Source organism: Rhododendron vialii, chromosome 4a, assembly GCF_030253575.1.
Source record: "Rhododendron vialii isolate Sample 1 chromosome 4a, ASM3025357v1".
NCBI classification, from domain to species: Eukaryota; Viridiplantae; Streptophyta; class Magnoliopsida; order Ericales; family Ericaceae; genus Rhododendron; species Rhododendron vialii.
This window is the reverse complement of record NC_080560.1, coordinates 34,173,766-34,229,462: the sequence shown is the minus strand read 5'-3', so window position 1 is coordinate 34,229,462 and position 55,697 is coordinate 34,173,766. Positions and strand designations below refer to the sequence as shown.

General features: G+C 39.5%; 5 protein-coding genes and 1 pseudogene across 7 annotated transcripts; 4 read left to right on the top strand and 2 right to left on the bottom strand.

Annotated features, from left to right (window-relative positions):
• Nucleotides 1-2,122: 2,122 nt before the first annotated feature.
• On the top strand, nucleotides 2,123-3,635 carry LOC131324865 (uncharacterized). Its single transcript, XM_058357038.1, has 2 exons — nucleotides 2,123-2,591; nucleotides 3,390-3,635. The coding sequence occupies exons 1-2, from the start codon at nucleotides 2,238-2,240 to the stop codon at nucleotides 3,564-3,566; spliced, it is 531 nt and encodes a 176-aa protein (XP_058213021.1). The 5' UTR covers nucleotides 2,123-2,237; the 3' UTR covers nucleotides 3,567-3,635.
• Nucleotides 3,636-7,711: 4,076 nt separating this feature from the next.
• LOC131324864 (sec14 cytosolic factor) lies at nucleotides 7,712-16,217 on the top strand. Of its 3 annotated transcripts, none has more exons than XM_058357035.1 (8): nucleotides 7,712-7,863; nucleotides 8,263-8,518; nucleotides 10,103-10,139; nucleotides 12,786-12,903; nucleotides 13,880-13,990; nucleotides 14,639-14,772; nucleotides 15,446-15,542; nucleotides 16,167-16,217. In XM_058357035.1, the coding sequence occupies exons 1-8, from the start codon at nucleotides 7,792-7,794 to the stop codon at nucleotides 16,200-16,202; spliced, it is 861 nt and encodes a 286-aa protein (XP_058213018.1). In that variant the 5' UTR covers nucleotides 7,712-7,791; the 3' UTR covers nucleotides 16,203-16,217. The 3 variants fall into 3 exon arrangements, with proteins under 3 accessions (XP_058213018.1, XP_058213019.1, XP_058213020.1); XM_058357036.1 differs by lacking the exon at nucleotides 16,167-16,217 and adding an exon at nucleotides 15,649-15,788; XM_058357037.1 differs by lacking the exons at nucleotides 15,446-15,542; nucleotides 16,167-16,217 and adding an exon at nucleotides 15,649-15,775.
• On the bottom strand, nucleotides 15,737-19,398 carry LOC131324863 (loganic acid O-methyltransferase-like). Its single transcript, XM_058357034.1, has 3 exons — nucleotides 19,266-19,398; nucleotides 17,212-17,847; nucleotides 15,737-16,428 (listed from the first exon to the last, which is right to left on the bottom strand). Exons 1-3 carry the CDS (start codon nucleotides 19,335-19,337, stop codon nucleotides 16,090-16,092), a joined length of 1,047 nt encoding a protein of 348 aa, XP_058213017.1. The 5' UTR covers nucleotides 19,338-19,398; the 3' UTR covers nucleotides 15,737-16,089.
• Nucleotides 19,399-23,710: 4,312 nt separating this feature from the next.
• Nucleotides 23,711-28,067, top strand: LOC131324862 (disease resistance protein At4g27190-like). The gene is made up of 2 exons (XM_058357033.1): nucleotides 23,711-23,932; nucleotides 25,795-28,067. The coding sequence occupies exon 2, from the start codon at nucleotides 25,996-25,998 to the stop codon at nucleotides 28,018-28,020; it is 2,025 nt and encodes a 674-aa protein (XP_058213016.1). The 5' UTR covers nucleotides 23,711-23,932; nucleotides 25,795-25,995; the 3' UTR covers nucleotides 28,021-28,067.
• A 2,989-nt stretch (nucleotides 28,068-31,056) lies between these two features.
• Nucleotides 31,057-39,701, bottom strand: LOC131324861 (loganic acid O-methyltransferase-like; annotated as a pseudogene).
• An 8,136-nt stretch (nucleotides 39,702-47,837) lies between these two features.
• LOC131323931 (uncharacterized) lies at nucleotides 47,838-50,911 on the top strand. The gene is made up of 6 exons (XM_058355766.1): nucleotides 47,838-47,993; nucleotides 48,129-48,721; nucleotides 49,007-49,148; nucleotides 49,215-49,409; nucleotides 49,560-50,123; nucleotides 50,501-50,911. The coding sequence occupies exons 1-6, from the start codon at nucleotides 47,838-47,840 to the stop codon at nucleotides 50,909-50,911; spliced, it is 2,061 nt and encodes a 686-aa protein (XP_058211749.1).
• The last annotated feature ends 4,786 nt before the right edge of the window (nucleotides 50,912-55,697 follow it).

Genomic DNA, 55,697 nt, shown 5'->3' with positions numbered 1-55,697 from the left:
ACCACACATTTTCACGGGATCCACACATTTAATACTTGACCCCACAAAAATGTATGATAGATCAGGGTGTTGCAGCAACATGTAACGATGCCCCAAAGCCACCAAACAAGTTTTCTAGAACATGAGCCTTGTGACCATACCGTCATGTGATGCCCCAACACCTTTCTCCACCACACATTTTTATGGAATCTACACGATGGTTGTTCTTTTAAATAAGCCACTAGGTTTATTTTTTTTGTCCTTATTCAATTTTTTTTCGTATCACTTGGCTTATCTTCATTTCTTTTTGGAGATTATTGTATCTTCATGACGAGAGGAATCTAAAAAGTATAAAATTTTGATCGAAATCTAATATTTTTTGAATAAAGACGAAAAAATGGCTTATTGGCTTATTTTTGTCTTTATGTGGTTTTATTGGGCTCATTTTTGGCGGAAAAGCCAGTGGCTTTTTTAAAAGAACATCCCACAAGAATATATGATAGACGAGGGTGTTGCAACAATATGTGACGGTGCCCAGGGATGGAGCCAAGGAGGGGTCAGTAGTAGGGGTGAGCAAAATAACCATGAAACCGTGAATCCAGTCCAAACCAATCCAAACCGAATAATTTGGTTTGATTTTTTAATGATGTGGTTAGGTCTTGGTTTAAAAAAAATAAAAACCGTGTTAAATGGTTTGGTTTATGGATTTACGTTAATGGTTCTGGTTCCAAACCAATCCGAACCGTGTGATAGACACACACACACATATAGTATATAATTTGTTTAGATATACTTAATAAACTTAATTTCCTTATCTAATACTCTATTCCACCACCCTATTCTTTTCTTTCACTTTCAATATTAATTTCCTAAACTTCCTATTCCTACAATTTCATTACGCTAAACATACATGGTTTGGGCTTAGTAAAGTGATTTCCTACTCTTTTATCTCGGTAACTTACTTTCTAATGTATTCTATTCTTATTTAGTTGATTGATGTTAGTGAGTTTTGATGATTTTAATATATTAATTTCAATATAACTTTTAGTTTAAGTTATCTATGCAATGTTAAGTACTTAAAATAGTTTATAGTAATAATATCTCAATTTTAAACGAACCGTGGTTTAAAACCGAAACCAAACCGCCTTTGAATGGTTTGGATTGGTTTGGTTTTATGAATTTTATGGATTGGTTTGGTTCTCTAAATTCATAATCCGTAAGTAGTGGTTTGGTTATTGGATTACTATAAAACCAGACCAATCCGATCCATGCTCACCCCTAGTCAGTAGGGGCGGTCGCTACTGCAGGAAGGAAAAAAAACACTATTATTATATGTAAAAAATAATAATTCCTATGAAAGTATATAGGCTCGCCCTTGTGTAGAATTTTGAAAAAATATATATAATAGTAACTTTTGAAATATGAGGATACCAACATTAATTACTAAATGCTAAAAGTTAAAATATAACAAAACATAAAACTAGAGAGTTAATATTGTGAATATTTAAGTAATAAAATTCTACCTTAGATGGGTTTAATATTTTACAATTTTATTTCTTTTGCCCTAAAGTCTTAATGGCACAGCAAACACCCCACCCCGGTAAACATCTTCAATTGTTAAGACTTCAAACTCTCAAACTCTTTCTATCTCTTGGCACAAACATCTCTAATTGTTAAGACTTCAAAGACAATTTCAAGAAAATAGCAACGGAGGAGAAGAGATTTTAAAAACCCTAAGCAATTTTGGTGAAATTTAAGTTGTAGGTATGTCTTTCCCCAATTGTTGTTCTAGACTTCTAATTCTTTATTTTTTGATTGGTAAAATCATGTAACATGAAAACCCATGTACAAAATTCATCCAGTCGTGATGAATAAAAAAAATGAATAATAAAGAAAAATAAGACACATATATCAAGATCGATCCCATTAGTTAAACCGATTTATGCATTTACATTATTTTGAGTTTTAATGTATTTATGTTATTATGCATGTGTATTTATATTTTTTTCTCGTATGCACGATCGCCCCTGCGTGGTAAAATTTCTGGTTCTATCCCTGACGGTGCCACAAGACCACCAAACAAATTTTTTTCTAGAACGCGAGCCTTGTGACCCTACCCAAAACTTTGGCGGTCCACATAAGAGCAAATTGATCGACCTTATCCAAGAGCCTCAATTTACGACAGTACTGAAAACCCCAGTGGCATCCACAAAGAATATGCTAAAGATGAGACCAATCAAGAAAGAACATAACTAACAATGTTGAAGTACTATATTGGATCGACGACGCTAGCCTTATTACCTCCCCTGAACCTCTCGAGTACTACGGTTTCTTCAAATGGTGACAATTCATTGGTATGCGCAGCCGCGAGCAATCGCTTCTCCATCAACGGAGCTCTGAAACTGGAAGCCAGACGAGTTTCGAGCAACCGGTGCAGGGCAAGCCGGCGGAGAGTGAGGTACAACGACGACGACGAAGACGAAGAAGACGAGGAGTATGGATACAACGCGGAGATAGCAATGCTAGAAATTTATAGCCAGTCTGCTAGAGATGAGGCACTAATGGTGAGAGCCCTGGTGGATGAGGAAGAAGCAGAGGTCCTCATTTTCAGGGTTAGTTTTTGCTGTTATTGATCTCTCAATTTTCTGTTTAGCAGGGGGCATCCAATTAATTTGGATTTCTGAAATGAACATAGCTACTTCTACCCTGGGCCTTATCCGCTTTATAGTAATGTCCCATGTCTACCGGCCCAGTAATTTGTTGAAGTTTGTTTAATCTCATGGCCTAAAATGCTTAAACTCAAGTTAGTAGTAGCAGCTTACATGGTTCTTTATATACTTTAGAATCACCCATGGGGTATCACACAAAGGATACTAATATGCGGGATATTTCTTAATTCGTAGCCCTATCAAAATTTCGGAAAAAAGACTCTATGCGTGACTATATAAATGCTCCAAAATGTCTAATGGTACTATTTTTTTATTAAAAAATTCTGAATATTCATACAATCGTTACATGAATCTATTTCTTCCCATATCGCACTATATCCATAGAATCTACTACGTAAAATATAATAAATATCCACTATAAACTTGTAGGAATTTCTCAATGAAATTTTAGCTCGCGTCTATATTTTAGAACATGATTTGACACTGAATTTTATATTGCCCTGACAAAGAAAAAAATGCACTGTGGGAATTTTACCCAATGTAAGTTTCAGGCACTGTGAGTTTTCAGTTGTGATTTTACATGTTTGAGTTTATTACACTATGAATCGGCTGCTAAACTTAGGGCCACTCAAGGTTTTCCGGTCATTAACTTTAGAATTTTGGAATTAGTCGAGTTGCTCAAGTTGGCTCGTGCTTCTGGTTATTTGAAAAAACAGTAACATTACTCGGTGGCAATTGCAGGGATTCTCGTCAAGCTTGAGCTGTAGGACTTCTCCAGACCCATCAAGAAGCATTCTTCCCGCAAGGGCAGTTATCAAATCCATCGACAGAGTCAGAGGGCCATTCGACCCCTCTAATATTGAGTACCTTGAGAAAGGATTGACTTGGGATGCTTTCAAGAGTCGCCTCCAGCCATAGTAGGCATTGTAGATAATACTCTATTTGTAGACCCCGTTCTGCTTTCTCAAATAAGTACTTAAAATATAAGGATCGTACCTAATTTCAAATTTAAAAATAATGAACTTACAAAAATAATTTTTTAATTTTTTTTCTAAGGTTTGATAGATCTCATCGAAATCTATCAAACAAGATCTATATTACATATTTTTTTATTTCAGTAAGCCTACTATTTTTAAGCTTGAAAATTACAAATAAGTACTTATTTTTTAAGCACCCAATCGAGAACGGGTTAGCCTCTTTTTAAATTGAGGTGGCAACAATCTTTTGATGTCATGATGGTACGTACGTGTAGTTTCAAAAGACTTATATATGTACCAGGTGCTAAACGTACAGCAGAAGCTGTATAAACAGCTTGCACAGATCCATTTTGGGCCCGATTCGGGTCTCGCAAAGATGATCGGAGCCGCTCATTTTTTTTAAAATTTGTTTTTAAGGGTCCCTGTAAAAAATCATCTCAATCCGATATAGGTAAGGGCGTTTACGAATCATCCAACTTTGCTTCAGAATTTAGGCCAATGAGTAGATCCGATCATCTTTGCGGGACCCGAATCGGGTCCAAAATGGATCTGTGCAAGCTGTCTGTACAGCTTCTGCTGTACTTATATCATTTCTGTATATGTTCTAATTGGAAATTTCACTAGAAGCAAGGTTTTAATTAATAGCGGTAACGGGTGTATTGGATGATACATAGCGGAATTGGTATCGTGAACGTTAATTTTTAAAATTATAACTTAGTGTCAGAGCATCTGAAGCGGCCATAGCCGTCATGAAGCAACCGTGAAGCGGCCATAGTCGTCATGTAGCAACCGTGGTGCGGGAAAAAAATCAGATAAAAAGTTTGAAAATGCTGACTACCCATATTCGGGTGGAGTATTGCTTTCACTTTCGTTTATGGCATGAGCGATTTGGAACACAATTACAGTTGCGATGTGTGACAACCAATGTTCAAAAAAGGGAGACTTAGCCAAAAATCCCTTATGGCATTCTCTTTACTAGACTTATTTAGGGGTCCATCCTAGACATTTTAAATACTTATGTTCTCATCCTGAAAATGTGTTGTTACCCATTATACCCCTAGTTATATATTAATATACATGTTGTATATTGAAGATTTTGATTTTTCCCATATTTTCAGGGACGGTTACAAGTCGTCCACAATCAAAGGGATTAAGGGTTGAGTTTCCATTTAACTCTAATCATCTTTATCTCCCTCCTTCGAATCCACCGATCCACCTTCAATCCAACCAGTCACATTCCCCTCACCACCATTATCTCCCTAGCGCCTTTAAACCCAGAACCAATCCTCGTTCAACCCCACCTAATTTGTTGGGGTTGCCTATTCTCTACATGAGAACCAAAGTCCTCCAATCAGAAAAGAACCTTCAGTCTCCACATCGAACCCACCTCTCACAAACCCAACAAATGTTAGATTTCATCGGATAGTCCGTCGATCTTTGGTCTTCAAACATCAGTCGACGTCGTCGAGGCAAGATGGCTTCTGAAGAGCCAATCGAACACAAAGATGCCTTTCGAAGAGTGATATTAATTTGAATAATCGTTTTCGAAGATGACAAAAGAGTAATGGCTTTCAGAAGAGAGGACATCGGCTTGAGATCGAAAGGGAAGAGCAACCACTCCAATCTACTCTTGGTGGTTCCAAATTTATCGTGTTTGTTTGAGTTTGATCGACATCAAAATAGTCATGAATGGTCGAGATTCTAAGGTTGAGTCACATTGCTTCCGTCCTCTTAATCACCGCCGTTATCTGATTCCGTTGCCAGAATATCATTTTTTGGTATTATGTTTTTCGATTTTTGTCATGTTTGTGAATTAATAATGTTTTGTTCATGTACCTCGTTTGAAACTTGCACTTCTCAAAACTTGTCATGTTTTCTGATTTTTTTCATATTTTTTATTTGATTATGTTTTGTTCATCTACCTCGATCGAAACTTACACTTCTTGAAACTTGTCATGTTTTCCGATTTTGTCATGTTTTTTAATTGATCTTGTTTTGTTCACCCACCTCAATTAGGTTTTGCCATGTTTTGTGAATTGATCATGTTTTGTCATGTTTTCCGGTTTACACATTCGTTTTTGTAAGAGTTGTGTTTTCTTTTTAGATTTTAGGGGAATGAAAATATGAGAGAGAAGATTAGAAGAGAGAAAAAATTCAAAAGATTAGGTGAGAAATGTTTGAAAGAGGAGAGAGAATTGAGATAATTTCTAAGAGAGAGAGAGAGAGAGAGAGAGAGAGAGAGAGAGATTTGGAAAATTAGGAGAAAGAAAAGGTAGTTTAGGATTTAATTGAATTTGAGGATGAAAAGATAAATATTTAAACACATTAGGATGAACACCTAAATAAGTAGGGTAAAAAGGATTGCTAATTAAGTTTCCATTTTTTTTGAGCTCGAGGACAAACACATTTTGCAATCTAACACAAGGACAAATGTGCCTATGAAAATATCTACAACCCTATATTATCCTATGAAAGTGCCTAAACCACTAAAACCCTATAATAGGAAAGTGCACCCTAAAACCCTATGAAAGTGCCTAAACATGTTTTGGCCGTATGGCTAAAAAACTCAAAAATTAATTAAAGACCTCCACTGAAACCTATTTTGTTGGTGTCCTTCCCCTAAATGAAAATTATTTTACCGTCAGTCGCCTAGCGCCTGGGCGGAGATTAGGTGGCCGACTAATCCGGTGCCTAATCTAGGTGTTGGACCACAACCTAGCGCCTAGGTGGGGACTATTCGGCCTAGGCTGCCGACTTTTAGAACATTGGTGATAACCCCATCCTATATTGAAGTTAACCATGGATAGTAATGTAAAGTATATATAACAAATTGTATAAGCTACTATTCCCTCCGTTCCATATCAAAACTCCCTCTATCCTCCCATGGATGTTCCAAAATGTTTGTTCTTTTTCTGAAAAATCAAACTAATAATTATAAACTACCCTTCATGAATAATTAAAAGTAGATTTTTTTTTTTGGTAATCCGTGGAAATGTAGCCAAACTTTGTAGGGAGATATGCATGTCTATTTAAAAGTTGACTTCACAATGTCGACCAAGCAATATAGGACGGATGAAGTACTAAGAACTTGGGCTCAAGTATTTTGAACCCTTGGTTATTCTATCTTTTTTTCTCAAAAGAAAATAGAAAGGGTAAATTTCACTGACACCCCATAGATTTAGTTTAATGACAGACACCACATTCACGTATAAGAAATTACTATAAAGTCCCTGTGGTTTTAATGTTAATTTAACCGACACTTCAATCAACATCCGTTCGACCAAACACATGATGAAATGAGCCAAAAGTGCCTTGTATTAAAAAATTTATCATTTTCTATTATAAAACAAATACTAGAAAGCTCTTAATTCTCAATTTTTTTAGACTCAAAAGTCATGAATTTGTCATTTCTGACAAAAACAGTTGTTTCAACAAGTAAAAAAATAAAGAGATGATACGTTTTGTCCTTTTTTCCAAAACAACTCTTCCAACGGGTTAACAGTTATTTTCATTCAACATAAGTGAGGTGGAGTTCAAATAACAACTTTTTTTATTTGTTTTTCTTTTCATTTTTTCGCGTTTGTTAATTTTACTCCAAATTTTTGTGAATTATTGATTCGTCTCAACAAGAGGAATTGAAAAAGTAAATTTTTTTTTACTTTTATCCAAATATTTTGAAAATAACCACTTTAAAGTTAAAAAAGGTAAAAAAAAGTCAACTTTTTTTTGTTGTTGCTAAAAAGTGGTTATTTTTTACAATATTCGGGTAAAAGTAAAAATTTTCTACTTCTCCCATTCATCTTGACAAGACGAATTGAAAAATCAAAAAAGTGAGGTACAAAACTAAAAAATAGAAAAACAATTTAAATAAAAACGAAACTAAAAATTATAAAAAAAGTTAAATGTTCATAAAGGGTGACTAGCCAATTGTCAGATATGAGATATCAATGAAACGCACATAGACGTCACAATGGATTTAATTGTCATATGTGAGGGATCCCCGTCGTTAAAAAAGAAGGGCATCAATGAAATTTGCCCAAATACAAAGCCCAATATTGTCAATATGCTCCCTGCTTTTGTCGCCTTCTCATTTTCTGCTTAAAGTAGTCTCCCTTGCCAACGCCGCTCTTCTCTCTCTCTCTCTCTCATATGATCTGTAAAGCCAAATGGATGGAAGCTCAGAAATTGCCGTGACCAAGTTGAGGAAATCAGTTCAAAAGCTCGGGTCTTCCACCGAGGTAAGTTGTGGTGCTTATTTTCACGTGCATAACGCCTTGTGGCTTCGTACTCGGATAACTCAGTTGTTGAGGTATATGTATTTAAAGACGGGTTCTGGATGTTGAGAGTTTGTAGTCTCTAAACGATTTTTTTTATCTTTTTGAGCAATGAAATTGTCCGTTTATCTTTAAAAAAATTGCCGTATTAACTTATCATTGCAATTCACACCATTATTGTCCTCGGAACTCGAAAATCAGATGTCCGAGCCAATTTGAATTAAACACGATTAATTCTGGGTCGATTAATTCTGGGGCCACTTGCGGGAGGCTCGTTAAAGACGTAGCCGAGCGCAGTACAGACCAAAGCCCAATTCCTACTATCATTGCTTTAATACTGTGTGTTATCATTGACTTTTTCAGGAGCATGGAGACCCAACACTAATGAGGTTCTTGATTGCAAGATCAATGGACCCAGACAAGGCAGCCAAGATGTTTGTTCAGTGGCAGAAGTGGAGGGCTGCATTCGTGCCGTCCGGGTTCGTACCAGACTCCCAAGTGCAGGATGAGTTGGGGGCTCGAAAGGTTTACTTGCAGGGTTTGTCTAAAGAGGGATACCCTGTCATGATTATCAAAGCAAGCAAGCATCTCCCTTCCAAGGATCAACTTCAATTCAAGAGTAAGGCCTTTTAGTTTTTGAAATTATTATTGGTATTTGCTATTTTCTTCGGCTTATTAACTTCTATGGAATTATGCAATTCTGTACAAATACTGACCTCGAATCTCAAGAACACAACCAAGAAGTAGAGAGAGAGAGAGAGAGAGAGAGAGAGAGAGAGAGAGATGGAACTCAAAACTTCATTTCATTCTGTTGTGTTACAATGAATCAAGTCCAGCTCGATATAAACGCCAGATCTATTCTCTCAGGCTAACTACATCATTAACTAACTAAACACCAGTTAACCCACTTGAACTAACTAACTAACAGCAGCTGACGTGGCTTCTTCTTGACCTGTTGAAGAGCTGTGATCAGCTGTGGTCTTCACAACTTCTTGTTTAATTTCTCGTCAAAAATTTTAGGAGAAATCATCGCGAAGAGGTCAATTAAAAAATTAAAAAATGAACCAAAGTTGAAAAAAATCAAGATAGGGCATCACTAAAGACGGAAAAAGTTTGTAGCTGTTTCAAACCTTTTTTGTTTTTAGTGATTATTTTTTTTCTTTCGGTCGTAATTTTTACTTTTTACTCCTTTTGTCGAGACGAGTAAGGTAGTTCAAATTTAACACAAATCTAACAAAAATTTGAAAAAAGACATAAAACTACCAAACAAAAAAAATTTAACACGAACAGGACCTGAGTTGTTGGATAACTCAACTGTTTTTAGTCAATGTAGGGTCATTTTGGAATCACTGCCCAACCGCTTAAGTTAATGTATCTAATAGGCATTTGAATGGAGGGTAGAACAGGAGTTCTATTATTTTGAAAATAACACTCATAGGTAATTGAGTAACACTGTGGGATGATCTGGTGATTTAAGTAGGATTAAAATGGGGTCCATGAACTGATTTTTAGCCAAATAGCAAGTAAAGGTAATAATATTGCACTAGTTGAATAGAAGGCATCGAGTTATGGCTTATAATGCATAGAAGGCATCGACTTTTTGTTGGCGCAACATAAAACCTTCGTAATAGATGGTGATCAGGGTTATGAATAGTTTTGGTTTTGATGCATCAGATTCTTGTTTAATAGGTAGGACGATGCACTTTGGTTGAGGATTGTCTTATCCTTGGGCCACCAAATGAATATGAACTGAAAGAAATCTAAAATTTGTCATATATGGTGTGAAGTCTAGAAAGAGTTTGTGCCTTTTAACGATTAGTACAACATAACATGTAAAGTGAACTAAGTAGAACATGACTACTTAATCTTTTAATGCATCGGCTCGTTTGTCGGGTGGATAAGGGAGTAGGGTGGACAAGAGATGCTTATGTTATATGGGAGGATTAATTAAGGAGGGGGATTAATTAGCTTATACTAGGTTTGAGTAGTAGTTGATATGGGTGAATAAGAGTGGATGATGTGAGAAATTACTTGGTTGCCCTCATTAAATTATTACATTGGGAATATAAAAGAAAGGTTTGACGGGCGATTTAGTCTTTCTCAAATGGGCCTGTTTGTTGTTCAGGCATGTAATTTGGTAACATTCTCCAAATATATTTCATACCTCATAGTATTTATTGACCTTATTTACGTCTTGTTGCAGAATTTGTTGTTCATCTCCTGGACAAAACAATTGCCAGGTATGTTGATGCTGTGAAAGTCGTGAAAGATATGTATTTATTTCGTTTGTTATTATTTTCTTAGTGTTGGTTAGTTTAGTCTTTGCTTTTTTAGTTAGGGTTTTCTCCTATTTTTTACATTGTGATCAGACTTTGAGGATGGCCGAATATACTATTCCTCTTCCATTACTTTTTTGTGACATGATATTAGAGCTCAGGTTGGAGGATGGCTTGGGTTTAAGTCTCTCTGTTTGAAGTTGTTCTTGATTGCATTTTACTTCACCCCTTTGTATTCTGTTTCGGTTTATAGTTATTTGCATCTCTACGTACAAGACGGGGTTGCATATGAGGGAGGATGTTCAATTGTTCGATTTCACATTGTTGGACCCATTTCTTGACTGCGTAAGCTTTTCGGACAATTGGTGACATGCTACGTACAACAGTTGTACGGTGGTTGAATGCATTAAAAGTCGGTGAAAGTGGTAGTAATTGTGCAATATAAATACGAGGATAACTAAGTGGAAACATTAAACTCTTAGTTAATTGAGGATTATAATAGAGAAGAATGAACTCCAGACCTAGGACAACTTGGGCACACACGCCACCACTTGGACTAGCTTGCAAGTTCTATGATGATGATACATTTGGTTTCTGAGAAGTGTGTTTGTCACCATGTATGTGCATGAGAGACAGAGAGTTTCCCGACCTACCACGAAATAAGATGATTTCAATTTACGTAAAACCAATTAATACAACATTGTAGGTCTTGACTGTGACATATAACTCATCAGGAAATATGTTGAGTATTTTTTTAAACTTAGGTCAAATTTGAAAGGATGGTGCTTTTTCTAGATGGAAATCTCATTTTATGAAAGCCATATGTTGATCTCCCTCTTACTTATATGATCCTTTTAGAATCTACATAACCCATAATTTTCTTGTTGGCTGAGTCTGAGGTCAGTTGATGTCTAGATGAAATTATGTTATTGCTTTTTGTCTTCTTGTTTTTTTGAAATATTCTAGACTTCCAGTGTACTTTACTTTGAATTTCAGTATATTGTTCCCTGTCTTTTTGCCTAAATTCACAGCTCCATCTATGCAAAAGATTGACAAAAGTACTTTTAATTTACGTTCTAAACATATAAAGGAACTACGTATGATGTTAAAGAGTGCGATAAGTTCCTTTTAATGACATGTCAAGCAAAGTAGAATAATGAAACTTTCCTTGTCTCTTGCCTACCTTGATCCTACCCCAACAATGAGGCGAGTGTTCGCCCTTGCCGAAATAACCCAAGCCAAGCAAACAAAGATGGCTTGAAGTGCAAAAATCCTAGGCCACCAAATTGATATTTTGTTCTATCTGCTTTACCAAGTATAACCTTATAGGCTCATGGAACTTCCCTTACACTACTAGATTATTCCATTGGTGGCTTTGCTGGGAATCCTGACCTTGTTTGAGGCTACTTTAGCCTCATGATGCATGAACATTTAACAAGGAACCACTATAAAAATTGGGCATACTCCAGGTTAAGGAAGCCTTAAAGACGAGAGGAGACCCAACAGAGCTGATAAACAACCTACTAGTGGTGCAGACGTGTTGGTTATGAGCCCACAAGGGCCAGATGGTAAAGAAGATAGACAAAGTTAATGAATCTATGGCTTCAAACTTTTAAAATGCCGTTCTTGGTTTGTTGTGGCTCACGTGCATCTGGCATGGGTTATGATTGGCGAAAGAGAAGGGTTTATCATTTGCTTGATGATTCCGTTTGCTTGACTTAGGGTATTTTTAAGGGAAATGACCGAAAACACTTTAAAGGCATAGAGGGTTCTTTTACAAGTATTATAGTGCTTTTATCAAATCTTTTGTACTTGTGAAACTTGTGTGCAGGAACATACAGATTGAACAACTTCCCAACCATTAAAATGAAGAAAACCCAGATAAATCAAACTTAATACACTTTGGACAAACTATTATGAAGAAGGGATTATATCATTATTCTTACTAGGTTCTCTATAGGCCGAAATCCATTGGAGCCATCAAATGGAAAACTTGGGTTATGTGGATTTCAAAATGAATGGAGACATAAAAAGTAAATTGATTCACTCTCCCCTTTTGTTAACAACACTTACGGAGTATAATTTGTCTTTATTTATTCGAATTACAAAGCCATCGTTTCATTTATCCATTCGTCCTTCTTTTTTTACCAATTGAAGAGAAATTTTAACCTAGTTAAGGACGAGAAAAGGAATGTATAGCCCAATACGGCCTTTACTAAAGGGTAAACTTCAGATAAATATTTAATGAGTTCACGCTTCGGTTTCACCTTGGATTCATAACATTTCATAATGATTTGTTACATTTGTGTAGAAATTCATAACACTTGGTTAGAAATTCATAGCATTTAACCCAAAACTTACATACTTATGAATGTTAGGACTTCACAGTAGATGCTATGAATTTTTATGTAAATGTCACATTAGAGTTATGAATCGAAGAATTATGTTATGTAGTCTTATGCAAAAGGTTATGAATTCAAGGTGATTCAAGGGGTGAAAGCTAATGTTGCAAGCCTGCCTTAATTCCGGTCTTTACTCTTATCACTCACTTAAATAACAATGAATAGAAATTCGTTCTGCTCTTACCTTGATTTCTCCTGCTCATTTCAGTTCTTTCAAAGGAAGCGAAATAGGAAATGAGAAGTTGATTGCAGTTCTTGATCTGAAACAAATTGCTTACAAAAACATTGATGCTCGTGGGTTAATAACTGGTTTTCAGTTCCTACAGGTAAATCTTTGTCAAGTTTCAACATTGAACTTATTTTGTATTTTAAAGCGGCATAAAGAGTGACAGATGTTAGAAAAAGGAGAAAAGGGTTGTTGCTATACAGCAACTATCTGAAATTTTGCCTCAGGTTCATTTCTTGAGTCTTTTCCTAGTGACTGCATTGGGGAGAGACAAAGTAATCTATTGTTGATTGAACTTACTCACAAAATCTTTGGTTAGTGCAAATGGAAAGCAAAAAAAAATATTGTGAAGCAGTGTGAGAAAAGCAATGTAACATGAGGAAATGCAAGAATTCTGATAACTATTTCATAACTAAAGGGTAAAGGGATGCTTCGTACATGAAAAGTTATGTTATTGACAAGTCATTGTAAAACTTGTGCTTGGTCTTGATCAGTTGTACGGAGATGATATATTGTGACTTTGAGATGCTACTTCCTTTGCTTGAGGTCTTTCTACGTACTTTATGATTCTGCAAGATTATCAAGTTCAATTGAGTTAAGATGTGGAATTTGGAGGCTCCATTAGATATGACATTTAAGTTTTGGTTCCTGAGTTTAGGAAGTAGCTCAACTAGGTGCTATATCTTCAAAACGCAGAGATACCTCCTTAGGTGTCGTGCCGAGGTCCGACCAGTGAAAAACTGTTGAGGCAGGCCTAGACTGGGCAATTGGAAGAGGAAGAAGCTGCAGAAATTAAAAAACATCAAAAAGTTGGTCAACTGAAAAGAGCTAGGAGTTGCAACCACAGAGTTGCTTCGGATCAAATTGCAAGGTTGATGCTGTCTCCCGACTCTCCTCTGTTTACATGAGGCAACTTTCTTCGCTTAAATACATCTTGCCTTATAGAGTAGGTTCACGCAGAGCTATTCTTACTGCTATGTCTGAATACATATGCTGCCGAATTTTCTCACCTTTTGTTTCATATTAGTGAATAGAAACAGAAACACTGCATTTGACATCTTTTTCTGTTCCAGCAGTCATACTATCCTGAGCGCTTAGCCAAGTGTTTCCTATTAGATATGCCGTGGTTTTTTGTGAGTGTTTGGCGGATGGTTTCTCACTTCCTTGAGAGAGCAACTTTAGAAAAGGTAGGCAATTCCTTATTTTGTGCATATAAAATACCATTGACTAATTTGGTTATGCGGTTCCATTTCGTAATGCCCTTCATGAATACGTATCACCACAATTGGGCTTTGAGATTCAAATTCATATTCTAATCTATTTGTTCATTCAGTATGATTTTGAACAAGATATATTTTAAGGCTGTGTTTGAACAAGATATATGTTAAGGCTGTGTTTGGGTCAAAGATTTGATGAGGGATTTACTAAGTGAATGGAAAGTGATGGGGATACAAATGAAAACAATGGCTCCTTCGCTTTACTTCTTATTGTTTCTTTTTCAGTTTCCTTTCTTTTCATTAATCCCTGCATAAATCCTTTCCCCAACACAAAGTAAATGGTATTTGGCGTTTTGGTTGTGAGTATGTCTTGCAATTTTGAAAAAGTTCACTATTCCTATTCTCGTTAGATTAAAAAAAATATAGCTGTTAGGAAGTTTCCCGGAAGTCTCCATTCACCGGAAGGCAAAAACACATGTTAACAACCAGATAGAGTAGTGAGGATTTTGGGAGAGAATCGGCAAATGTTGTAACTGTCCATGGAGATGATTTGCTTTTAAACATGACAAATCGTGTATTTCCTGTTGCTTAAGTAATGTGATTCTGCAATTACTGCAGATTGTGATTGTGAGCAATGAAAATGAAATGAGGGAGTTCATCGGGGAAATAGGCGAGGCAGCCCTACCGGAAGAGTACGGTGGTCAGGCAGAGCTTGTAGCCCTCCAAGATGTTGTACTTACCCCAGTGGAGAGGTAATTTGTGACAGAAATCCCTTTCAGGAGGATTCTGATTTACTGTGGATAATACTCTCCCAATATACAAGTTTAGAGCAAGTATTGCCTCCATAGGTAATTATACGCAGCGATGGACTTACTTGGGGTCATGTGGGGTCACTTGCCCCCCTCAAAATTCGAAAATTCTACTTGTGCACCTACAAGTTTGAAGTTACGAATAATTGTATAACACTCAAATATGAAACATGCAACTTTTATGTAACTTAAAAATTATGTAACTTAAAAATCAATTGATTTCTCATTTTATGCATCAACTTTCTCCCATATGGTTGTTTGATTTACGATTGTTAGTTTATAGATTGTTCTTCTAGTTGGGTCATGTTCTTCTTTTTCTAATAGTTGCAAAAATGTGTGAAATGTCACAGATCATTCTAAAAAAAGTCTTTGAGATCAGTTGTTAAAATATATTTCACAATCTTTAAAGATAATTTTTTTTCTCTCTTTTATTAGTACTTTTAGATATTGTAGTGAAAATTACGCATTGCAAAGTTTCATGTCATCATGTGATAAAAGTATATGTTATGTTAAGTATTATCGCGTTGCAGTTTATTATGAAACAAGTTTTCACAGCGTGATCAATAGAGTTCTCCCCTAATATCAAATTTCTGGGTCCGACACTGATTACATGTAGGCGATTTTTTGATGTCATCTCTTTTTCTTGCACCATGTGTCTTGGTCTCTTACCTCGATGGAGGGGCAAAGGGGTTGATGGAGAAAGAGTAACCAAGGTATCAAGTGCAGTATCTGCGTTTGTCTGTAGTTTACTACTGTAGTAAACAACCAAGTGACATGTCCTGTATACTTTGGTTTTAGGCATTCATACTTTTTCTGTAGGATTGAGTGAGGCGACAATAGCTCACTAAAACCATGGAGAAGCATACAAAGTTGAGGACAAATATCATGATGTTTGGTGACCAAAAAATGGCGCAACAAAAACAATTATTGCGAAGCATAATATTTGTAAAACATCATTACATACATAGCTGGCCACGAAGCGGTGTATTGTGACCAAAAGGGTTTTCTTACGATACACTTCTTCAACGCAAAGACCACGACAAATAATCCTAATAATCTTACGGTATGTAAGGTGCTGTGCATCCCATAGACTTCTATTCCCCACCATTTGCTATAACCATCATATCAGGGCAACGAGCGCATTATTTTTCGACCACCACAACGGTACATGATAAAGGGGCACCCAGTTGACACTCAAAACTGGAAATACTATGGCAGATTACCCTGATCATGAGGAGGGAAAGGGCACTTGAACTCGTATCATTTGCGCTTCAGAACCAAAAACAGTTGGGTTCCTTTGCTGTAACTTGCTTCAATCTGGCTTGAAATCTCTGCAGATTTATTCATTGTTCGTTCGAACAACTCATCGATGATCTCGCTTCCAAAGTGTTTGGTTAAGATTGCTTCGAAGCCGGCTCTGATGTGCATTATCAGAGCAGTGATGTCAAGTGGTCCATCAAACTTTGCCCTGGGATCTTTTAACTCTATTCTCTCAATTTTGAAACACCCGTTTCGTTCTACCAGCCGTGTCATTTCCGTGGGAGTTGGAGCATACACAGGCAAGTTGAAGGCATCAACTTGAGCTTCAGTTATGGATCCCTGCAACAAGGAGTAATCTTCTGTCATGTAGGGCTTACACTCTTAGGCCGTCTTTGTTTCACTTGAATCCGATTTTCGGAATCATGGGATGGAATGTTCATGCAATTGAATTGCTCATTCTGAGGTTCAATATGGTTAAAAGGAAATTGTGTGCTGGAGATTATACATATAGAAACATCATTCCTTCATAACCAAGTATCGTTGCAGCAAACCAAATACTACCTTAATCTCACACTAGTATAATAACAAGGGAAACACAAATTCCTAGTACATGATAAGATTTGATATGCAATTCTGTTCACAAACATCTTACCAACTCAGAGCAACAAGGACTGCAGTTAGACAAAAAGTTATAGAAGTGTGGCTTTCTTGTTTAGTTTCCGAGATCGCTATGGCAACTCCGGCCATTTTCTTTGGCCGATCTGACTCGAGTAGGAAATTGCTCATCTTGGACATAAAAAACATAACAAGCTTCAAACGTTCGAAAGTGCGTGAACAATTCTCGAGCTTCAAAATGTGCCCGAGCTTGCTTCTTTTGTTCATCATTACGAATGAGTTCCAAGCATTCGAATCAAACTTATATGTGGCTTGGTGATTTATTTAGCTAGCCGAAGAATATCAGAGGGACCTTCGGAAAGTAATGAGTTTCAATATGTGCTCAAGTTTAAGTAGATGATCGAATATCACCTAAAATGGATCAGTGTGTAACACCTAGAATGGATCAGTACGTAATCTCAACAGCTAAAATTTATACTGCCTAGGATAAGTAGATGATTGACTCACCGCTTTCACCATTTCGGTAAGGCTCTGCTCGAGAAAACGAAAGAGCACACCAGCCGGGAGCTTAGAATGATGAACTTCGTCTGGGAGAGCGGGCATGATCAGTATCATCATCCCTCCAGCAGCAATCTCATCAGCTCTGGAGCTAAAAAATATATCCATGTCCTTCGCAAATTGAGTGGCGTAAGCAGTAGCTACTTGTTCGGAAGCACTTGTGTAGTTAATCCTCCCCTTGTTCCAAGCAACAGAGCTTTTGTCCAGCAACTCCTCTGGCACTTCGGAGAGCCATTGCAGTGCGTAAGAGGAATGCACCAAATGGAGAGAAGACTTTGGGAATAAGCGGCCGTGGAAAGAACCTGGCACTCCCGCGGCAAAGTAGTGCCTATCCGGAGGGAGCGAGGCGAAAAGGGTATTGAAATCGTTGGAAGCGTGATCGCTGAAGAACACTTGAAATTCTTTCGAGGTTTGATTCGATTCTACGATGGCCTCGAGTACGTTTTGCATAGCAATGAAGGTGTTTGGACCGACAGAACAACCCAGATCTGCAATCCGGATAGTGTCTGAATTGATGCTTGTTATGTCAAATTTTTCCGCAATTGCCTCTTTGATCATATCCTTTGCAGCATTTAAAGATGCTCTCTGCAATAAAACGACACCCACGATATCATCAATCACAACTTAATCGAATAACCCAAGATGCGTAATAATTTCACGCATATTTTTATTTTTTATTTTATTTTTATGAAATCGAATAACCCAAGATGCGTAATAACCCTCGGGCACTTCAGAAATTTTAAAAAAAAAGAAAGAAAAAAAAAAGAGATGAACTTTGTTACTGTGGTTGCCTTGCAATATGGGGTTGGTGTCTGTGTTGTAACTCTTGGGCACAACACGAGTGTTGTGTGGCTATTATCGGGCCCACCCGGAGTTTCTATATTCGATCCGAAGTGTTCATCTTCTTCCTCTCGTCGAATAGGTGAATGATCGATCAAGTTGATCAGACAACAGTAGAGATTTCAAAAATTTCTCATCATTAATTTTTGAAATTACTCTAGCTGTTTTTGTTTTCACAACAAATTAAGGATAAAATCGCCGCATGCAACTGGAGCACGAAATAATCACTCCTGTTATGTGGCTATTATCAGGCCCACCTCGAGTTTGGCTATTCAATCTGAATTCTGAATTGTTCATCTTCTACGTCTCGTGCCGATACGTAAACGTCCAAGTTGACCAGAGACCAGTAGAGATTTCGAAAATTAATCACCGATCAGTTTTGAAAATTCGTCCTTATTGTCCTCTTTACTTATGAATTCATTATCTCCTTTTCAACGACTTAATGATTTTGTCTTTCTCATACTTTTAATACCGCTATTGCCCTTTGAGTGTTGTTAATTGTATATATGTATATATTTTAAACCACATATATATAAGCCTGATTTACCATGAAACTATTTCATGGTTAATTATTTGGACCGTTTACCAAGAAACTAGTCCGGCGAAATCTATTAGGCCGCTCCGCGAACCAATTCATATAAAGATAGTTTGGGATGTACAAATACTTATGTTTACATCCCAAAAATCTTGTCTATATAGGCCAAGAATTTTAGGATGTAAACATAAATATTTGTACATCCCAAATTATCCTTATATGAATTGGTCCGCGCAGTGGTCTAACAGATTTCGACGGACTAGTTTCATGGTAAACGGTCCAAATAATTAACTATGAAATGATAGGAACATAAAAACATATCTCATGGTAAATGCTACAATTAATTTACCATGAAATTGAAAAGCTTGTATTACATATATGGTTTAAAATCAGGCTTATATATATGGTTTAATTGCAGAGATTGATATTCATCACAATCCTTTTAATTTAGAAAACCATAAATGTATATATCTATATCGATATCATAATAAATGGGTAATAAGGGTAATTCACGCATTGAAAGAATGAAAACATAAGCATGCAAAATGAGTAGAATGAATTCTTACATGTCATAAATAAAGAGAATGATTATTTAAATTTTCCAAAAAACTGCGTAGGAGATAGATACCTGATATTGGGAATTTTTGGTGTAGCTATAGGCGCCATCACCTCCATTCATAGGAAATGCTTTTGCCTCCATGACTGCTTTGCTGTTCCCTTCTCTCTCTCTCTCTCTCTCTCTCTCTAAAATGTTTGCTTGTGAGCCCTTTGGTTTCTAAATATGAACGACTTTTATAGCCCGACCTGTCTCTCTCAAATCTTCTTTGGCGGGCTCCTGTGACGCCATCTTTTGCATGTGCTTACCTTCACTGGCCCTTTGCTTGGCTTTTTTGTCTTTTTGGTCCGCAAAGTATTAGCGAGTTATCAATTTGGTCCTCAATGTATAAATTTAGCCAATTTGGTCCCCACCGTTGAAAATGTGTGCCAAAATGGCCCTCCTCCCCAACGGCGTTTGCCTCTTCCGCCAAAAGGGGGGCATGAATGGTCTTTCACCCTTGTACACCTTTCCTTCTCATAGAGAGCTTTTTCCCGCCAAATGTCATCCCCTAGATTGTAACACTCAAAAGAAAACACAGAGAGATTTTGTTTATCCAGGATTTTTTTGTCGACTTATTTATTTTGTCCTTGTTCAAAAAAAAATGCATTTGTTAGTTTTTTGAGGATTATTGCTTCTTCATGACAATAGAAATTTGAAAAAAAAAATTACAATCAAACCCAATCTTTTTTTAATAAATACAAAAAAAAAAAAAAAACCGACAAGTCAATTTTTTCTTCTTTATTAAAAAAAAAGATTTTGATCGTAATTTTTTACTTTTTAGATTATTTTCGTCATGAAGAAGCAATATTCTCAAAAATAGACGAAAAACTAACAAATGCAATTATTTTGTCCAAAAAAATAAGCCGTTTGGCTTATAATGCCAAGCTAAGCATAAGTTACGTGTAAAGGGGGTGCAAACGCCGTTGGGGAGGAGGACCATTTTGGCACACATTTTAAACGTTGGGGACTAAATTGGCTAAATTCATACATTGGGAACCAAATTGGCAACTCGCTAATACTTTGGGGACCAAAAAGGTAAAAAAAGCCTCTCTTTTTTATACTTTCACAACTATTATGTAATATTTTTCAAGGGCGCTGCTATTCGCAGCCCTTTATTTTCTCTCATAGCCCACTACATTTCGGTAAATAGCTGTTGAAAACAAGATTATATTTCGGTAACTACATGTCAAAAATATGTTCAACTTTCGGTAAACAACTACCGAACATGCATTTTCGGTAAATAGCTGTTGAAAAAAATATTATATTTCGGTAATTGGATGCTGAAAATATATCTCAATTTCGATAACTAACTGTCGAGTATAATTGAAATTTTTTAACGGGCTATAGGAGAAAATAAAGGGCTGCGAATAGCAGCGCCCTATTTTTTAGGAGATTGACTTCAGTGAGCAGCCGTGATTTCCTTATTCATGGAGTCACGCGATCTCGTCCATCTGTTTAAGTTTTGGACGGTTTGAATTTTAATAAAAAAATTTCGGGAAAGGGCTTGTACTGTCCGAATTTTAATGAAATTTTTCCAGAGCAGAATTCTCTGGAAAAGTTTCATTAACATACGAATCGTACAAAGTACTTTTGAATGGTTTGGATTCACCTCCGTGAACAAGTTCTTCTCATTTTTTAAATTAATTTTACCGTCAGCTGGTGATACCCTATTTGAAGTCGGAGCAAAGCCTATGTATTGACTAACTCCACAATAATCAAAATAGAGTAATGAGTGTAGAGAGAAACAAAGTAATGATGAGAAATAGAGATAATGATTGAAGAGTGAAATAATGATCGGAAAAAAATATAATGATGATTAGAATCCAATACCCTTAAACGAACGGCGCAAGAGACCTAAAAAAGTACTTGTAACCACCGAATCAATCCGTTGAGTTTACTTGTCCATTGCCTTTCTTTATGACGCCACATCTTTTGCATGAGCTGACCTTGTTCACTGGCACTTGCAAAGGCGTTGGCCGGACTTCGAATTAACGCTGCTGCGACTTTTCAGATTTATCATCCGTTGTGTTTTTTTTTTTTTTTTTATTTAATTTTTTTATATCCGCATTGACCATGTGTTACTCATTCCATTAATTATCAATGGTTGTTGAGTCGATCTTCCGTTCCCATCTTAATTTCAAAGAAGACAAAAATGTGACCCAGCTGGTACATGCATTCGCTAATGCTATAGTGCAAATTATAGTTACCCTCCTCTAACTAACCCTCGCGTACACTTACTCTCCTCTAACTTTTTTTTTTGGCACTTAACCCCCTCAAACTAACTGAAATTCAAACGGTCATAACTTCAAACGGTCATAACTTCTTCGTCCAAAATCGAAAATATGCAAATTATATATCAATTTCGAGGTCTTGAAGTCAGTTTTCTAATGACACCAAAATCACATGACGATTCAAAGAACACAGAAAGTTATCATCAAAAGAGTAAGGGCTGGTAGACAAAAAGACAGTTTTGATGATAACTTTCTGTGTGCTTTGAATCGTGATGTGATTTTGGTGTCATTAGAAAGCTAACTTCAAGACCTCGAAATCGATATATAATTTGCATATTTTCAATTTTGGACGAAGAAGTTATGACCGTTTGAATTTTAGTTAGTTTGAAGGGGTTAAGTGCCAAAAAAAAAGTTAGAGGGGAATAAGTGTACGCGAGGGTTAGTTAGAGGGGGGTAACTATAATTTTCCCAATGCTATATATATGGTGATCGCATATGGATACCACGTTTTATGTATTAAGTGATGTGTCACCATTGCATAAATGTAATAATGTGCCCCGGCCCAGCTAGCATGGGGTCATTCATAAACTTAAACCCAACGATGATAATCTACAGAAACATGCATGCATTTATAGTAATGAAATAATTTGTAATATATTTTTAACAAATCACATATTAAAAGCTCAATTTAGATCCATATTTTCATAGTTTTTTTTTATTCATCTGGTCGAGACCAAATGAGTAATAAAAAAAGTCGATGAACTGTTAAACAAGTAACAATGGCGAAAAAGCGTATGGGCAAAGTATTAGGAAGAACGAGCCCTTACTTGAGTGTTGTTGATGATTCGAGAGTGACGATCGAATAATTAATTCCAAAAAATACAGAGAAAAGTTAAACAAAATTTACGAAAAGTAGACAATACCGAAAGAAATACCAATATACCATAGCAAAAATTTAGGAGAAGCATGCATGATTGTTGTTGAAAATAAAGAGAGAGGCAGAAAGACGAGAGATGAGTGAGTTGAGCCAATTGGACTAGAAAACTGGACGGTGACTTTGTATGCGGTGGATTTAACCTTTTACTCGGGAAATAATCTACTGGGCTCAAAACAAAATCTTAATAGGATCATTTTTGAACTTAGGAATAGCGTCGCCTCCGCGGCCCGGCCCATATTTTGTATATTCTACTAATGCAATAGTGATACTTCACATGGTACCCGAAATGCGATATCTAAATGTGGTCACCATAGCATTGCTCGGGTACATTTGACAGCAATATTGTACTCCCCAAGTCTATGACTATGCGTATCTGATGATCAAGACTTAGACTTACGGGTTTGCTTAGGATCAAAACCTCTCATATGTTAACGGAGTTTTGTTCTGATTTTAACTGACGCCCCGAAATATTTTATTTCTAGGAGATGATTTGCTCTTGGACATGTAAAATCTTCTATTTTCAGTTGCTTAAGTAGTTTGATTCTGCAATTATGCATATTTTGATTGTGAGCAGTGAAAATGAAACGTGGGAGTATGAGGGAGTTTAAAGTGTTGAACAACAGCTAAAATAAACTTCACTAACAACAAAATACTCCTAAACAACTGATTAAACAAAAAGTTAAACTTATATAATTCAAACTACTCCTGCATAGGATTTATTGGAAAAGATTGTACTTTAGGAGGAGATTCTAATTTCCCAAGTGGGTGTGAAAATGAATTAAATTGGGCATAAGAGAACTTTGAAAATGAATTAAATTGGGGATAAGAGAACTTTTGTGGTTCATATAGAACAACTCTATCGATCTATTCTTTTGGGTAACGCAGAGTGTCCTCGCTCCAGCTAGCTTGTGTGCACTACGGGACTAAATCTCTACGGTCTCCACGAGCCTTTGCTAACCCAAAAGTTTTTACGCATGGGTGGCCCCTTAAGGGTTTTTTCGCAGTGCAGTAGAGTCGAATCTGGGACCTCGGGATGGTAAATCCCTCTGTCCTGGCCGATCCCCAAATGCACTACCCCTCGGGGTTAACTCTATTCGAATCTTTGGTGGAGCTCATTTTCATTTTTGAAACTTGAGCGAAGATTTCTGTAATTATAAAAATCCTCAGGGGAGCTCATTGGAATATTTTACCCAAAGTATGTTCTCAAAGACTTCTTTGTTCAGTCAACAGACTCAATACATCCACACTCGATATCTACCACTCAAAGCTCTCAAGCTTCCTTTTTTTTTTTTTTTTGGGAACAACGATAGAAATGCATTAATATATGAAAACAGTTTACAAGGGAAATAAACAACAACAATATATAATCAAAAGACGAAAGGTTGATGGTGGAAGAAGCTCAAGTCCAAAGCGGTATTCCCCGAGCAATTGATGACGAAGAGAGGGACAACAATGCCCATTTAGCCAATCACCGAATTAGCAATTTCCTGTTCTCTGGCTCTCATCTTCTTCACACCTAATTTATTCAGGTACCCATCGAATAACTTTACTCTTTTGGTGTTAATTATAGTGCTAGATTTAGCTAGTTGAAATGATCATTTTGTATTCTACAGGCTTTCAGATCCCAACAATGTGCTGCAAGATTAGTTTTTTTTTTTGTGAAAGATTAGTGACTTTTTATTAACTGGTCAACAATGGAATTCTTGAAAATATTAAAGTAGTAGTTCGAAGTTGAAAAAAGAGTTTGTTAATTTATATGTCGAAGGGTAAAAGACCACCAAAAATTAATTAGTTAAAAATACCAAATTTCCATTCTCTACTACTAAGAATGGTATAGGAAACAGCTGGTCTGCATTCCAGTACCCTCTAAGTTGAGGCCTTTTGTGAAATCTTCCCGTGCCTATAAGATTATCAAAATGGTTCATTTTTTAAAACACGTCAAGAATACTATTTATGGCAAAAAAAATTGTCAATCCATCATCAAAAGACATGATTTCGGAATTCAGTTATACGTCATAAAAAGACACTAATGAGAGAACGCAAGTAACCTTTCATCGAGAAATCTTATGGTTGGAGAATCTTTTCATTTATAATGCACCTTAACTTGCGCTCCGGGAGCACTTGTTAACATAACCGAAAAATGAAAAAAAATATGTACACGTAGGCTTAATTTGCATTTTTTTTTTGGTTGTCAAAATGGTAGGAGATTTCATTGATAGAAATAAGCATACATCAAAGAAGGTTATCAATCCAACAAGAGACAATAACCAAAATCTAGAACCTCACAGACCAGTACGGCAATCCCTTGATCATCAGCCAGCAACAACCTCCTAGACGAAGACAAGCCGGCACCGAGGATAGCCAGCAAACCCTCGTGGCCACGGCAACCATAGGAAACATTCCGACAATTGGATCCCAAAATCAATGAATGAAATCCCGACAAACCCACACTCATAAAACATTATTGGCCACCAGATATAGGGAAACCATAATTTGGGGTAGAAAAACCAGATTGGGGATGTACCAGCCAGGAGAAAACTCACCGATAGGAACCGGAGAAGAAAAACCCTAGTCTCTCCACCAAGCCTCGATCCTTATTAGCCACACCGCCGACTCCTAGCTTGTCAGATCTGTAGACTCCAGGATGAAGGACAAGTTGGGGACACTACATGGCGGCGGATGGCTCGCCACAAGAGGGAGACTACGCCGGTCTCAAATCCAATCCGCAGACAGGAACTGGATAGCGAGGGGAAGGCAGGTGAGGGGAGAGAGGGATGAGGAGGGGGAGAGGAAAACAAACGAGAGAGAACCCTAACCACAGGAAAAATGGGTTTAACTGAAATTGGAAATATAAAATGGGAATTTGATTTACATATTCAAGATTTATATCCAATGATCCAGGATGGAGGAGTGACTGATTAGGGATTTTTAATTAGGGGGTGTTTACCCCTCTATGCAAACGGTTGATAATTTTTCCTCTTAACAAAATCAACAGCCCTCCTCAAAGACAGAGAGATATATCTTGGTGGTGGTGGTGGTGCTTTGATGAAGTCCATGCTTCTTCTTCTTCAGTGTGTTATTTTCACTATTTTCCTGTAAATTAAGATTAACATCATATTTGCTTATCATATTGGTGACTGGTGACAAATTCAAATATATAATGTTAAATATGGTTTATTATGATAGGTCTTTTTAGTATGCTAAATTTACCAGAAGAGTGGAGGTAATGTAGGGAAAATATTGTCTCCAAATAAATAAAACAAAAGGCTAGACATGGAATAATCTACTTTCTCTGTTTGAGTTGTCGAAAGAAAACATTTTGGTTAATTAGTACTATGTCATTTCTCTTATCTTCCTTTTTTTTTTTCTTTTTCTTTCTTATTTACTGCAGATACAAAGAGCTTTATCTTGTCAAATTGAATCACATCACTTAAACATCTTTTGAGAATATCAGGAGAAATAACTCCAGGCTGAAAATGTGTACTCCTCAATGCATAATTGAGAAGTGGGAGGTCTAGCCCGTGATGAAGCGATCAAAGCAGGGAAATATGTTCTTCACTACACGAAGAACCTCGGGGAAGTGCGAGCTAAAATGAGAGATCTTGTCGATCGTATGGAAATAACCGAAAGAAAAGTTGGTGAGGCCAAGGATCGCGGTGAAAAGATTGAAAAACATGTTTTGCACTGGCAACAATACGCGGACAAGTTGAAAAATGATATTGAGCGACTTATCGAGGAAAGTACTACTAATGCCAACATGCGTTGCATTGCATGCTCATGTCCTAACATCATGTGGCGGTACAAATTGAGCAAACAGGTGGAAGAGAAGATAGGCAATGCCAATAAACTCATTGAGAAAAACGATAAATTCAAAGAAATTTCCCACCCTAGGCCGCGTCCTTCAGGACTTGAATCTCTATCCGACAAGAATTACGTTAACTTTGATTCTAGAGCATCAATTTTCAAGGGTATTATGGATGCATTAAGAGATTCAAGCATTAACATGATTGGTGTATTTGGCCTAGGTGGGGTCGGTAAGACCACATTAGTCAAGGAGGTGGGGGAACAAATGCGAAGAGATGGAACTTTTAAGCAAGTTGCAATAGCAGTTGTCTCTAAGGATCTCAACGTGAAGGAAGTACAATCAAGATTGGCTGGCAGCTTAAATTTCAAATTCAAGGCCATGGCGGATGATCAAGAGGGAAGAGCAAATGAATTGTGGAATAAATTCACAAACGGGGATGAATATCTCATCATATTAGATGATATATGGGAAGAAGTGAAAATGGAGGCAATAGGTATTCCTTGCACGAATTGCAAAGTTGTGTTAACATCTCGAAATGAAGATTTGTTGTCTACCGTAATGGAAGTCGATAGAAATTTCTCAATCGCAATACTATCGAGTGCCGATGCATGGACACTATTCACGAAGAAGGTGGGAAATTCTATCCAGTCTCAGCCAGAAATAAATTCTCTTGCATACGAAGTGTGCGAACGATGTAAAGGCTTGCCGGTCGCCATAAATGCACTTGGTGAAGCATTGAAAGGTAAGCAAGAACACGCATGGAAGACAGCACTCGATAAGCTGGACAAGTACATGCTCACAAAAATTGAGGGCATTAACCCAAGTGTATTGGCCTCCTTGAGGGTGAGTTATGATATGTTACATTCCGTGGATGCAAAATCTTGTTTCTTGCTCTGTTGTTTGTTAGCTAAGGATGCGGAGATTCCTATTGATGAATTGATGAGACTCTGCGTTGCTAGGAATTTGCTCGATCAAAACCCATGTACACTTGATAAAGCAAGAAACGCCGTGCGCACAGTGGTTGATACCCTAAAATCAGCTTCTTTGTTGACAACCGGCGGCCATGAAACTATTGTCAAAATTCATGATGTCATAAGAGATGTTGGTATCTCAATTGCACGCGAGGAAGAAGCATTTCTGGTAGATCACGGTGCCCTTCGATGGCCGCGGAATCCCACAAACGGGCCATCGTACAAAGCAATGTCATTAAATTTCAAAAATATTAAAGGGCTTCCCGACGGGTTGGTATATCCACAACTCCACACCTTAATGGTTGACAATACCAAACTTTCTGATCTTGAAGTTCCCGACAATTTTTTCAACGGGATAACGCAACTTGTGGTGCTAACTTTTACTCGAATGCGAATGCGGCGACTCCCGTCATCACTTGCGAAATTGACAAACCTTCAGCTGCTATATCTGAATAGATGCAAGTTGGCAGATATTGCTATAATTAAGGACCTGAAGAGTAACCTTGAAGTGCTTAGCCTTCGGGGTTCTAGTATTAAGGCGTTACCACCAGAGATCGAACAGTTGACTAGTCTACGGTTGCTAGATCTCCTAGATTGTGACGAACTCATGGTGATTCCACGAGGTGTCATATCCAATATGACTAGCCTAGAGGAAGTGTACTTTCCAAAAGGATTTGAGAAATCGGAGGCCAAAATAGATGAGCAACAAGACACGAGCAGCAGAGACAATTCGACCCTCGAGGAGCTAAGGGCGTCATTGGCTAATGTTCAATTAACCACTTTACATATCCATGTACCAAATGTCGAGCCACTACCCAAGGAGGACCTAAATATTTGCTAACGTGAAGGGATTTAGGATATCAGTGAGTTCCCCATTTGAATTTCTGGCTCCATGTTAACAAGGGGCATTAACTTGTATTAGCTACTGTTGTTAGTGTTAGTTACAACATTAGTATTAGTTAATCAGGGTAATGCTGAGCTGGCTGTTTTCTGTTAGGTTTGGTTTTGTATAAAGCTTTGCACGTTCTCATCGGGTAATTAGTTGAGAAAGACTTCTCAAGAAATGAAATTAGATTCTCTCTCTCTCTCTCTCACGTTCTCATCGGGTAATTAGTTGAGAAAGACTTCTCAAGAAATGAAATTAGATTCTCTCTCTCTCTCTCTCTCTCTCTCTCTCTCTCTCTCTCTCTCTCTCTCTCTCTCTCTCTCTCTCTCATTAGGTTTAGGTTTATGATTTTCCATATGGTATCAAAGCCATTGACGCAAGTCATGCGATTCTGAGGGTTTCTTCTCATCTGAGGAATTCGAGTATCAATCAATTTCAGGTCTTCAATTTCTTCGTCATTTCTTTGAGGAATTTTCTGATTTTCTTGAAACTAGAAGGGATGCAGTTAAGAAATGAGTTCATCACTTTGGCGGAGAAAGGTGACGTGCTACTCTTCCGTGGCATTAAGGGTTTAATAAGGTGCCTTAGAGTTGTTGGAAATGGATTTCTTGACTTGAAATACCTCAAAGTTCAATCATGTGATGATGACGGGGAATATCATTTTGGTGAGCCAAAATCATCGGTGCAAATTAAGTCACAGGCTGCATTGCTTACGGCCGTTCAATAATTTAACTGTGTTAATTATTGAATATTGTAAGTCAAGGTATCTTTTCTCTCCAACCACCGCAAGAGGACTTGTCCACCTGGAAAAACTAAAAGTAAGATACTGTGAAATCATGGAGTTGGATTTGAAGGACAAAATGATGAAAATGAAATCTTAGGTAAGGTGAAGTTCAGTTTACTGAAGCAACTGGAATTGAGAAGTCTACCGAACCTCATAAGCTTTTATGCCAAAAAGGAGAAGATGGGAACAAGTACAACCAGGGGAAGCTCTTCTACTCATGCCCAACCTCTCTTCAACGAAAAAGTAAGCTCTATCATTGTCGACCTTAGATTGAGCAATGAGTTGAACATTCGGCTTTAGTGCCACATTGACTACAAGCCCGATCCCCAGTGGCGGAGGGACAGAGGGACAACCATTGTGATTTTCAATAGTTTCAATTTTACCCCAAATTAAAAAGGTCGTGACAATTTGTATTAAAAAATTTTACCCATTTTCCCTCTTACAACACTTGCATTCCTAACAGATGATACACAACAGATGATTCTACACTTAAAGTAAATCTCAGCAGTAGAGGCGTAGAATTCTGGTGATCAGTGTTGGAAACCTTGGGTGAATGAGAACCCATAGCTAAATTCAATGCAATTCTATACATGTTAATCTTAATAATGCATGTTATACATTGGCTGTTAATGATTTCATAAACCTTCTAATTGAACCAACAAATTGCAAAACATCTAGCACTTGTAGCTTGTATATTGCTGAAGTCATTAACTCAATATAGATTATGCTTCTTATAATGTCAAAATTAAAATGAGTACCTTGTACATTACTCAAGTCATATACTCAATATTAGACAAAGTTCATTTTAGGAAATCATCATCATTGCAAAGTTAAAACGGACACCAATTGCAGGGTGCATGGGTGATTTACGATGGTGAGCTAACTAGACCTCATCCGGATCATTGATTTGGTTTGGGATGGATGTTTGGTTTGAGTTTCTACACTGAACTGCATGTAGATTGAGAATGTTTTCTTGGTTTCCTTGGCAATATAACCTATGGGTTCAGAAATTTTTTGTGTGCTAATTCCAAGACCTTTCTGATATGCCGACGTGCAGGGAATGAGGCAGAAGGCACAATTAGTATGCCAACAAAGAGTTTGAACTGCAATGGCGAATTGGAAGTGGAAGTGATAATTAATTGATGATGAAATCTGTCTCACTTCTGCTATTTCCAGATGTGATTCCTATATGTTCCCCTTGTGCATATGAGAAAGAGAGTGGCTAAGTTCGTAGCGAAACATGCTATGAATTTGGAGTATGCAACTATTGTCTGCAGATATACCAACCAGGATTGCTCGGGGAGAAATGTTTGATCGTATCTCTTGTAGGTTTCAAGTTTTGCTAAGCAATAGTAATTCTATCAAGTAACAGCAAGGGAAAAAAGAATTGATGGCATCAAAGGATTTCAATCCTTTATCCTTTGACTTGAGGATATGGAAGAATGTAGATGTTGAGTTTGCTACGAATATATTATGTGGTGCAAGCAAGCAGGAAAGTCTCGAGAGTTTTAACCTTTTCAGTGACTATAAAAATAAAAATAAGTGAGAACTCTATTTCAACCAATAGTGATACTACCCTTGTAATCTCCGATCAATGGGGCTAACCATTGGTAATACATACACAAAGTGATTGCTCTCAAAAAGTTTTTACAACGGAAACTGCAGCCCCCTTATACTTCCATTAAAAAAAAAAAAAAAACCCAAGGAAATCAATAGCGTTATGCTGTAGAACCATTCTCCAACAAATCAAAGCCAGAAGACACCAAAAAGAACTGGCCTCAATTCAATTGATAATCAAAATACAAAGTGGAAAGGAAGTCCAGAACCTAGGATACGATTGGTACGGTGAAAGACTTCGATTGTTTTTTCCTTTTTCATTCTTCTACTTGTCCTTGTACGGATGATGTTGATCAAATTGAGAAGGCATCGTCAGGATTTTGTCATTGTGAAACTACTACCTTACTTGAATTAGAATTGGGTTGTTTTGGTTTGTGGTAGGAGTTTTAACGGGGTTGGCAATGAATAGCTTGGTATTATGGTACTGGTGATGCTGCTATATCAATTTCAAACTCGACGGCACCGACAACGGTGGTGATGGTAAGCTCCTCTTTTGTAATCCATATAGTGTCACTTAGGAACGCCTTGCAAACTGGAAATGAATGGCACATTTAGCAATATGTCATCCTCTTTTCTTCAGAACTTAAATCTCTCTTCTCAGTTTTCCACAACTTGTTGAAATGCTTACATTGTCCTTTTCATCATTTATTTGGAACGAAGGCATGATTTTACGACCACAACAATGTTACACTGAAAAACAGATACGATGAAGTACTACCTAGTTCACATTCAAAAGTGAAAACACATAGGCAAATTACCCTGATCATGAGTAGGGAAAGGGCACTTGAACTCAAATCATTTGCGCTTCAAAACTAAAAAAAGTTCGGTTCCTTTTCTGTAACTGGCTTCAAGCTGGGTTGAAATCTCTGTGGACTTATCCATTGTTCGTTCGAACAACTCATCGATGATCTTGCTCCCAAAGTGTTTGGTTAAGATTCCTTCGAATGCAGCTCTGAGGTGCATTATCATAGCAGTGATGTCAATTGGTCCATCAAACTTTGCCCTGGGATCAGTTAATTCTAATCTCTCAATTTTGAAACACCCGTTTCGTTCCACCAGCCGTGTCATTTCCTTGGGAGTTGCAGCATATATAGGCAAGTTGAAGGAATCAACTTCGGCTTCACTTACAGATCCCTGCAGTAAGGAGTAATGTTATGTAGGGCGGCTTACACTCTTGGGGGCCGTCTTTGTTTCACTTGAACAATTAACGAGCTTCAAAATGTGCCTGATCTAGCTTTCTTTGTTCCATCATTCCAACTGAATTCAAAGTGTTTGAAACAAAAACTTGTATTGCTGTCAACCTATTTAGCAGAAGAATATTGGGCGGACCTTCAAAAAGTAATGAGCTTCAATATGTGCTCAAGGTTAACATTTTTGCATAACGAGGCCTCCAGAAGTAGATATCTCGTAGTTTGGTTGGTTTTTCAACCCAGAAAAGTAAGGGTACAAAAATGGTAATTCGGAATTTATCGGCTAGTTTAGAGCAAAGATGATTTAAGTATTATGTAGACTAAAACACTACCCTGTATTGTATAATTGAAACAGTCTAAGAATGCGGACGATTTTTTCGTAGATAGACAGCTAAAAGGAAGTGTGAGTTTTGCGTAATACCGACAGCTATGTTAGAAGTGTTTATTAGAGAAAGTGGGTTTGTCCCACATCGTCTATCTTATGTATGTGTAACTCTCCAGAGTAATATAAATAAAGGTATATGTGTAAGGGTGCATTAACACCCTATACATTTTTCCTCATATCTAATAACATGGTATCAAAGCCTAACCTTAACCCTAATCCTAAACCACCACAATCCTAATACACCACCATCTTAACCTTAGTCCTAAACCATACCCTAGCCTCTGCCTTAACCCTAACCCTAATCCTAGTTCACGATTACTGTTCATCGCGTATTGTTCACGATTACTGTTCATCGCATACTGTTCACCGCGTACTGTTCACGTCCACGATTACTGTTCATCGCGTACTGTTCACGATTACCCCGTACTGTTCACCGACGTTACTGTTCACGAGTTACTGTTCCCGATGTTACTGTTCATCGCCTTTACAGTTACTGTTCATCCCTGTTTCGGCGACCATCTTCATCACCAGGCCCTGTTTTCTCGTCTTTGCAATTTCCGTTGATGTTTCTCTCATTCTGGTAACTATTTTCTATACTGTACTTGTCAAGTATCTCCGTCATGTGGTGGACTAGTGGTTGTGAAGAATATATTATGTTGGGGTTGTTGATATTGGGTATCTATCCAGCCTGGTGACTGGTTCGATGTTAGTCTATTAGTTGATTTTGTTGATCAGTAGTTATCGGTATTTTGCTTTGGTTGCGTACTGGTTATTTGCTAGTTATTGATTGTTATCCTTCCATTGTTCGGTAGAATGTCTGAGAAGAAGGATTCTGATTCTGGTACTGTTTCTAGCCCTAATTCTACTCCTGTTGGTAGCGTATCAAGTGGTTCTTGGTCTCGCGAGAGGCGCCCTATTACCTCCACACCATTAAATGGAGGCAATTATGTTCTTTGGGCTAAAGCTGTTGAGGTGTATTATATGGGTCAGTCTGAGGACTCTTTTTTGACTGATGAGCCTCCTGCTACTGCTGAACCTACATATAGGGCATGGAAAGCTGTTGATGCCCGTGTTCGTTCAGAATTATGGAATAGTATGACGGAACAGGTTGCTAGTACGCTGATGTTCTGTGATACAGCTAGAGAGGTGTGGACACAGGCACAGGAGTTGCACCGCCACCACCTCCGCCTACAGAACCATTACAGTCTGGCGAACTCTCAGTGCCCACGTCTCCGTCTTCTTCCCCGTCGCCGGATCCACCTGCTCTTCGATATCCGACTCGTGAGAATCGTCGTCCCCCGGCAAAATATGGTTTTTCTAATCTCTCTAGCACTTCTCATCCTATTTCTCGGTTTCTCTCTTATACTCATCTCTCTCCATCCCTTCGTGCTTTCACTACTACTGTTTTCTCTGTTTTTGTTCCTAAAACTGTTGAGGAGGCATTATCTCGGTCTGAGTGGCAGATAGCTATGGTGGATGAAATGTCTGCTCTTCATACTAATGGCACATGGGAGTTGGTTACTCTTCCTGCTGGAAAATCTACTGTTGGCTGTCGTTGGGTCTATACTGTCAAGTATCTACCTGATGGCACTATTGAGCGTCACAAAGCTCGCCTGGTTGCTAAAGGCTACACCCAAACTTATGGTATTGATTATTCCAAAACGTTCTCTCCTGTTGCCAAGCTTGGCTCTGTGCGAATTCTTATTTCTCTTGCCGCCACTCTTGGCTGGCCGTTGTATCAGCTTGATGTCAAAAATGCCTTTCTCCATGGCGATCTCCAGGAGGAAGTCTATATGGAGCAACCACCTGGGTTTGTTGCTCAGGGGGAGCATCATAAGGTATGTCGTCTTCGCAAGGCACTTTATAGACTTAAGCAATCTCCTCGAGCGTGGTTTGGCAAGTTTAGTGAGGCTATTTTGAGATTTGGCATGCATCGAAGTCAATCAGATCATTCTGTGTTTTCCCTTATGTCGGCTCGAGGGAAAGTATTGCTCATTGTCTATGTAGATGACATTATTATTACTGGAGATGATCAGAAAGGGATTGGTGAGTTGAAACAGTTCTTACATAGTCAGTTTCACACTAAAGACTTGGGTAAGCTACGATATTTCTTGGGTATTGAGGTAGCAAGGTCAAAGGATGGGATTAGTTTGTCCCAGAGGAAATATGTGTTGGATATTCTAGAGGAGACAGGTTTGCTCGGAGCCAAACCTGTGGAGACTCCAATGGATCCTAATGTCAAACTTTGCGTTGATCAGGGGGAGGAATTTTCTCATCCAGACCAATATCGTCGCTTGGTTGGTAAGTTGAATTATCTTACCAATACACGTCCTGATATCTCATTTGCTGTTAGTATGGTGAGTCAGTTTATGTCTGCTCCTCGTCTTCCACATTGGGAAGCTTGTATTCGTATTGTGAAGTATCTTAAGGCTCATCCTGGACGTGGTTTATTTTACCGTTCCAATGATCATTTGCGTGTTGAGGCATTTACTGATGCAGATTGGGCAGGGTCACCTTCTGATAGACGTTCAACAACTGGTTACTGTACATTTGTTGGTGGCAACTTAGTTACGTGAAAAAGTAAGAAACAGACTGTTGTCGCAAGGTCTAGTGCAGAAGCAGAGTATCGTGCCATGGCTCATACTACATGTGAAGTTGTTTGGTTGAGATCATTTCTTGAGGAGCTAGGATTTCGGGTGCAGTTACCCATTCCTATGTATTGTGACAATCAGGCGGCAATACATATCGCTTCGAACCCTGTGTTTCATGAGAGAACCAAACATATTGAGGTAGATTGTCATATCGTTCGAGAGAAGGTTGATGCTGGTGTGTTGGCTATGCCTTTTGTGTCCATAGGTGCTCAGATAGCAGATGTTTTTACTAAATCACTGTTTAAATCTCGTTTAGAATTTTTATGTAACAAGCTGAAAATTTGTGATATCTATTCTCCAGCTTGAGGGGGAGTGTTAGAAGTGTTTATTAGAGAAAGTGGGTTTGTCCCACATCGTCTATCTTATGTATGTGTAACTCTCCAGAGTAATATAAATAAAGGTATATGTGTAAGGGTTCATTAACACCCTATACACTTTTCCTCATCTCTAATAACAAGCTAAATTGTATATTGCTTCTAAACGGGCAAAAGGATAAGTAGATGATTGACTCACGGCTTTCACCATATCGATGAGGCTCTGCTCGATAAAATGAAAGACCACACCAGCTGGGAGCTCAGAACGATGAACTTCGTCAGGGCGAGCCGGCATAATCAGTATCATCATCCCTCCAGCCGCGATCTCATCAGCTCTAGAGCTAAAAAATATATCCATGTCCTTCGTGAATTGAGCCGTATAAGCATTAGCTACTTGTTCAGAAGCACTTGTGTAGTGAATCCTCCCCTTATTCCAAGCAACAGAGCGTTTGTCAGCAACACCTCTGGCACTCCAGAGAGCCATTGCAGTGCATAAGAGGAATGCACAAAATGGAGAGAATACTTTGGGAATAACCGGCCATGGAAGGAACCTGGCACTGCTGTGGCAAAGTATTGCCTATCAGGAGGGAGTGAGGTGAAAAGGGTATTGAAATCGTTGGAAACGTGATCGCTGAAGAACACTTGAAATTCTTTAGAGGTTTGATTTGAGTCTACCATGGCATCGAGTACGTTTTGCATAGCAATGAAGGTATTTGGAGCAACAGAACAACCCAAATCTGCCATCCGAATAGTGTCTGAATTGAGGCATGTTATGTCAAACTTCTCAGCAATTACCTCTCTGATCTTATCCTTCACAGAATTTAGACATGCCCTCTGCAAGAATATGACACAGATTATTATTGTCTCCCATCTGAGGACACCTTATGGAAATTAAACTCTAAACACGAAATAGCATAATATCATTATAAGACGGTAAGATGTGTAACATTTTCGCCATTGGCCGGGTATAACGTTTTGACAACAATGATGTGTAAGATTTTTAAAATTTGCTTATTTGATTGTGCCCATGTCCTAACATGCACCGCAAAATTGAGTAACACATTGGAAATAAAAATGTCACAAAAAATTTCACCAGACAAGAGGAGGGTTACCTTTAAATTATCTATACCACCCTTATTATATATATATATATATATATATATATATATATATATATATATATATATATATATATATATTTGAAACGGCAAAATATTATTAATAGAGATACCACCCTTGTCATTGCTGGAGCACATACCAGGCCACCACACCAAACCTTTTTACGTATCAATGGTTTTGACTAGGAGTGTCAAATGGGCGGGTTTGGGTCAAAATAAGTAAGTTGTAAGTGGGTTGGGTTTTTAATGGGTCATTGACCCATTTAGACCCATCAATTATGAGTCTAATTACTCATACCCAACCCAACTCATTTATTTAAAAGCAAGCCCGATCCGCCCATTAACCCAGTTACATATTATATACTAAAATGACTAAAATACACATATACACTAACATGACCATATTACCCTGTAAATTTAAAGGACTAAAATACCATGTACACTAAAATTACCATACTATCCCTCTACTACAAAAATGACCAAGTTACCCCTGTACTCTTAATTACCATATTGGTCACTCTTAATTACCGAATTGCAGTGTATCCAAGTGGCCTTTTTTTTTTTGTCTTTATTCAAATTTTTTTGCATTTGTTAGTTTTTTGTCAAATTTTTTAGAATTATTGCTTTGTTATGACGAGAAGAATCTAAAAAGTAAAAAATTACGATCGAAATTCATAATTTTTTTAATACAGATGAAAAAATTGGCTTATTTTTGTCTTCATTCAAAAAATTTAGATTACGATCATAATTTTTTAATCTTTAGATTTCTCCTGTCATGTCGAAGTAATAATCTACAAAAAATTAATGAAAAATATACAAATGCGAAAAAAATTGAATAAGGACAAAAAAATAAACCACGAACAAGCCAGCTTTCCATTCATAAGTTGAATTTTCCATTCGATCATAATCAAAACTAGCCCGTTGCGAGATGCATGTATCTTTTTCTTTTTTTTTTGTCTTTATTCAATTTTTTTTCGTATTTGATAATTTTGCGTCAAACTTTTGTGACTTAGTGATTGGTCTCGTCGAGAAAAATCAAAAAAGTTAAAAATTATGATCGAACTCATAAATTTTTTCAAAAAGACAAGAATAAGTAATTTTTTTTGAGTATTATTGACTTCTTTTTGTCTTTATTCAAAAAATTATAAGTTTCGATCAAATTTTTTTACTTTTTCAATTCCTCTCATCGAAATGAATCAATAAGTCACAAAAGTTTGACGCAAAACAAAAAAATGCAAAAAAAATTGGAATAAGGACAAAAAAATAAATCACTAACTTTTTAATCTAAACCCTATGTGGGACTACGATGAGAGAAACTTATTCACGGCGGAGCGCAATTTCATCATTCCATTTGCGCAATCGATAGATGAGATATGTTTTCAATTTTGACTGGTCAAAATAATTATTACCGGTCACAATTAATTTTTAATTCGGATCGTTCAAAATATTTTTGGACACGTGTAATTTAGCATAGAAGAATTAAGAGAGAGAGAGAGAGAGAGAGAGAGAGAGAGAGAGAGAAGATGGAGACATAGAGTATTCCACTTGATTCTTATTCCGTCGTTAAAAATCTCTGAGCTTCCATTGAGCTTCGTTGAATGATGGGAATTTTTAGTGGGTTACCTTCATGACCCATTGGGTCATTTAAGTTGATCAAATTGATGCCCAATTAAGATCCAACTAATAATGGGTTAGTTGGGTTTGGACTCATTCTTACCCAACTAATAAATGGGTTGGGTTGGGTCTATTTTTTAATTGATGGGTCTGGGTTTGTTAATGGGTCTGAATTTAATTTGCCACCCCTAATTTTGACTAGTAATGTGTAGAATAAATCTAAAATAGTGCTTTTGACCAAAAAAACAAATCTAAAATAGTGCAAAGGAAGGATAAAGTTCAGTTGATTCCAAGCGGAGACAGGACCCGGCCAATTAAGGACAGGAGCACATTGCCTACCCGTTGACATGTCATGGTGTGGCTTGTCCTGGGCAGTGGTGAGCCATACTGGGGATGATATACTTGGATACGATACAAACAACGAGAATCAAACCGTTCAATGAAAATTCGTAAGCTCAACTCAAATATTATCCATAAAAAAAAACTCCAGTTAAAATAACTCGCTGTCTTTGGCTTTAATTTCCATGGTTAATAAGATCATGACCAATTCTTATTTTTGGATGATCCAAATTAGTAGAATGCTAGTGTGTTTTGATTGTCAGCTTATTATGACTACGGATCTTAGCGTCAACCTCATATGGATTATGACACTTACCAAAAAAAAAACTCATATGGATTATTGTCCAAATTGCCACTCCAGCCTTATTAATACTCCTACCAGCGACGAAGCCAGGATTTTACTCCGGGGACCGGCAAAATAAACATATATATTTTTTATCGAGACGTATACTTATTATATCATAAGTTTTTGTTTTCTAATACATTATATTTGTACATTAAAATGATTCTAACCTAATGCAATTAAAGTAAACTAATCATTTTGTTTTTTGTTTTTCTTTAGGCTATTTCAACTGTCACGTGTATATTTTTTATTTATGAAAGCAATTGAAAAATGAGAATGTAATTTTTTTATCAAATCAAACCAAAACTATTTAGATTATAAGTAGCTATATATGAATAAATATCAATAATATTCAAAATCAGGTAGGTACAAAATAAATTTTTTAAAACTCGGTTAGCTATTGCTCCGCCCTTGACTCCTACTATTTGGCACATGTTAGCTATTGCATTCTGGAAAGCATCAGAAAGGAGTAGTTTGGACATAAATGATAATGTCAAAACTGTTTTTTTTGTGCAAAAATTCTAGCGTATAAAAGCCTTGTATTTTGCACATAGTACAAAGGTAATATGTGCTAGAGTTTTGGCACAAACACAAAAATAGTTTTGACATTTACAACAACTTTGCGAAAAACATTGTGTTAACTTGTTGAACAGAAATCCTATTCACTGTCACTTATTGTGAATATTTGGAGTCGTGAAACAAGGCTGATGAAATCAAGATTCTAGAATTTGAGAGAGAATAAATTAGATTTATTTTTCATAAATTTCCAAAAAAGACGATATAGTTATGTTATTTTCAACGGTGTTGTGAGGGAAAATCTTTAATTGCTTTTGCAACACCATGTGGTGTGGGCAAAAAAGGCACATGACGGTGCTCCCAAAGCACTAATTATAATCACTCGTGTCGCGTGTGTTGTGTGGCTATATATTATCACGACCACCTCAAGTTTGGTATTCGAAGTGTGCTCATCTTCTTTGTAATTTCGTCGAGTAGGTAAATGATCACGTTGATTAGATATCAATAGAGATTTGGAAAATCTCTCACCCTTAATTTTTGAAAATCCTCTGGCTGTTTTCTTTTTTTTTTCCACAACAAAAGGATCAAACAGTACGAGATAGATACAGTACCTGATATAGGGAATTTTTGGCGTAGCTGTAGGTTCCATCCCCACCATTCATCGGAAATGCTTTTGCCTCCATGACTGCTTTCCTGCTCCTCTCTCTCTCTCTCTCTCTCTCAAATTTTTTGGGGCTGAGAACTTGATAAGTGAGAATTTAATGTGCTGACTTTCATGGCCGGCCCTTGTGATGCCATCTTCTGCACGTGCTGCCCAGCCTGCCCTTTACTGGCCCATGCTTTTCTTCACGCTATTTAAGAAGGTGCTGCTATTCACAATTTTTTATTTTCTCCCATAACCCATTACATTTCGGTAAATGATTGTTGAAAATCATAAATAACATTTTGGTAAATAGCTGTTGAAAACAAGATTATATTTCGATAACTACATGTCGAAAATATGTTCAATTTTGGGTAAACAATTGCCGAACATACATTTTCGGTAAATAGCTGTTGAAAAAAATATTATATTTCAGTAATTGGATGCTGAAAATATATCTCAATTTCGGTAACTAATTGTCGAGTATAATTGAAAATTTTTAACGGGCTATGAGAGAAAATAAAGGGCTGCGAATAGCGACGCCTTTTAAGAAAGGTATTGGGCTGTGAATGCTGCTGCCACTTTTCAGCCTAAATTACATTCACCTCCCCTGAGGTTTTATGATATCAAAAGGGCAATAAAGGTAATAGAATACGCTAGCCTTGTTGACGAAAAATTGTTCGATGCCTCAGGGCACCGTCACATGGTGCCCCCAAATCATGCTCCACCACACATTTGTGTGATTCCCGCCACAAAGTGTGTGGAGCGTGTGCAAATGTGTATAGAGAAGCAGTTGACACACCGCCACGTGGTGCCTCAGGGGTAGTAAACAATTACTACCCGTTGACGGTCAACGGAGGGAGGAATTTGATGTCAAAAGGTAAACCTGGGAGGAGAACAGTGCAATTTCAAGAAAAAAGTGAGGGATGCCTCTGTACCTATCATAAACCTCAGGGTAGGTGATTGTAATTTACCCAAATTAAAAATATCCATTTAGGTGAATCCCAGGTGTACAATAAGGGGTGACTATTCGCAGCCCTATATTTTCTCCCTTAACCCGCTAAAAAATTTCAACTAATTACAACATGACTCCCTAATGCAAAATGACCTATTTACCCTTATACATATACGTGAAATGACCAACATGCCCTTATGACCAAAACCCTAAATTTTCTTCTTCCCCATTCCCCTCAAAAATCATCATTCACGTTTAAAAAAACACGCGCGCACACACACCAGGCAACTGTTTATCTGCTTTTCTCCTCTCTCTCTCTTTCTTCTTCATTTTCATCCTCTATTTTCTCCTCTCTCTCAAATTTTTCGATGGAGGAGGAGCAAGGGCCAAATATTATATCAATGAAATGGAAGGTTCAAGTCCTTCCATTGATCCATTTTTTGACCCACTTGTAGATTTGGATTTTGAAATTGAAATTGAATCAAATTTTATTGGCAACCATATGATGACAAATGAGAAGAAAGATACTGTGATAGACATTGTATCTTGGAAGCCGCGTGAGGAGGTAAGTTTTTTCGTTTACAATGGCCTCTGCTTTGTTGTTGTGACGTCTGGATTTACAAAACCCAGTTTTTCAATGTGTCTAGTCCAAATAGAATAAAGTAAGTAATTTTAGTAGCTAACCACTGTAAAATATTACTATACTCGACAGTTAGTTACCGAAATTGAGATACATTTTCAGCATCCAATTACCGAAATATATGTTTCTTGTTTTTGTTGTATGAATTTCCGACATGTAGTTATCGAAATATAATCTTATTTTCAACAGCTATTTACCGAAATGTATGTATGATTTTCGTATCTAGTAGTTCGACAGTTGTTTACTGAAGGTTGAACATATTTTCGACATGTAGTTACTGAAATATAATCTTGTTTTCAACAGCTATTTACTGAAATGTTATGTATGATTTTCGTATATATAGTTCGGCAGTTGATTACCAAATTTTGTACATATTTTCGACATGTTGTTACAAAAAGTGATCTAATTGCTGTTATTGTATATATACATACATGTATGTATATACTCACAGAGAGAGAGAGAGAGAGAGAGAGAGAGAGAGAGAGAGAGACTGACGAACACACACACACACACACACACAGAGGCACCTTGAAGAGAGGCGGTGGTGCTCTGGCAGGAGTGGCGATGGTGGCTATGGAGGTGGTGGCTATGGGGGTGGGAGAAGATAATGGGGGGTGGGGCACCAGGGTGCGGTGGGAGTTAAAGTGTAATTTTTGAGAGGAAAATGGTATAATGGAAAGATCAAGTACATTTAATGGGTTATATGGAGAAATTTTTTCTTTTTAAAATATTGGAAATGGGCTAGGTGAAGAAGTGGACTAAAGGAGAAAATAGAGGGCTGCGAATAATCACCCCATGTACAATATTGTTGTCAAAAAGTAATTATTCAATAATCATAAAATATCGTTATGTGATGCCTCAACACCCTTTTCACCACACATTTATTTACACTAAATATGTGGTGAAAAAGGTGTGGGCACCTAATAACTATTCGTTGTCAAATCGCTTAACAATAAGTCTATGAGTACATATGCTGAAATTGTATAAAGAGGTTTTCAATGGGCTTCTGATGCAGGGAGGCTGTTTACCAATTTTTCCCTCGATCAAAATCGACAGAGATTTCGAGAAACAAAGCCAACAACAAAAATAAGGGCGAATGCGACCATGTCTCTACAAGACGGATCCGTGGTTCCACGCCGTATTTCAGGACTTCACCGGAAAAGAAATGACGGTCGAGTCAAATGTGAGATGAAGAACCAAATTGAAGACAAATGGAAGAGACTTCCATTAATCTTCAACGATTGATCTATTGCCGTGAGCAACACATTGAAGATCCTATGTTAAACTTAGAATATGGAATTCTACTCTTACTCCTAATTATAACCTGAATGGATTAGTAGTGCAAAAAATTAAGACAAATAAAGATAGACTTTGATTTGTTGTAGAGAAATTACAATGAAGTCTTAAAAGACTATTTATAGAAAACAACAAACGTAGGAAATAACTTCCTAACTTCTCCACTAGTCTTCATTCAATCTTTTGATTCCACTCGCCAAAATAACTTCTCACTTCCCTTCAAATGTGTAGGAGCATGACAAGTATCCTTTTAACTTCCACATCTTCCACATGTGTAGGAGCAAACCAAGTGTCCTGCATGCAAATAACAATAATAAAAGAAATAGTAATACTAATTCTAATATTAATACGAATACTTAATAATAATAAAATAGGATGCATTCTCATAATTGCCACCTTTCGGTCGATCATCGACAGGCAGTGAAATATGGTGTAAATAGAGGCGTATTGGAATAAAAGAACGATGCGATAAGGACAATCACGAACAAGTATGAACTAGAGATACTTCCTCTATGAACACACAATAATGAGATAAATCTCAAATTTTCATTAATCAATCATAAACAACCAATTAGCCGTAAGACTTACGTCCTTATTTATAATGATACCTAGCCCTACTAAAATATAAAAATAAAAATAAAACATATGGAAATAAAATTAACCCTAATTCTTCTTGACCAAGCAACCTACAAAATAGACATACTAGATCAAAACAAACTAGGAAACTAAATACTTCTAAAAAATCTTGACAAAAATAAAAATTCCTACTAAAATACTAATTTTGAAATAATGAAATAAAATTCCTAAACTCGTAGATTAATCAGAATATTAGGCTGCATCATCACTGATGCAGCGCAACCTCATTTTACGAAATTAGTTATAAGAAGAGATCATGAACTTCTTATGTTAAAAGTTCTCCCTTTGAAACACAAACACAAATAGAGATAAACTCTCAATTTTTATTAATTCAATAAAAAACAACCCGTTAGCCCTAAGGCTTACAACTCAATTTATAATAAACCAGAAATACTAAAAAGGAAACCTAAACAAAGGAAACTAAATCTACGTCTTAGAGAACAAGAAAACAATAAAGAGGAAATATAATTAACTTAATTAAGAAAACTCAATATCCTAGGCAATTTACGCTAAAACGGAAAGATTCCTAATAAAATACTAATTACAAAATACAATAAACTAAAATTTCTATATTTCTTAAATAATTAAAATATCGGTCTGCATCATCTTCTGTCCCAATTGGTAACTCCTGTCCTTTCTATGTGGTAGGTCAGGGTTTGAGCCCCATTGTGGGCATTAGGGATTCAGTATTATGGATAGCCTCTGAAATTTCTATAGACTATAACTTACTAACACTTCGCTAACCTCCGCTGATCAATATTGACAAAAAAGAAGAAGAAGAAGTTGTATCCAGAGATTCACGCTTTAAGTAAATTACGATTTGGCTGCAAGCCTTAAGTAAAATAACGTGGTGCTCGCTCGGCGCATTCGAATCGTCCATTACGTTTTTGGACGGCTCGAATTTGGAGAGAAAAAAATGCGAGAAAAAGTGTTGGGGTGAGAGGAGAGAGAGGGGTTTCAATCCGAGCTGTCCAAAAATGTATTGAACAATCAGAATGTGCCAAGCGGGTACCACGTGGGATCTACCCACTCCGCACTGAAAATTTTCTCAAGCCCGTCACTGGATAGGGGGTTTATTTGGTCAGTGACACAGACCAATTTCGTCCGGAGCAATCCTAGAACCACACTTGTTACACGCACACACTCATAAGTGTATGTGTAGCAGGCCGAGCAAAGTGGCTCGGACCATTTCCGAACGTGATCCGATAATCCCTTTCAACTCCAAGTCATCTCTCTCTCAACGTTCGGAACAGCAACCGTAGCCGAGGGTCCCCGTTGCCGAGGGTCTCGTTAATTACTACTTCTATAAACGCTCCAGTCCGAGCACCCGCACGGGCAGGGGAATACGTTCGTTTGGACGGCTGCCGAGGCCGCACAACATGCTCGGTTCCGATCGTTGCATGGCCGACGATTCAGCCCGTCTGCGTTGGAACAGTAGCCGTGGCAATGATGATGGTTGTGACGTCATCCAAACAGTTACGAGGATAATGATGGGGGCACGTGAAGGTGCCAGCTCATCTTGGAAACGGTTGCAAAACCCTAAACGTGATGTAAGAGTGACATCAGCCGACGTGTGTTGAGCGTTGGTGCGACCTTGGAGACCAAGCGAAGGGTTCCCTATAAATATCCCATTATGCCTTCTTGGAAGAGGTACGCACAGAAAAAATCCTAGCTCCTAACCTCTAAATTCTTCCTTGCAAGGAAACTGACTCTTGCACCGGAGGGCCATCCCGGAGAACCTCCAGTGTGGTCTTTAGTCGTGCTTCGTTTTGCAGGACAGAGCTGGGAACCAGGAGCTAATCTCAAGCCCACATTCACAGAACATAAACCACATGGAACGGAGCCCCCACAATTTGGTGAACCCGACGTGAAATAATTTGACTCAAATCCACGGCGGCTCCTCCACCTCGACCACCTCTTCTGACCCTAAAAACTTCATTTCTCCAGATCTCCACCAGTCTCCTCCAAAGAAAAATGGGCTGAGCACCACCACCTCCTCTTTTTCAACCCATCAGTTCCTCTTTGCACATCACCTCTGAAACCGGTATCAACGCCGCCTCGCCATCTCACCCTCCTGGATTTACTACACCAGGCGTGAGCTCCTCCATCCAACGACCAGTGGGCTTAAGTGAAGATGCTCTAGCATATGTACAAATGCTAGAACAACAACAAGAACAGACCAACGCTGATGTCGCCATTCTAAGAATGGAGATCGAAAAGATTAAGGCCAAAGAATTTTCGACGGCATCCCACTCTGGATCTCATGGACGGCGCCGGAGAGGAAATCTCCCACCCCATCCTCCACTGAGTGGTGATGCACGGCAACATAGAATATCAGTCCACGACCGCCTGGACCCACCATTGACAGACCACCGAGCTGGGGATAGCGCTCGCTTTAGGCAGCAACTCTCCCCAGTTCATAAACGTCTTGGCAACAGTGCGGGACTTAAAGGAAGGCGAGAAGGGAGCCCACAAACTGTTTTCTCTAGTTCATCAGCTAGAGACGAATACTCCAAGGGCTCCCAAAGCTACGATACCGTGGAATTTCAGGACAACGATCAGGCTCTCATCCTATACAAATCCGAACGGCAAAGAAGCCGAACGCCGAGAAGAAACGGGAAAGGTCCCCAGAGCCATCGAATGGAACATGATGAAGTCCCTCAGGAAAAGTCCTACGAAGGACGAGCAACAAATTCAGTAAGCGCTCGGAAGCTAAACCGTGAAAGGAGCGTAAGTGTGGTCGTTCGGCAAGACGATCGCCCTAGCCAACTAAGGGTCTATCATACCGAAAATCTTCCAGAAGAGAACTACAGAAGGGTCCCCATAGAGAAGATAGAGAGGGGATCTCAACGTCGGCAGGATGAGAACGAAGGAAAACTAAGGGAACATGAATACCGAGCATCGAAGAAATCTCGGAACACTCGGGAAGGTCTTCCCCCTCGGCCAACCCACGAGTATCAATTGAAAAAGCTGACGGAATCACCCTTCTCGGCAAAGATCCAAGCCACATTGTCGAAGCCAGGTCTCCACCTCCCGAAGTTCCAGAAGTTTGACCCCAGCACAACAGAGGCATACACCCATCTCATCAGTTACAGAAGCACCATCTCATGCATCACCGACGACGACGCCATCATGTGCAAAGCATTTCCCTCGAGTCTCGGGCGCCTCGGCTTGCTTTGGTTCAACCAATTAGAGGCTGAATCGATCCATAGTTTCAAAGAGCTTGAAAGGGCTTTTAATTATCGGTTCATCACTAGCAACAAGCAAGCCAAGGAAGAAGATGCCTTGGCACAGATGAGGAAAAGGCCCAGCGAAACGCTTCGGAAGTATGCCGAACGTTACTGGCAATTGTTTAACGAAATACCCGGTGTTGATCAATACTGGGCTGCAAGGAACTTCAAAAATGGATTGGAAACAGGAAGCAAGATCTTAGATGAGCTGGCAATAAGGGCGCCTCATGGAATGAACGAGCTAATGAGGACGGTAGAACAGTTCTGTTCCTATGAAGCCTTCCTTGCCGAGCGAGAACTCCAAGGAGGACAAAACTCAATCGCACCTCAAAGCCTTCATATCCCCACGCCCCAAATCGCACCACCAAAGCCTGTGGTCGCGGTCCAGCCGAAGAAGCAAGTCAACACAGTCAAAGTGGCAGACAAAAAGGGTCCGAAAGCTCATGACTACATAGCCGAAACCACCGTTTTCAAAGAGCCAATTTATTTCCTCCTCCGTACGTTAGAGAGGGAACCATTTTTTGTCTGGCCGAACCCTCCCAAGTTGAACACAGAAGAAGGCAACAACAACAGTCGGAAGAGATGCTCATACCACAATGAGCTCGGGCATTACACCACGGCTTGCGCTCCCTATAAGGCACTTTTGGAAAATCTAGCGGCACAAGGACTTCTTGATGATCATATTGACTGGACAAAAATGCCGAGGAGACAGCAGAATGCTGGTGGACCGAACCCCATTCCTCGCCCGGTCGGAGTAATCAACGTTATTCATGGGTCAACAACAAAGGAGGCAGCAAAACAGCTTCGTCTAGAGCTTGTCAAAGCTGAGAAAGTTACCCAAATTTTTTCCATCGATCGTGCTCCTAAAAGAATCAAAATGCTTGAGCGTCCCTGGTCAATCACTTTCACCGAGCAAGATCTTCAATGTGTCCAAACACCCCATAGCGACGCTCTGGTGGTCACAGTCCAAATCTCAACTCACTCGGTGAAAAGGGTGCTTATTGATCAAGGAAGCTCGGCAGAAGTAATGTACTTATCTCTCTTCAAAGAGCTCAAATTCCCAGAGTCGAGCCTTCTCCCAGCAGAAGTCCCTTTAATTGGATTCAGTGGCACTCCAGTTTGGCCTCTCGAAAGGATTACCCTCCCTGTTGTTACGGGCTCGGTTGCTTCTAATCTAGAGTTCGTCGTCGTAGACGCACCGAGCCCATACAACGCAATCCTTGGCCGAGATTGGCTCCATTCAATAAAAGCCATTGCCTCAACCTACCACCAGGTGGTCAGGTACATCGGTGCTAACGGCAGACAAGAAGATCTGTTCGGAGACCAATTACAAGCTAGACAATGTTACGTCTCGGCCATCGGAAAGTCATCAAGCTCCAAACGAATTCATTGGGTTGAAGTACCTGACAAACCAGTCCTCGAGGACGTCGGATCTCTTCCTGAAGAGAAATCAATTGAGGATCTTATCAAATTCCCACTCAACGAGGATGCATCATGATATTTCATGCTCGGCGCCGGTTTACCCCAAGCCGAGAGTGAAGAAACCTTGCAGTTCCTCAAGAGCAACATTGAAGTTTTTGCTTGGACGCCGTACGATATGCCAGGCATTGACCCGAAGCTCATCCAGCACTCACTCAACATTTCAAAATCAGCAAAGCCTGTGATTCAAAAGCCTCGGCGGTAGGCCACTATTCATGCCGAAGCAGTAAACGAAGAAGTGGACAAACTCCTCGAGGCTGGTGCCATCAAAGAAGTGCAATACCCCACTTGGCTCGCGAACCCTGTGGTGGTAAAGAAGAAGAATGGAAAATGGAGAGTCTGCGTGGATTACACCAACTTAAATGATGCTTGCCCTAAGGACTGCCTCCCCCTTCCAAAGATTGATCAATTGGTAGATGCAACAGCGGGTCACGCTCGGCTGAGTTTCTTGGACGCTTATCGAGGTTACCACCAGATAGCCATGGACCCCGACGACATGGAAAAGATGGTATTCATCACCCTCAGGGGCCTCTTCTGCTACTTGGTTATGCCATTCGGCCTTAAGAATGCGGGGGCCACATTTCAAAGAATGGTATACCTATTGTTCGGAATTCTCATCGGCGAGATCGTGGAAGCTTATATTGACGATATGGTCGTCAAAAGTCTCAAAGCCGAGAACCACCTCTCTCATCTTGCCGAGGTCTTTGCAATATTGAAGAAGCACAAGCTATGGCTTAACGCCGACAAATGCGCCTTCGGAGTTAGCTCGGGAAAGTTCCTCGGCTACCTGGTTACTCGGCGTGGTATCGAAGCGGATCCGAACCAGATCTCAGCTATTCAGCAAATAAAACCACCATCCACTCCTCGGGAAATTCGGAAGCTAACAGGGATGGCAGCGGCTCTCAACAGGTTTATTAGCCGTTCATCAGATAAATGCCATATCTTCTTCAAAACTCTTAAGAAGCAAAACCGATGAAGTTTCAAGTGGACCGAAGATTGCGATGCAGCCTTCACCGAGCTGAAATCCTATCTTTGTTCGGCCCATCTTCTTGTCAAACCAGTAGCTTTTGAAACTCTTCATCTCTATTTAGCTGTCTCTCCACATGCCGTAAGCTCGGCACTTGTCCGACGGGAAGGCCTTGAGGACCAACCAATCTACTTTTCTAGCTGAACCTTACTCCTAGCACAGACTAGATATCTACCCCTGGAGAAGCTTCTTCTAGCATTGGTTACAGCAGCTCGGAAATTGCTCCCTTATTTTCAAGAGCACCCCATCATAGTTCTCACGGAGTTTCCACTTAAAAATCTCTTGAGGAAGGCTGACCTATCAAGCAGAGTATCTCAATGGGCGGTCGAATTAGCAAATTTTGATATCCACTTTGAGCCTCGAACTGCAATCAAGGCCCAAGTATTGGCAGACTTCATTGCTGAATTCACCCCTGGAAGCTCGGACGAAGAAACATTGGTCAAGCCTAATTATGGAATGCTAGAACAACAAGAGGCTCGGAAAACTTGGAACTTATTCAGCGGAGACGTTTGGAAGTTACACGTTGATGGGGCATCAAACAGCAACGGCGCAGGTGCAGGGGTTGTCCTTGTAAACCCTTGTGGCGTCCTTCATGAAAGTGCTATCACAATCAACTTCCAAGCCACAAACAACGAAGTCGAATATGAAGCTTTGCTCGCTGGTCTCCGAGTCGCGACAAATTTACAAGTTGAAGACTTACAAGTTTTTTGTGACTCTCAGCTGATCGTCAATCAAGTAACAGGTGATTATGAAGCTCGGGACCCAAGAATGATAAAGTATCAGGCTACGGCTCTTGAGCTAATCCGAGGGTTCAAGGGATTCCAAATCGAACAGATCAACAGAGAGAACAACGCTCATGCCGACGCTCTTGCAAGTTTGGCCTCGGCAAGCAAAGCATCAGAATACAGACACATCAGCCTCGGCGAGATCCACCAGCCAAGCTTCGAAGTCTCGGAAGAAGTGTTCAGCATTTCCCTCGGCCCTAGTTGGATGGACGAAATCGTCTCGTTCCTCAAAGATGATACGCTACCCTCGGACAAAAAGGAGGCCCACCGTGTACGCAGCAAAGCAGCCTACTATTGGATCTCTGAGCACGGCCAACTCTACAGGAAAAGCTTCACTGGGCCATACTTTCGAGTTGTTCACCCAACCGAGATCCCAATTATTTTGACCGAACTCCACTCCGGAAGCTGCGGTTGTCACTCTGGCGGGCGCTCCCTCTGTCAAAGAGCTCTCAGTCAAGGATACTTCTGGAAAGGAATGAAGAAGGATTGTGAAGAAGTGGTCAAAAAGTGCAAACCTTGCCAACTTTTTTCTCCTATACCAAGGCAGCCCGCTCAATCTCTCAAACCTATCACTAGTCCTTGGCCCTTTGCCCAGTGGGGATTGGATATAGTTGGCAAACTTCCAACTGCCCTGGGGGCTTCAAGTTTTTGATCACTGCAACGGATTACTTTTCAAAGTGGGTGGAAGCCGAGCCATTAGTCACAACGACTGAAGCAGACGTTCGGCGATTCGTTTGGAGGAACATCGTAACGAGGTTCGGCGTGCCTTATGCAATTATTTCGGATAACGGCTCCCAATTCGTCGGCAAAGAGTTAACTGGACTCTGTGCTTAGTTCGGAATTAAATTCTTCAATTCAACCCCATCCTACCCCCAGGGCAACGGCCAGGCCGAAGCCACAAATAAGACTATCTGCGCTGGCATCAAACTTCGGCTGGACTCTAAACGAGGAAAATGGGCCGAAGAACTGCCTCGGGTCCTTTGGGCCTATCGCTCCACCCCAAGACGTTCCACTGGCCAAACTCCCTTTGCAATGGCCTTCGGCATGGAGGCTGTCATCCCACTCAAATCAAGGTTCCCAACCCTGCGTACTGAAACTTTTGATCCCCAAACCAACAATGATGCAGTGGCAACCGAGCTTATTTTAGCCGAAGAAAAGCGAGACGATGCCCAGCTCAAGTTAGCCAACTATCAGCAGGAAGTCGCTCGGGGCTACAATCGAAGCGTAAGGCTTAAGAAGTTCAGAACCGACGACTGGGTCTGGCGGAAGGTTGTCCGAGCCAACTAGAAGACAAAATTCAAACCGAATTAGGAAGGACCCTACAGGGTGATTAAAGAGGTCGGCAATGGCTCGTACAAGTTAGAAGACAAAGAAGGAAGGGAAATTGAGAACCCCTGGAACGCTCTGAACCTCAGGAAGGCCTACCTTTGAAGTCTCTCCTCGGTCTCAATCTATCACACCAGCTCTCAAGTCTATTACTTTTCTCTTTCCAAAATACTGTACTTGTTTTGGCCATCTTTTATTTAAAGTCTCTCCTACTTCTGAAGCATCAATGTTCTCTACATTTGATTACAATGTTCAAACTTCGATCGCTATAGCTCGGTATTCTAACATTACAGCTACGTTCGGATTTCTTTACTACAAACACGTTATGGCTCGGACAATTTGATTTCCAGCCACGACTCGATCTATCATTTTGGTTCTGCTATGTTCATAATTTGACTTGAACTAATTGCCCCTTCAAATATTTACTTAACATATTACCCTGGTATAAGGCTGGCATTTTGAGCAGAGCCTTATACCAGCGTAGGGGTTGTTATAAGTAAATCATAACAACTCGGACAACTTGACGTCCAAACACAAAGCAATAAGATGAACTTGAAAGTTTGTTCTCAGCACGACTATGTTCACAATTTGACTTGAACAAAATGGCCACATCAAATAATTACTCCACCTATTACCTTGGTATAAGACTGGCATTTTGAGCCGAGCCTTACACCAAAGTAGGGGCTATCATGAGTAATTATCAAAACCTTGAAAACAAGCCAATGTTGATTGACATTCGGCTAAAACTCAGAAAATATTTCTAAGGCATATAGAAATATTCAGTACAGAAACAAATTTGAGAATTTTTTCTAAGTCATTAAAACATAAACTGGAAATTCAGAAACTCCTACCAAGAGGGCTCGGCTTGGTAAACCGTTCAATGCCGACCCCCCTTCAAACTATTACATCTGGCATGGCAAAATCCCAAATGTTCGGTGCCATCCAGTCCAAAAACAAAATTCAAAATATTCAGAAACAAAACAAAACTTAAGGAGAATCCTAAACTTGGGCATCTTCAGCAACCTCGTCTTGAGCCTTGGAGCGACTGTCACCATTACCAGCCTTCTCCTGTTGCTCGGCCACAGGCGCTTCGATCATCTCTTCATCTTCATCTTCGGGAGGCAAGGGTTGGCATTCCTCTTCAGCGTATGGAAGGTCAAGGTTAGGCACAGCCGGCTCGGGAAGTTGCTTCAGAAAACCCGACTCAGGCTGAATAGCCATCACACCAGCCATTGCGTCGGCACCCGCAGCATATCCCAGCTTGAAAAAGTTAGGTAACCGAGCTTCAAGCTCGTCGTTGACCATTTTATGAGCAACCTGGGTATACTCCAGGGCGGCCCTTTAGATCCCGGCTTCATAACCCCGGGCGTCGGCAGCTTTAATCTTTTCTTTCTCCTCCCCCTTCAACTTTTTCACTTCGGCCTCAGCAGTCTCGGCAGCAACTTTCGCTTCAGCAAGCTCCTTCTTCAACTTTTCCATCTCGGCCTCCGTGTCCTTGACCTGCTGCTCGGAGATCCTAAACTTGGTTCTCCAGGAATCTCGGTCAGACCTATACCTCTCTCGTTCGGCAGAAACTTTTAAAGCCTTGTCGTACGCCTTCAGCGCGGCTTGCCCAACCTAATCAAAAAAAAAAAACAAAGTAAAAACAAAGAAGAAATAAAAAAAAAACAAGGGGGAAAAAGAGAGAAAAAAGGGAACAAACCTGAACTAGATGAGAACACATCTCACCAAGACCTGGAAGAAGATCGGTTGGAACCTGATCGTAATCCCTCGGCAGGGCTAGCCCCCTCAAAAGTGTGATAGCAAGGTTCGGCTCCTCTTTGACCGAGTCATTCTGAAGCAGAACCCTGCCATCAGCCATAGTGTATGAAGGGCTGAACTGGCGACGGACGGCGGCTGGATCGATAAGATCAATATGAGGTTCGACAAGGTTCCCCTGATCCTTTGAAGTAGGAGCTTGAAGAGAGTCAAGAGGCACGGATTGCGGGATGTTCGGCAGAACAACGTCCTCTGACGTTTTCTGTCTCTTCTCCTTCTGACTCTGCTGCTCAGAAGAGCTTCGGCTTCGGCCAGGATTAGCCGTCTTAGTTGGAATCACGGGCCTTGGAATGTTCCTTCTTGACATATCTTCAAAAGAAGGCTGGAGAAGTTCGGCAGATTCGAATGGAAAAAGCCACTCCTCTGCTGTAAATCCAATCCTCGGCAATTTCACTCCACCCTGTTGCCTCTTCTTTTGGATTCCAACGGCGTTGGAGGTTACCTTCTTCTTTTGTATACCCTCAGCAGTCGGAACACTGGATGTCTTTTTCTTGCTCGGAACGACCTCCTTCCCTTTTTTCTTCCTCCTTAGCACACCTTTGTAGGAGAGTCGGTAATCAAGAAGGGTCGGAGCGTGACGGCAAACCAGAGCAAGCAACGTCTCGTTCGCCTTCCCCCGAGAGTTGGTGTTAAGTACCTTAGAAATTGGGCCGAGCTCTACAAAAACAACAACACAAACAACAACAAATCAAGAAATACCCTCAACAGCAAAAATGACAAAAGAAGAACGTAATAAAAGAGTTAAGCACGTTCGGTCTTATCACCTCTCGTATCAGCCACTTTCGGAACATCGTATCGACGGAGACCGTCGCTGAACTCGAAGTTTCCATGCACTTCGAGGTAAAAATCAGCCCATTTGTCGGTATCCGAAAGTCCGTCGATCAGGGGCTCCTTTTTGGGACGCGTCGACAAATACCGACGGCCAGATTTGCCATGTCTGGACATGGTGTATGTAAAAAACAGGTCGATTGGGGTAAAATCGAGGTTCTGGCTCTCGATCAGAGCTATCACCGACATGATTATACGGTAATTGTTTATTGCGAGCTGGTGGGGGGCCAAGCTGAACTTTCAGAGAATCTGCCTAAGAAAAGGATGAATTGGGAACCGAAGCCAGCCTCGCAAATGGCCATTAGGGGCACGGTTATATGCTCGGGACGATGATCCCTATGGTCTCTAATTTCGGTGCTCTTGACTCTATGAATCAGAACATCGTCGGGAATATTGTACTTCGTTCGAAATGCTGCGTACTCCCCAGGGCTGCCACTGAAGTAGTGAGCGTGGGGACATAGCAAGCCCTTATCGAAAAGCTCGGCGTCGCTCGGAGCCGATATCGAAGCTTCGGCTCCAGACATAAGCCTTGACTTGGCTTCTTGCCCCACCTGCGGCTCGGTTTCAGATTGGGTTTCTGGGGAAAAACTTATCTCGGGCTCTGTAAGGAAGTCGTCGGCGGCATATTCATAATCGCGCTCGGCGTTGGAGTCGTCGGATACAGGAGAAGTCGCCGACATCCTGGTTGAAGCTGATACAATCGCTCGGCTACTCCTCAACCTACGCAGCTCGAGAAGTTCGCTGATGAATTGGCGATCGGATTCGGTTTCCGAGCAATCCGAGTCTGAAGACACGTCGATTACCTCGTGAGCCAGACCTAGGAAAAGAACAAAGGGGTATTAAGCAGTTGAAATCTACGTCGGCAAAGAAATTTTTTTGGAAGTTTGGTTCATCTTATCGGCTCACGAGTCGTAGGCTAACCTATAATGGGCTCGATACTTCTATAAAGACTTCCTACGTTCGGCAAACCAGAGAATTGGGGACCGTTCGATTATTGATCCCCATCAGAAGAAATCGTTCGGCGAGCCCCAGACATCCTATGGGGGCTCGGAAGAACAAGTTGAATTCAGGGATGAACGTCATCGTTCTTCCCAGTACTCTACTGTTCATACAATACAAAAAACCCAAAATCACCCCAAAAACCCAGAACATGTGCATGAAAAGCAAGGGAAAGAGTAAAACGATAAGAACCGATGACATACCTGAAGATTTTTGTTGAAATGGGGCTTGAATTGACGATCTGGATTCGAGTTGAGTTCTGGAACGGAATTGTAGAGAGAGAAGCTCCAAGCGCTAGAGAGAGAAAGTGCAGAAGAGCTTTTTCTCTCCTTCTTCACCGGTATTTATAAACGGAGCGGGGCTTTTCGAATTTCCCGCCCATCATTTCACCGTCGAACCCCTTGCCAACCACTACGTGACACGTGGCAACTGAAAGCCTTGCCCGTGCCAGCCGTCTCCTCATCTGCTAAGACGTCCTTTCGACTGACACACCCGTTCGAATTCTCGACAGCTGTCATCCTCTGTGGGGCTCGGATTAATTTGCTGCAGGTTCGGATAAAGATCCTCGGATGAAGCTCGGCCAAATCTTAAATCAACCCATACCAAGTAAAGAGCTTCGGCATGAGTTGAGGGGCTATTGTAGCAGGCCGAGCAAAATGGCTCGGACCATTTTCGAACGTGATCCGATAATCCCTTTCAACTCCAAGTCATCTCTCTCTCAACGTTCGGAACAGCAACCGTAGCCGAGGGTCCCCGTTGCCGAGGGTCTCGTTAATTACTACTTCTATAAACGCTCCAGTCCGAGCATCCGCATGGGCAGGGGAATACGTTCGTTTGGACGGCTGCCGAGGCCGCACAACATGCTCGGTTCCGATCGTTGCATGGCCGACGATTCAGCCCGTTTGCGTTGGAACAGTAGCCGTGGCAATGATGATGGTTGTGACGTCATCCAAACGGTTACGAGGATAATGATGGGGGCGCGTGAAGGTGCCAGCTCATCTTGGAAACGGTTGCAAAACCCTAAACGTGATGTAAGAGTGACATCAGCCGACGCGTGTTGAGCGTTGGTGCGACCTTGGAGACCAAGCGAAGGGTTCCCTAT

Bases quoted from the DNA above. Each gene is read 5' to 3' on its own strand.
- LOC131324865 (XM_058357038.1), top strand. From the start codon at position 2,238: ATGTTGAAGTACTATATTGGATCGACGACGCTAGCCTTATTACCTCCC. The intron at 2,592-3,389 runs GTTAGTTTTTGC...TGGCAATTGCAG, and splicing joins CAGAGGTCCTCATTTTCAGG to GGATTCTCGTCAAGCTTGAG.
- LOC131324864 (XM_058357035.1), top strand. From the start codon at position 7,792: ATGGATGGAAGCTCAGAAATTGCCGTGACCAAGTTGAGGAAATCAGTT. The intron at 7,864-8,262 runs GTAAGTTGTGGT...TGACTTTTTCAG, and splicing joins AGCTCGGGTCTTCCACCGAG to GAGCATGGAGACCCAACACT. The intron at 12,904-13,879 runs GTAAATCTTTGT...CTGTTCCAGCAG, and splicing joins CTGGTTTTCAGTTCCTACAG to TCATACTATCCTGAGCGCTT.
- LOC131324863 (XM_058357034.1), bottom strand. From the start codon at position 19,337: ATGGAGGCAAAAGCATTTCCTATGAATGGAGGTGATGGCGCCTATAGC. The intron at 17,848-19,265 runs GTATCTATCTCC...GTTTTATTGCAG, and splicing joins CCAAAAATTCCCAATATCAG to AGAGCATCTTTAAATGCTGC. The intron at 16,429-17,211 runs GTGAGTCAATCA...TCCTTGTTGCAG, and splicing joins TTACCGAAATGGTGAAAGCG to GGATCCATAACTGAAGCTCA.
- LOC131323931 (XM_058355766.1), top strand. From the start codon at position 47,838: ATGCTCGGCGCCGGTTTACCCCAAGCCGAGAGTGAAGAAACCTTGCAG. The intron at 47,994-48,128 runs GTGATTCAAAAG...GTGGTGGTAAAG, and splicing joins TTTCAAAATCAGCAAAGCCT to AAGAAGAATGGAAAATGGAG. The intron at 48,722-49,006 runs GTTTATTAGCCG...AGCACAGACTAG, and splicing joins ATGGCAGCGGCTCTCAACAG to ATATCTACCCCTGGAGAAGC.
- LOC131324862 (XM_058357033.1), top strand. From the start codon at position 25,996: ATGAGAGATCTTGTCGATCGTATGGAAATAACCGAAAGAAAAGTTGGT.